We start from the raw sequence: 72,089 nt of genomic DNA on the forward strand, positions 1-72,089 counted from the left end.
TTGACTCAGATTGAGTCCCTTCGGAAGGAACAAAACAACTAGGTCTGCTTTCTCTAACAATCTCGACTTCAAATTAAGAATACTACATGATGTTTGACAGACACTCTGCACGCGTCGGTATGGAGTGGTTACTTACCGTCTTACCGTCTTACGATCTGCTTGAGAGTAGAGACGCCTTCAGTGTCTCTCCCAATTGAGAATCTTGCCAAAATTAATTGTAGTCATGTCGTTTTAGATTCTCGTAAAACCAGTTTAGATCTGCAATGTGAAGAGCGTAGAAGTGTAAATTTGTTGTTCGCTCGTCCCCGGTACATTGAATGCCTTAACCAAAGGCGCTGGGATGGGCAAACGTATCAAGCACCCTTATTGGTATACCCGTAAATGCTCGCTCCCATCATGTAACGTGCTGTGAGCTTGTTTTGGCGGTTTTTTGTTTTTGTTTTTTACACATCTTGTCGAGCATTGTTAATGTTACACAGAATAATACTCAAATCACTTCAGCGTTGAAATTTGTACACATTTCCACTCTCACAATTAACCACTTTGGGGGATTGTCGGGAAAACAAGACCACCTGAGTTTGTGGAGATTTTATTAGTTGATTGCTAGCAGTAAGGTAATTGAAATGATGCAGGATGTAAGAGGAAGTTATCTTCACCAAGCTTAGGCGTATTGTACCTCTATACAGCATACACTGGGTATTTTGGAAAATACAAAATATTCTCATAAATCAATGTCCACCAATACCGGGGGCCCGTCATTAAGTGAGCATCTGATGGGAAAACAACACTTAGTTCCTTTTTATCACTGAAAGATCCTAGACAGGTTTTGCCTTGTATATGACTACAGCCGTCTGAATGCAGCTCTGCAATCGGATAATCTCTCTGCTTGTCCCGTAACAAATCAGACTTCCGGCTTAATGGGTACCGAGGCTAAGAAAGTCCGTTTGGGGGGGGGGGGGGGGGCACTGTAGTGCCACGACAGACTCTTGTGTTTCAGATAAGCTGCCTAATGCATTGAGATAAGCTTAGATGCAACTGCCATTTTGTTTAGTCTCTCTACGGATTCTTTTGATAAATAGCAAATGTGTTTACTCATGTTGGGTTTTACATGACTTGGCTTATATACATGTCCCTTTTCCATTTTTAAACTCTCATCCCAACGGAGCCAGTACCAGTATGAGACTGTCAACATGGTTAAAAAGAGCATGGCATGTGTAATTATCATTGAGCTAAGGGAGAATAATGTACTTATGTTCTAAATCATCAACTCACTTGTCTTCGTTCATTGCTAGGCTGAGCTTTATCCTTGCTCTATGCTAAAACTCATGTTGGGTTTTACATGACTTGGCTTTATACATGTCCATTTTCAATTTTAAACTCTCATCCCAACGGAGCCAGTCCTAATATGAGACTGTCAACATGGTTTAAAGAGCATGGCATGTGTACATCATCATGGAGCTATGGGAGAATAATGCAATTTTGCTATAAACCATAACCCACTTGTCTTCATTCATTGCTAGGCTGTGTTATCAGTAACTAAAACTTTCCGTTGTTTAGGCTCGGGCAGTCTCAGTAGTTCTTCAAAATTCAAACACAAATGCTGATTGTTAATTATTGTTCTATTAAATGACATACAGATTTGAAACCAATGAATCAAAATGAACAAAAGATATTTTCAAAATGACAACCAGCTGAGCTATTTACACACACCCCCCAAAAGAAGAAGAAATGTTATTGTAAATTTATCAGTCCGAGACGTTCTACTAATCGATTCGAAATACTGTAGGGGTCGATTCCAAATGACATATTACTCGATTCTGGTCTTTCTCTAAAGTTCGTTTAAATAATTAAACATCCTCCTCTACAAGTCTTTAATGTCTTTTATCGACACTCTGCCATTTCCAGCCGATAATCCTCAAAGTTGATTTGACCCGCAACATTGCTGCATTGTCTGTGTTCCAAGATTAATAAAGGAATCATTGACCTGTTAAATTCACAGCAACCGAGAGGAACGCTGCCTCCGTTTTTTTGTCTTCCGATGGCACGTTCTAAGCCACGACTTCGGAGTTGGATTCGGCTTTAGGCTACGTCCTCTCGTCTGAAGCCCCGAGCTCTTACGCAAAACACGCGCAAAATGTTAACACAACCGCGGGACCAAGCTAGCCTGAGCCGAATCTGGGGCTGAAGCCGTGGATTCGAATAGGCCCAAGAGTTAGTTCAACTTTTTATCTAATAATGAATAAATTCTTATACAGCGCATTTCACAATAACCGTATCAATGCGCTTTACATTAGTGCCTTGGTCATAGGGCCAATAACATCCCTGTAATGTTTCTCAGCTCCCTAGGGAGTATACAGCCCTGAGCTGCCTTTAAGGCACTTGTAGCTTTTCATACACAATATCAACCTCTACCCTTGCAGGTACCCACTTACACCCCTGGGTGAAGAGAAGCAATTATAGTAAAGTATCTTGCTCAAGGACACAAGTGTCACGACCGGGATTCGAACCCACACTCCGGTGAATCAGCACCAGAACTTGAATTCGATGCTCTAAACCACCCGGCCATGACACTCTACTATCTGACTGGTTAAACTCACAGCTCACCGGGACTACTCAACTTCTTTGCTCGTTCCTATGTATGCGACTAATTAGAGATGGTCCAACTTTTTTCTGTTTAGATCCCACTAATGGTTTAAGACTGCTTGGGGTGCCATTAGAATCGGGTGTTAATGTTTAAGATTGTGGTCGCATCTTGAGATACAGATACGATCAGTGTCAACATCGACCTCTTTGTGAAATTTTTGAAATACATGCGGTTCTGCCCTGGGAGCATTCATGTATGTTATGGCACATGGTCCGTGTAGTTTTGATTGGTTGGTTTTGAGGTCTGTTTTGAGGTTTGGATGTCTATTAGGAGGTTTAATAACAATACTAATAATAAATAATAGCACAAGTTTTATATAGCGCCAAATCCATACACAAAATAATGCTCCATAGTGCGTCGAAAGTAGCATTAAAAAAATTCCTTTAAACACAAGATCATCATCATAATTGACAAGACTTGTATACAAAATCGGTTTAAAATCAGCAAGACAATATTGCAACCGAAAAATTACAAGCAGTAGAAAATATAATAATATGTCACAGTGCAAAGGTTTTGAGGGTTGGGGTTTGTTTAGGAGGTTTGGAAATTTGTTTTGTGGTTTGAAGGTTTGTTATAAACTACCTTCAACATCGCTAGACTGTATACTAAAACACATCGGTGCAGCCATAACCGCCACAGTTGCTTCGAACCGTGTCCCATTTCCTAGATGCACTTTGGAAATAAGAACACACTCAACCACCCACAAAGACACTAACACCGAAATGGTATACCGGCTCATGTTGCATTACAACTTCAAAGATGTACAAACTGCAACAACTTTCTCCTGAAAAAGAAAACTTCACAGAAGGCGGAAGAATCTTTAACGATCGGGACGTACCATTAGATTATACCATTACCCTCTCCCAAACCGAGTAGTTAAGTTATACTCCGCCCCAGTAAAAAACAAACATAGGCCTCCGGAGTTTTTAAGCACAAGAATTGTAACGAGTGCAGCATCGGCCCTTTAAATACAACCACTGAAAGAAATGTGTTTTCTTAAACTATAGTCGGAAATCGATCAGTTGCGCAAAAGGGCCAGCAAACTAAAAGAGAAAGAAATAATCAATAGAAATACATCAGCCCCGGAAGAATATACACTTAGACATTCGTAATGTGGGATCGCCGTTGTCTTCTGTGTTCTATTGAATGATATCGCAAATTGAAGAGGAGGTTTTTTCAATGTATTTTGGGGTTTATTGGGATGAAGATTCCAGGGCTGTGGTAAAGATTTTTCGGCGTCTGTTTTCTTATTTCCCCAGAAGGAACATTCGCTGATGTGTTTCTGTGAATATGTTGCCATTGGCCTCCTTTCCGAGTAAATGTAATTTTAGGGTTTTCTGTTATGATTTGGGGTTAAAGAACGCTTTACTCTACCAGCTATACATCCGTCTTCTTCCCCCAAAATATCAACTTCAACTTCATCCGGGAATTTTTTCAAATGTCAAAAGAAGAAACACCCTGAATGATTGTTCCTAAATTTGATTAGGTGTAGAGTATATAGAAGGAGTCTTGAAGTTTGCGATAAATGTTCCATGTAAGAGTGAAGGTTCTTAATGAGAGAGTTTTATACCATAAAACTATCGAACACCCTGTAAGTCTTCATGTCTTAATTTCACTGTAACGTGCGTTTGGATGATTTGAAGCAATCATTGAAAAACATTTTCTCCTTTGGTCGTGCTGTATGGTGTCAGAATCATGAGATTCACGCAGTGTTTTTCTTCAAATAGGCGATCTGTACAGTTTAAGTCTAACTGCTAAGGGTAATACCCGAAGGATTGGAATAGTGACGAGGGCTGCAGGTGATCAGACAATGTTGTAATATCTGAAAATCACTTTTGGCGTATCTAGAACTATACAAACAAACTCACAACCATTGGGACTGTTTGTCTTATAGTCTAATATTATACAATTTCATGTAAGTGTGTTCTCAATGGTAATCATTCTAATAGTTTGGGGGAAAACATCTTCGAGTATAAAATAATGTCTCATGAACAAATTTGGACAAATAAGTATGACCTTTATAGGCCACCGTACCTCACATTTTCAACCGTGTTGTCAGTTCTGTTCGTTAGTCCAGCCAACTTTTGGAGAGTGCTTTTGGCTTTCCTGAATGTTCGGATTTTCCTTAACTTTAAAAATCCAATGGCAAATAAGGTTGCTTCATTAAAGCACATGGCCAGCATACCTTGTGTTAAATTCAATAATGTATTGCGTCGCATGTTTTAGAAAGAAAATGGAGACAGACTTGTTCACCCGTAAGGTAAACAAGTATATCTTAAAATTGCATTGTCACGACCTCAATGTGTCTGATGATCAGGCTAAAACGGAGACTACAAATAAATAGAGTGTCTCTTTATTTTTTGAAAAGTGCCTGAGGACACAACCGTGCACATCTTCCGGGAAAGATGGTCATATTGTTTGGTTAAGCAAAGCAGCGTCTTTCTATGCAATTCAACGTGGGAAATAAGGAAGCTACGGGTTTATGTCAACAACTGGTCGATAAACAACACCCTGTGAAAATAGTGTTCCTATCCAGACGTCATACCAAGATACGACTACAGCAATCTCAAATCAGTACCATTCTAAAAGTCACTTCAAAATGAAACAACGGTACAAGACGGAACCGAAGCAAACACAGCCAGGGGGTGGGATGGGGACTGAATGCCCACTTACCCCCAGGGGGAAATCACAGTTCTACGGGGACGCTGATGTTACAGGTGACACTAAATTTTGTTCAAGGTTTGAAGTCATCCTCCAATTTTTTTTTGACGAGTATCTATTGTTCTGTTGGGGTGATTGTGGGAGTATTTGCGAGATTAAATGGGTATGAAATTTCACACTTATGGTAGAGTCACGTGACTGAGAGCTTTGGGTGCGACACGCGCATGCTTTCATTGGCTGGTGGTATGATCATATGACTGCTTCAATGGCTGTAGGATCCAATGTGATAGAGTTACCAAGTCATACCCCCAGGCATAAACATCATGCTACCATTTTGTTTGTTCTGTTATAAAAAGACACAATCTTCGAGATGAAGTAGTCTGACCCCCTTTTAGAGAAATATTGTTACGGATAAGGTATTATGGCTTCGCCCTTTGGAATACGGTTACTGCGATATGAAAATATGAACAGCCCGTAGTGCGCCATTTTGTTTTACTGGCAAAACAAAAAATCAAATATCACGTGGATGGTCGAATAACAATAACCTTGTCTGGTGTATGTCTGGTCACGTGATATTTGACTGACGTAAGCCCCCCGAGCAAGTTCGAGGGACCTGACAAAATAAACAGTTCGACTCTTTCGCTGTGACGAGAGAAGGTGAAGAATGCTTGCCGATGATAGAATAAAGCATTTCATGGACACATCTGAGATTTCATCGCTGGTTTACTTCACCTCCAGAGATAGATCTTCGCCCTCTGTCTCAAAAGGCACAAATCATGACAAGTTGTTTTTGTAATGGCGTGAACCAGTCTCTTTACCGGTGTGGCGGTGGCGGTAATAGTTGTTACTATTGTTTGTGGGGTAACTAACTTGCCCTTTTTTTTTCTTTTTTTTTATCAACCCAACTTCATAAAGCGCAGAAAATACTACCCGACAGATTTGTTGGCTGAGCGAGAACCGAGTGAGGCACCGGCCACACCAGTCCAAAACTTAATTAAGTTCAGGCTGGTCACCTGTTTCTGGTAGCAATACTATGCATGTGCTCAGCATTATTTTTGCCAGGCTTAATGAAATTGGGCCGTGATCAGTTATACTTACTATATTCAGATTAGGGTTATGGTTTGACAATCAGATGTGCACTGCAATGTGCACTTCCATAATACAAGAGTTATGCAATAGTTACCATTATGTCACACTGTAATTAGTTATTTATTGTTTCTGACAAATTGGCCATCCATAAATGGCCTTTATGATCGAGAGTTAAAAGGGACCCAGAGGATGGCTTCTCTCAACGAGTCTTGTCAAAACGTATCTGCGAATCAGGATATTATGGCCCTTTTCGAAACCATGGCTTTGGCTTCAGATTCGACTCAGGCTCTAACTTGGCGCCGGCGGTTGTTTTGACAATTTGCGCGCGCTTTGTGTACGTGCTCAGGGCTGCAGACGAGAGAACGGAGCCTGAAGCCGAATCCAAAGCCGAAGCCGTGGATTCGAAACGGGCCTATGATTGGTTAGGAAACTTCGTATTCAAAGACTATGTTCTTGCTAGTGTGTCCCGCCATATGCATGAAACCGTTGTTTTTGACATTTAGAATCAATTGGTCATCGAAGTTTTAAGAGAATAATGAAGGAAAGAAAAACCCTTGATGCAGCAACAAGTAAATAACTCTTTCTCAAAAACTAAGTTACTTCAGAGGAAGACGTTTCTCACAATGTTTGATACTATCAACAGCTCTCCATTAGTCATTACCAAGTAAGTTTTTCTGCTTACAATATTACAATTTTTGAGTAATTACCAATAGTGGCCAGTGCCTTTAAATGAAAAGGACATATGTATTGTGGGTGGAATGATAATGAACAAATTGGAAAGAAATTCCTTGGTTCGTTGAACTTTGCTTGTTAAATTTAGATAAAGAATGGTTTCTCTGTCTGATATAAATAACCGATGAAGAAAACACACGTTGATATCTCGAAGTTCTTTATTAATTGAGTAATATTACTTGGAAAACACATCTGAGACTTTACTTCAAATCGGTTTTGCTCTGGCTGTTGTTTAGTGATCTGTGGGTTTTGGTGAATTAGTGGGTGATTGAGTTGTGTAGGATGTTAAACTCTTTAAGTAACTTGATATGGAAATGATTGCAATTTAAGGGCTGTCAGTACAAATAACAATATGCTGTTGAGGCGAGTGTAGAGACGAAAACTGACTTCATGTAGTGTCACTTCAATGTGCTTTGGTTCGCCTTATACAAATAAACTGACTTCATGTAGTGTCACTTCAATGTGCTTTGGTTCGCCTTATACAAATAGCAGGAATCAAAAGGCATTTATCTGTACAGGGGTGTGTGTGTCTGTGCATGGATGCAAGATCATGATGCTTCGTGTGATACAGCAGTTTTATTTCATTTAGTTGCTCTGTCAGCGTGCATGCCTATTTAATTTTCAAGTACAATTTTGTTGATTTAGTTGGAGCTGTTTATAAACGTGTATGGGTTGAGTTATTTATATGGGGCCTTTTTCTGCATTATGTATATTATTTTGAACCAAAATCAAACCAGTCTGTAAATTGTTTCAGAACGATGTTGATCCCTCATCGTCGTCATGTTCCCCGTCCCCGTACTATGTAACATTCACATGTACATGAACACGACAAGCACCACCCTATGTTTGCCCTTCCGGCCTCGGTTTCATTACATTGAATCACACAGCAGGACAACTCAAGATAGCTTTAGAATATTGGGGGAGGGGGGGGGCTCTTCTGTTCTCATTCCTGTAAGATAATACGAAGGTCAGATTTGAAAAAGAAACTGCTATGATGAACAAATAATATACGGTTAGGCTATTAAGAGCTTTTTCTTATTGCAAAGGTTGCTTTATTCATTACCGGTAGATCATCAAGCATGCTGTAGTGTATACATTTGTTTAAACATGCAACAGATTTGCATAGGGATGTGCCAGATCCATGTGCAATTTGCAGTTTCAAAAGGAAAGACGAAATCCATTTTTGTTCATAATGACTATAATGTAAACCATCCATTTTGTAGAAACATTCAATTCCCACGTGTGCTGATTTTACGTGTGAATGAATAAACCATTCACTTTGACTGCGAACACGCACTACTAGAATTGCGCCATTTATTTCTCAGTATTCAAGCAGTAGTATAACACCCCACCGTGACACAAACGCGAGGATAACAGAATGATGCGCAACATATTCATGGCGGGAGGGGGTGGGGTGGAAAAGAAAACAGCTCCGGGGCGTCATCCGTCAACGTCCATCGCTGAGATTGGAATTGATACGAGGTGAAACTAAATCATAGATATTCCTAATATTGGGAAGCTTGGGCGGAAACTGAAGGATTTAGTCGCCCTTGATGACTGCGTAAACGTCGGCTTAAAGATACTGGACGCTGTCGGTAATATTGTCAAGGACCAGTCTTCTCACTTGGTGTATCTCAACATATGCATAAAATAACAAACCTGTGAAAATTTGAGCTCAATTTGTCGTCGAAGTTGCGAGATAATAATGAAAGAAAAAAAAAACACCCTTGTCACACGAAGTTGTGTGCTTTCATATGCTTGATTTCTAAACCTCGAAATTTAATTCTAAGGTCTCGAAATCATATTGAAGTATTGTAGTGGAACTACTTCCTCGAAAACTACGTAAACTTCAGAGGGAGCCGTTTCTCACAGTGTTTTATACTAGCAACAGCTCTCCATTGATTGCTACCAAGCAAGTTTTTATACTAACAATTGTTTTGAGCCATTATTACCAATAGTGTCAAGTGCCTTTCAACTCTCAAGACATGCACATCAGCCCACAACATCATCTCCACTAAAGATCTAGCTAGCTAGGAGCGTATAGTAACATCCAAATCAAGGACAGTGTGGTTTTAATAGATTAGGAACTTAGTTTGGGATAATCTCTTGGGGTTTGTGTGCAGGTCGACATGTTATGTGTGTTCATTGCAATGTCGTTACGTTAGCAACATCCTTCAAACCTGACCTAAAAAGTGTAGTCCCGTGTAAGAACATTAAACATTAAACCATTCAATTCAATTCAATTCAATTATGAGATTTATATGGAAGGAGTTTATGATGTGGCAAGAATTGCATATACATGTCAGTGGATTGTGTAAAGTGAGTGTTCACATTAACATCCGTAGCAGACCACTCCCATGATCCCCCCAGAAGAAATATTGAATTCAATTTGAAAGCTACTCATCTAGACAACAAACTGCTGAACATACAACGCTAATTAAAAAAAACACATTTAGTGACACACAGTAAATTATGAAGTTTACCTTGACCTAGTAATAAAAACAAAAGAAGTACAGCAAGTTCATTTTGTACTAGACAATGTACTTTGAAATAAAACAGTTTTATGGTTGAATATGTTACATTTTATGGTTACATTTTATGATTGTAAACTTGCGGGCATCCATGGTTGAAATAGTTTTGTTGAGATGTGATGGTTCTGAAACGAACCATTTATTATGAAACGACTGCAATGATTATAGTTACAGTATTAACTAGTGGCAAATATATAAAGTGCAATGGCTTCTATCTTGGAGATGGTTTTTGTGAAAATAATTCCTCAGTTTCTTGTATCCTGACGACCATTTAAAACCAACGTTATTGTAGGACTTTTTCAAAAACCTTACTAAGCTGTATCCAAAATGGCGGCTATACAGCTACGGATACGGCTAGATTTCCGCGTCATCGTGCGTTGAGGTTTAGGATGTCCTTAGCAACGCCCTTGGCAACAGTCGTAGCCGTAGCTCTAGCCGCCAATTAGGCTTCGCTTTCGCCTCTGGGCAGCTTTTTAAATTGGAAACAGCCTAAGCTGAGAAAACACTAAAATAACACTAAAACACTAAAATAATAGTTTCAATGATTTAGAAAATGTGTTTGCCAATTCGGAAACAAAAAGTGTTTGTACATAACTACATACGCAAACAATATCAGATTATCTTTTAAAACAATATAGTAATTGGAAAATATACACTGACAAAAAATTAAAAAGGGGTTCATGTAAAGGGAAATGAGAGCGGAAACTGTAGTTTTATTTTGCCAGCAGAGCTTGTCCAAGAAAAAAATTGTGGCCTATATAAAATCCGTGAATGAAAACCGAACTCTCGTTCCCTTAGCAAGACCTTCGCTCTGGAAAAAACTGACTATTACAAACAAATTAAGAGGACTTTTAATTGTTTCAGCAAGTTGCCAACTCGAGACGAATCTCTTCCCTGGTTATCACCGAGGAAACTCTGAGGACGCCAGCAGGCTGTAACTCGGACATGTTTAGGGGGCATTTTGAACAACGAGACGGAACGGGCGTGGATGGAGCTCTTTGTCTGACTTGACTTGCTTCGTTAAAGTGGTCCTTCACCAACGGTGGCCGTTGTGGACTTTTTTCCGTCATCCTTAAATAAATAGTTCATGCACTATCGTTCAGTCTGAAAACGGAACCATAGCTAAGTTTTAAAAAACATGACGGAATGGTAAGTCCTTCGTGAGCCAGAGGCTCTAAAACTAGTTAAAGATAGATAAAAAAGATGGATACTGGTATTGTGGTTGATGATAGACTGCATGTCCCCCATGTGTGGTTGCTCAATAGTTAAAAATTATAAATATGTTAGTTTGAAATAAATATTTGGCAAAAACAGAATATCCACCTGTGACACAATTCAGCAGTTCTGAGCGCTCAAGCCACTGTGTGTAGTGCACATGTAACAAGCAAAGCGTAGTCTGCTACACTAGACGTTATTCAAACCAACAAGACAGACAGCTGTCCCAGCGCGCTATAAAGGTACCGTTGAATAATTGCTATCCCCTGGGTACAGGTGTCTTGAAAGTTGGGGGCCAAAATCAGATTGCGTTAGAAATTGTTAGCCAATCAAAACACCCGTATTATTAAAGGCACTGAACACTACTCAAAATAATCGTTAGCATAAAAACTGACTTGGTCCCGAGTAATGGGGAGAGGTTGATAGTATAAAACATTGTGAGAAACGACTCCCTCTGAAGTAACGTAGTTTTTGAGAAAGAGGTTTTCTCACTCAAATAAAAAAACTTCACGCCTGAAGCAAATTTTAGGCATCTGAAAGCACACAAATCTGTGCAACAAGGGCTGGTTTTATTTCACTGTTCTCCAGTTTAAACTTTCATTGATATGTTTTCTATAAATATTATGTTGGGATACACCAAGTGAGAATAATGGTCAGTGCCATGTTGGCGCAATGGATGTTAGCATTCACTACGGTTTATGGAAATAGGGAACATGACCAAGATGGTGACAGCGTGATAAAGGTATATATGCTTACGTCGGCGTTGTCTTAGTTTGACAGGACACCATAGTCTACTTCAGTAGATGGATCGAGACACCCGAGGGGCCTGTTTCCATTATACATCCCCTTCCCTCTTGATTGATTGAGATTGGTGATTCTAATTCTAAATCAAGTCCGCATTTCCCTTTCCTCTCTTGTTGTCATGAAAGCTGCCCTGGAAATGTCGAGTTACCGTAAACTCAATAATTGATCCTGATTTAACCATAGAGAAAGGATGCTCTAACATACAGTCGGAAATAGAAGTCATTATATCTAAAGTTTCCCATGTGGATGTGTGTGCCTTGCTGCAAAGGTTCAAAGAGAAATGTGGCATAGACAACGCATACATTATTAACATAGTCTATCTAATCACCATGACATGTGTACAGTATAACACACACCCAACCGTGAATGCAGTTTTTTGTTATGCCATAGGTTGTCCGTCAAAATATATTTTGAATGATTGACCTTTACGTGTACTTTTTAATTTAGTGTAAGTCCTTGGTGTATAATATACAACAAAAGTTAAAGTAACTATGCAAATAATAACGATGTCACGGGCCCTGTCTCTCAATAGGCTAATTAGTTTATTTGTGCCGGTAGTTAATAATAGTCGAGCACTGGAATTACAAATTACTCGATTACGAAACTGTTGACTTCCGACATACGATTATTTGTATTGCTGCGATGCAACGTCAGTTTCGATGACCTTAAAGTATCGTCTTGCAAAGAGAAATAATGAATCAACGAGGACCCCCGCCACCCCACCCTACCTCAACCCATCCCAGCATTCAAACTGTTATACACAATTGCATGCATTTTGTAATAGCTCAGTTTGATAGTTGCACTCCAATTGTTGGTGCAGTGACGTCACCATACCGCCATCTTGTATGGAAAACGAACACAAAACCCTCGTTTAACATCCGTAGAGGGCGCTATAGTCCGATTATATCGAAATGAATCGTACTTTTAATTGATTTTTCTTTTATTTGTTTTTTCGATCAACAGGTGGAATATTTCATTCTCAGATGAGCAACGCCGAGAGGGCTTTCAGGTTCGCCATCGACAGGCTAAACTCACCGCCGTACTCCAACGGCAGTCGTCTCGTACCGGATACTCGATACGTGGCGCGAAACGACAGTTTCGAAGCTACAAAAACAGGTAAGTGACGTAGACCTTGACATCATCAAAGAAGCATAGAAGTGTCACAGCCACAACAATGTGTACACATTTGTTTGGACAATTGTATGAGCAACTTTCTGGAAACCACAGATTTAAGAAGCTATCTAAATGTTGCTATTATAATATCAATTAATAATCGCTTTGTCAAAGACAAATAAAAAGAGTTGCGCAATTATCCGCAAAGAGTTGCCCAATACTTATCTCTTGCTTGTTTGGTGTCTCTGTGACCAAAAGAGCATCCATGGTTGTGGCTGTGCACTTTAACATATTTAGGAATCAATCTGATGACATCAATAGTTTAAGACGCTACGAGGATTCAACTCTTAAATTGTAACGATCGTAAATCAAACTTACAACATTAATACACTCTGATTGACGCCAAATGGTTTAGTGAATGCAAAGTTGCTCAGTGACGTCACCTAAATGGCTGACGGGTTAGATAGCTTTAACAGCAGCGATTGTGATAAATAAGCGCAGAAAAACCAACGTGTAATATTCCCAAATACTGCATCAATGAAACTGACCAAGAATGCCGATCCGTGACGTCACGCACTGTGGGGCTAGTTTGGAATCATTGCTTAAACGTGTGTCGATTCAGACAGTTAGTCAAGCAGCTTAGTTCGGTCATTGGCCAGCACATCGTCCTCATGGCCTAAGTATTGCCAGGATGTTCTGACCTGATAAGTCCTGGCTATTCAGGCACATACCTATTTCCAATCTACTTTAACCAAGCCTGAGCAGAAAGTTTGAGTTATTTGCCAAACGTGAGTCCCTAGTTTGCATTTGTTTGCCACATCAGTTTTCGGCAATATCAATGCTAGCCAGCTTTATGGTGCTTTACAAGTGTCGTGTATAATATGCCCCTATGTTGCTAGTTTCTTATTGATGTCAGACACACGCGCCCATCTGTGATCAATGACATAGGACATCATAAGAATCAACCACTGCTTGCTACACCCTGGTTTTATTTATTAGACTATACAATTTACTAAATAACTAGTTCTATATAATCCATAGGGATTGACCTGCAATTGGAATCGGGTCATTTGCTACAAATCCGCAGGCTGGTTTCTGCATTAGTCTTGACTTTATAGACTCGAGGAATCTGTAACAAAAAGTCAGCCGTGCGTAGCCTGGTCATGGAGTGTTGGCTTTGCCGTCCCGGTTAAACATTTTGGGTGCGTTCGTTTAGCTTCCACGGGTCGACCCCGGTGTGTGGCGGGTTTTTTTCCAGGACGAACGTGTGCAGATAATATTACCCAAGTTCTTCCTGGGAAAAAAAACCCGCCACACACCGGGGTCGACCCAGGGAAGCTAAACGAACGCACCCTCTAGCGTCACAGTTTAAAGGCAGTGGACACTATTTGTAATTGTTCACAATAATTATTTAGCATAAAACCTTACTTGGTAACGAGTAATGGGCGCTGTTGATAGTATAAAACATTGTGAGAAACAGCTCCCTCTGGTGAAGTAACGTAGTTTTCGAAAAAGAAGTATTTTTCCACGACTTTGATTTCGATACCTCAAATTTAGAATTTGGAGGTCTCGAAATCAAGCATCTGAAGCACACAACTTCGTGTGACAAGGGTGTTCTAGTCTTTCATTACTATCTCGCAACTTCGATGACCGATTGAGCTCTTATTTCCACAGTTTGTTATTTCATTGTTGAGATGCACCAAGTGTCCAATTTCTTTGGGCTCAATTGCAAAACCCCTTGTTTACAGCAGTTTTGTGTTGGTGTGTCGGGGTGTTTGTTTCTGTTTTTGGTGTTGATTGAAGGTGCACTGTAATGTACTGCACAAATGCCAATTGCCATACTCTTGTGCTCTATATATATTTATTAGATGATTAACTGGGAACAAAATTGCAAACATTTAGTCAGTGTTTTAATGACTTTATCTGAACAGATATTGCCTGCTATCGATTATAAACTGTATCATTATTGAAACATGGTACACCATACAAAATAATAAGATTTGATTATGGAAACTAAATCAACCTTGCCTTGCATCAAACTTTGCGAACTAACACGGTCGGAGTAAAAAAAACGACTCCCATAAATGGCCTACCGTGTTGGTCGATGTAAAAGGAAAACCGTGCAATTTCGAGGCATGTTGTGTAGACCATTGCATTCTACTTTTACATCATCTTTCTATCCATATGCATTTCATAACAAACGGTTACAAACGCTTTTCAAAGACCAACTCGACCAATTCAAGGCAACGTGTTCCTTTAAAACTCTGATACAATTAAACTCCATCTTGAAAAAGCACATTTTTAATAAAAATTGATATATCACTTAAAAATATTGCAATGGATCCATGTATTTCGCAACACCCCCGATAGATTTAATCAAGATCTGTAGAGTTTTGATTGACGTGTTAACAACTCGGTGTTTTTTTGTGCCGCGTAGAGTGCCACTTGTGCTGAGTTGTTTCCGCGCTCAATTCCTCAAACACAGTAACGTGCCCCCAGTCCAAACGATCGCATTATACCCAACATGAAACTAAGTGTGTTTTCCTGCATGTGCATTTAGTCCAGATCTTTCTATTTAACTCATCGTTTGCTTATAGATAGCTAAATCGAATGTGAAAATGTAGGCACGAAGATGTGTATACTCGCTACTATGGTGCGACTGTTGGGATGGTGGAGGATTTCAGACAGTTCCAACGGTCGATATTGTAGCTGGACCTGTTCAGCCAGTCAGTTGGGCACTGGGTCACGTACACGTTTTGAAACGTGCTAATCCAGAGCACCACCCCTTCTGTTCAAGACTTAGACCACATCAAATGGACTTTAATTACATGAGTCGCACACAGACCGCCTTAATCATTATTTACAATTGTTACAAGTGGACTGATTTAAACGGCTTATTGATTTTGAGATAGGAAATCAATGGTGTTTTAGGGTAGAGGTGTGTGCCGACAAAAACAATGTTAGTGCTTTTATTGTTAGGCACGTCATGGCAGCAATTTTGTTTTGACAATATAAGCAATCAAGACGGAAGCGTCGTATATACCAAGTCACTAAAGCAAGCCATCCAAATAAGTTTTTTTTTTAAGTTAACCATGTACAATTTAAAGTAAACTGTAATAAGTTATACTGTTTAGCTCATCCCCTGCCCCACCCAGGCTACCCCATGTGCCCAAACCTTTGCCAAGACCAGCTCATATCCCTGTTGCCCATCCCCTGCCCCAGCCTGCCTTCATGCACCATATACCATATCCCCTAGCCAACCCTGCCTAAACTCTTTGCCCCATCCCTTGCTCCACCATGTGTGCTCTATCCTCTACCCTACCCCTGCTCCGTAGCCGTGGCCCATGACCTGCCCCAGCCTGCCTAAACCCTGTGCCCCATCCACTGCTCCACCATGTGTGCTCTATCCTCTACCCTACCCCTGCTCCGTACCCGTGGCCCATGACCTGCCCCACCCACCCTCCAGCTACGTCACTGCTGAACAGTCAAATAGGCAAAAACATTGAGAAACTTTACTCGACATATCATACTGCCGAGAGGAGAGTGTTTTGTACCCGTGGCCCCAGTTTGCCTCCCTTAATCATGCAGGTCAACCGTTCACAGGTCAAGTAAATTGGTTTCACGAGGCTGAAGTGGCAATAGCTCCGATAATCAAGACAAATGTCACATCTCCCATTAATCTGTCAACCTTTGATGATTTCTTGTACATACGACTTTAAAAACACGAGATCCTCATCACAGCCGATGCCAATCTCTGTCTAGTGTCATCTTTCTCGTCATTCAAGGCGAACTTTAATGGGTCATTTCTCTATGGTAAGAAGTACATTGAGAACGGTATCGTTTCCGGCAGTCAATCTTAAGATCTTAAAGATCATTCAGAATCACTGGTGATGGATTGGAAGTCTTTTTATCAAGGCACCAGTTTCATAATGTAACCAGCTACGAACCGAAATGTCCTGCTAAGCAGCATTCCATTGCCAGCCAAGTGTCGTTTTGCATACTTCTTCCCACTGGGTCCAATATAGCAACGTATTTTTTTTAGTAAACATTTTATGTTAATTAACAGATATGTAAAATTCGTCTCCCTTGAGCCCGGCACGTTCCCCTCCCAAAGTTGCTGTTTCTGTTTTGACTGTTCATTTATTTATTCGTACCTTGAACTTCCATTGGTAACTTTCATTTGAAATCAATGACACTCGGCAAAGGTTTCGTGTGTTTTGTGTATACCGGATTTATTCAATATAGGGTCTGGTGGTATTATGGTGTTTTTTTTATTTTTAATATAAGGAAATAATATTGTAGACATTTTCCCTTAAAACTGAGTTCAAATTGTTCAAAGTGCGGCTGTTCTTATTTCAATGTTGATACGTCATGGTACTTTACGCTATATCAATCTTAGAATGTGTGTAATTGCACTGTCGAAGCCTCTCGTCTAGTGATTGCAAAATCCCCCACTCAGGAAATATGATACAGGTACACAACACGGTTACACTTTAAACAAAAAATGTTCACCTCTCGTGGGGCATCGCTCTTGCCTTGCGCCTGACTGAGTGACCACTGGCCTTTTAAAACTGAAATCACAACTGATCACTCTACTGTCGTAATAAAGATTTAAGTTATTAGACAACATTTCGGACGTATCCGGAACTGCTGAGATTCATCAGAAAGCATGTATATGTTGGGAGCGTCGTCGTGTCCGGCGACAGCTGCGTGGGGGTGTCACCCCGAGTTAATCGCTGCATGTGCGGTGCGACTTCCTCATCAAGCGCCCGCCCCGACTTGTCAGCTTTGGAGTTGGGTTACATCGCGGACGCGTGCCAGATTTTGTTTGTCTTTGTTTAACTCTTTTTTTTTCTGTCTTTCAAAGAGGGATATGTTTCGTAATTCTGGAAGTTGGGGATATAATCGCTGTGATCTAGTGATCTAGATTCCTCGATTTTGTTTTATTAAGTTAGTTTTTTTAATGTATGTTTTTCCCCTTTTATTTCTGTGCAACGTCTTTTTTTATGGAAAACAAAACTATATGAAGAAATTCCAAATGCGATCAATGTGTCAATCAGAAAGTACTTTTTGGAAATTCAATAATAATAATAATAATAATAATAAAATATTTTATATAGCGCTTTTTACACCAGAGGGCGTCCCAAAGCGCTTCACGTTATTACCCCTGGTAACTGGGCCTTAAATCACTTCTTAAACAGCCAATAAAGAATGATCTCAAATATATAGATTTTACAGTTTTCTAACAGCTGCAGTCCATCCAGGAAACATAAAAAATATAACGAGCCTCTTACCTCACGTTAAAACATGGTAAAAAAGGGTTTTCTCCAGAACACTCCAAGCCAAATTTCTGAAAATCGTGGGGTCAAACAAACCCGCGCGACAAAGGAATCGTGACGTCAGTGGCGGCTATTTGGTGTGGAAATGCCAAAGCTGGAGAACTGTGTTCAAAACCAATAGGGGAAATTCGTCACTGGCGTCCAGAGTCATTATAATAGATAAGCCGTTTTTGACTCTCGGCTGAAAAAGCCGCGCGGCCGGGTGCATTTTTGACTCGAGATATTTATTACTAAATGCAAATTTTGAGAGTAAAATGGTTATTAACCGGTATCTGCGATGTCTATTTGGCCAAAAAAAGGTAATAGTTGACATACTGAGATGATCCTTTATTGGCTCTTTGAACCATCTCAGCTCCCTGGTATACAGCCTGTGCAACATTAATATGCGCTACTCGGCTAAATCAATCTCTGCCCTCACAGGTACCCATTTACCCTTGGGTGGAGAGAAGCAATTATAGTTAGCTCATGGGACACGACTGGGATTCGAACCCACACTCTGCTGCACAGAAGCATCAGAGCTTGAGTTCGGTGCTCTTATCCGCTCGGCCACGACACTCTAATTTATATCTTAGAAAAACCGCAAGAGCGAACACAGGGTGCCAGACTGGTCTGCCCATTGGGTTGACTGCAATTTGGACCAGATGGCGTCCAGCAACCACGTGTGACTTAAGAGTGATAGTCCCTCTATGTCACAACTCTCTCAAAGAAATCAGAACGAACAGAAAAAAATATTTCTGATGAAGTCTGTTTTCATCGATGTTTTGATTGCTACGCTAGATTCAACAAACACTCGACATTTTTAATGTCTCTATCAATGTATACAATACAAATACCATCTATGACGTCACATGACGTCATAGATCCTAAAGGTTAACGTTTTAAATGTCAAAATAAAATAACAAATTAATCATATCACCCCTAATCCAACTTTGTCCTGATGCCTTGCAAAACGAAAAACATCCACACACACAAAATCCATTACGATATGGCAAGTTGCCCATGAGATTAATTTCTATGGGCCATAAATTATTTTCATCTTCCACTTGATCCTTTCACTTTAAATCTTTATTAACGAATCTTCTTCAAGATAAATTGAAGGATAAGTCATTAAAAGCAAAAGGTTATTTGGCTTTAATCTGGCTCGCTGGTTTTAAAGTTCAAACCGGTACCCAATCCTCAAGAGGAATACACAGAATCACTTTCGGAACCTAAAATCCGGCCTTCTTAATTCCGATTGCTGCAACATTTTATGGCTTTTTAAATCTCCTTCATTCTTTTTGAACACCCATAATGCCACTTTCGCATTTGTTTGGACAATGTATTCGGTATTCAGTCAAGTATTTAAAACAATCCTTTTCCCTAATTGCTTTGTATTTTTTAAGTTTGTTGCTTTTGAAATTTTCGATCGACATTTTTAATTGAATTATTGTAATTTTAGACGCAACTCAATGTTCAATGTTCAATGTCGATACGAAACAAGCTCATAATCCAAGACAAAACATTATATAGTCAGTGGACACTACATTGGGCATTACTCATAATTGAATAATTATCAACATAAAACCTTAATGGGTAATGGGGAGCTGTCGATAGTATTAAACATTGTGAGAAACTGCTCCCTCTGAAGTAACGTATAGGTTTCGAGAAAAGTATTTTTCCACGAATTTGATTTCGAGACCTCATAGTTAGATTTTGAGCTTCGGCTGACAAGGGTGTTTTTTCTTTCACTATTATTTCGCAACTTTGACAACCAGTTGAGCTCAAATGTTCACAGGTTTGTTATTTTGTGCTTATGTTGAGACACACCAAGTGAGAAGACTGGTCTTTGACAATAACCAATAGTGTCCAGTGTCTTTAAAAGGTGCTTCGGTGCTTTCTCTGAAACGTGAGTACCTCATATTGATGAAATTTGGGCAAACAGCTTGGATGGCATAGCCTTTTTTAAACTAGTTAGTTCATCCTTAAAGGTGGGGTCATAAATTGGAAAACTCTCCATGCAAAAAAATAAAATGACTAGGCCTATAAAAGCACAAAGTAGAGAGGCACTGCGGCTGTTTAACCCCAAAATAGTAGTTCAATAATGAGAATTTTCCGGATTGGGGGTTGGTACCCGCTCCCACCTTGCTGAACGCGGATGGATTCAACGTATTCGTACTGAGACAATTTTTGCTGTTTTCTCAGCAAGTAGATGCGGCTGTAACTTTTACTTGTGACCTTTATCTTTCCTTATACATTTGCCTATAAATCAGGATAACGTGGAAATAAAAACTCTCTACCCTACCGTTTAAATGAAAATAAACATCCATAACCTGAAACGCCGTATGGCCTACGTCAGTGTAAGATATTTGTTTTTCATGCATATTTGTTCTTCATGCATAATTGAAAACCATTCTCGTATAATTAATAGCTTTCATTTTATTATGATGTTCGTTTCTATAAATGATGTTTCGATGTTTGTGCATTATCTAGACACCACTTTTGTTTTAATACCCGGAATTTAGCTTACTTCAAACAAACTTGTTTAATAAGCCAGTAGAGGTCGGCTCATGGGGTTCCAAGCATCACCTTAGCAACCAAGCTCCCTTTATTACAACAAACGAATGCCCCATTCCAACCATACAATTTCTGAGACAGAAATGGTCAGGCATTAATATTATATTGCTAAAACACTGCCTCATCTGTCACTGTTTCATCCACGTATAAACAGCTGTCATTTTATTTTATGAATTTGAAAAGATAATAACGGGAAATGTTGATTCCAAATGTCAGGAGGACGCACGTGGTCATCTGTGTAAAAACTGACGACTGTTTGATGAGTGATGAGTGATATGCGCTCTTTTGCATACTGTTTTTATGTTCCACTTTTGTTTTCCTTCACTCAAGCATAAACACGATCGGACCCAAAGAGATCAGTTTTCAATTTGATTTAACATCACCATTAGAGAACAAATTGAAATGTGTTTAGGTTCAATTGGTAATTAAGCAAAAAAAATTATGTTTGGAGAACTTGCCATTTTAGAAAAATTACTCGACGAATTATTGTGGAAAACTACAGTGGTGAAACACCTCGGCTGTCTGTAAGAATGTCATCTGAGAAAATGTCAACAATGTGCAAGTTGTTATTAGTCAGGTCTGCTGTTTATTTTCGTTCAAGGTAACTAATAGGAATCTATGGGACACACTTGGTCAGAAAACCGTTTTCCAATCAAACTTAATGTAAATACGGCGGCCATCTTGGATTGTTCAAAATGGCCGCCAACATTTTATATCTGTTTTTTTTTATTAATATATTGCTTGCAGGTGACTGAAAAATAATTATTTTAAAACGACTAAATCTACATTGTTATGGACAAGGAACATGTAGTAATGGTGTCACTTATTGTTGACTCATGTTACGTCTGCACAGTTGGCCGGAGGGGGAAAATTGCGTGTCGTGATTGATACAACAAAACATTTCACTATCATTGCGTGCAGTTACCACACGGTACAAAAGCTTGCAAACACTTTTATGAGATTGCACAATTTATGACTTTGCTTTTGTCACTGAACAAAACAAATTCATGTTTATTTTTGTGTTCGTCCCTTAGGCTATATGTTTTGCATGGTCGGATTGTGTGTTTACTTTGGTATTAAAGGGACACGTTGCCTTGGATCGGACGAGCTGGTCTATAAAAAGCATTTTGTAACCGTTTGTTATAAAATGCACATGGCTGTAAAGATGTTTTAAAAGTAGAACAAAGTGATCCAAACAAATATGCCTCGGTATTGCGTGGATTTATAAGCCTATTTATTAATATTTTGAACTGAAATTATAAAAATAGATAATTAAATAAAAACATGAGGCTCGGCGCAGACACCCGGTCCAGATTCATTCGGTTTCTATTTGGGGTAAATTATGGCCCTTTCAAACAAATGACGACTCATTAATTAAATATTAAAAAAGAAAAATGTATTATTTGCATGGAGTAAAATACTTTTTCCATTGTGGGTAAAACATTAAAGCCATTGGACACTTTCGGTAAACAGTATTGTCCAAAGGCCCACACTTCGTGTATCACAACTTATTTATAGAGGCTCAATCGGTTATCGGAGTTGGGAGAAAATAACGGGAAAACCCACCCTTGTTTTCGCACGTTTTGCCGTGTATTGAGACATACAATAAATCCGTAATTCCCGATATCGAGAATTGATAATTGTTCTATTGTTTTCTCAAAAAGTAAAGCATTTCATGCAACAATATTTCAAGAGAAGTCTTTCACCATTACCTTCTGTACACCCTGCAAGTTATTTGTCAATCTGTGAACTTTTTGTTTCTGTTCCGAAAGTGTATAATGGCTTTAAAGATTACATGACTAACAATCTTCGAAACAATGTGTTCAAAATTAAATCAAAATCAATCTTTTCAAACCATGACAGTTGGTCTGAACTGTCTAAAATTGTCTCTTTGTAGAAACAGTAGAGAAAAAAACAATTATTTCTTGCAATAGAATTATAAAGCAGCAATGACATTATGGGTAAGATACTGTTACTATTTCCCCCAAATAATTATTGTACAGTATCATTACACTTAGAACCAGATTTTTTTCTTAAAATATAATTTTTTAAAAATGTAGCGATGGTTTAACCGAGGTCCAATAAAAAACATAATTGTATGCAATATATCCCTAACAATAATAATAAATAATATAATTTATTCATTTATATTGCGCCCATTCCATAAAATGTAACAAAATAATTATAAAAAATAGAAAATTTTACAACAGGAAAATATACAGCAATCCAAACAAACTGAAAATAAAAGAACCTTACAGGACAATCCGAAGAGTTAAAATTGCCAAACATAAGACACCAAAACAAACTAGTGGGAATGGAAGTGTGTTATTTCTAACTGCATTAAATAAGACCTGGGCAATGCAAATACCACAATTAAACTGAAGTGTGACATCGTCACATACTTTTATGATAAATGTATTAGAATGCCATTTTATTAGGCCGCCACATCTGATTGAACTGATAGAATTTGTGTTATGAAAAGTCACGTGCAGTGTATGCACTCCATGTACAGAAATAAATGTATTTGACTATGGATGAATGTCCCGATTAAAGCCATTATACACTTTCGGTACAGACAAACAATTAAAAGTTCACAGATTTACAAATAATTGTAATGGTTTACAGAAGGTAATGGTAAAAAAGACTTATCTTGAAATATTATTCCATGAAATGCTTTACTTTTTGGGAAAACATTAAAACAATTATCAATTTTCGATATCGAAAATTACAGATTTATAGTAAACACATGTCATGACACGGCGAAAGGTGCGAAAACAGGGGTGGGTTTTCCCGTTATTTTCTCCCGACTCCGATGACCGATTGAGCCTAAATTTTTACAGGTTTGTTATTTTATATATAAGTTGTGATACACGAAGTGTGTGCCTTTGGACAATACTGTTTACCGATGTTGTGCGATTGCTTTAATTCATAAAAATGTATGTGGGAGAGGAGGTAGGTTGCAGAATTTGTTTTCTTAAATATGACTTCATTTCAGAGGAGATATGTAAGAAAAATGTATGAGCTTCACAATCAGCAAGCTTTCAGACTATAAAATCCTGTATACAACCTTTGAAGACGAATGCAAGACTTTATCGTGACAGCATTTCTATTTCCAACCGTCCCTCCTTTTACGTCTCTCGTTTCAAAACCAACACGCCAAGTTAAGAACATTCACGGGATGCTTTCCCACATCTTGTTATACTCCCGCATCAGTTCTTTATTTCCACCTCAAGACATCGCGGGCAAACTTACATGATACCACTTTAAGTGCTGACACTTAAGAGAGAATTGTGAAGGAATTTGAGAGAATTGTGGTATTCGGGTCAGAGTAAACAGATCTGCCATTGGGGGATTGTGTCTATGGGCGTTATAATAAAGTTGCAAGTCCAGATGAGGTCGTGGGGATAAAAATAAAATAGAGATTATAATGATGGTATATATATATCTTTCTCTATTTAAAGGATTTTGATACCTTTTGTAGATCACGTTTTGGGTCATGTCATGAATCCCTACTCACTGTGAATGACGAGTGGTAATAATTATATAACACAATGTAGAAGTTTCAGCTTCGGTAGTCGTCAAGTTTTTGAGGGAAACAGTGAAAATCCCAGAGCAATTGTTTAGGGAGAGTCGCGTTGAAATGTGCTTCGTGGATAAAGAACACTAATTTTGGTTTTACCCGAAGACATTGCTCTAGAATCGCAAAGGTCTTGGGTTCGAATCAAACCCGAGTAATATGCCTGTGATGGTTTCACATGAGCTCGGGAAAGTACTGAGTATAATACAGTGTTATTCACACATCGGTGAATATGGGTAACAAAGCAAAATGAAAATGCTGAAGTTTTTGAAGTTGTGTAAACTGTGTATGTTTAATGTAAATCTGTGGACATGGTATTTTGTGTGCTACAAAAGGTACACCAACACTTAAAGCTGTATCACTACCAACAGTCAGCTTTCTCCTGCAGACGACGAGAGTATTCTGTTCGAAACAATTACTTGATACAGATGTATCTGGTTGAGAGTGGACAAAATAGTATAACACGCAGTTACGATCACAGTTAATAATATAGTGGCCAACTTTACAAAATCGAAAGCGTAAAAGGATTTCATTCAAAATTTGTAACGAGGTTTTAAAAAGGTTTGCGTCGGCACGGGCCTAACATTACTACTTCCCATTTAGTTTATTATGTTCAGTAGTTGAGAGCTGATGGTAAGGACCCAGAAGTTCACCATGTTACAAATTGAGTGTGCAACCAACTGCATAGTGAAGAGTTACACATTGTGTTCTCAAAAAAATAAAAGGTCGTTCAAGCTTGGCACATTACTGAGTTAGTAATTACTGTTTGATCGGTTTTCAATTAAAAAGGATTAATTGGTAATTTTGGTAAATTCATTGTACAATCTTCTCCTTGGGGGGCTAAAAAGGGGGGGGGGCCAACGCTGAATAGGGAACTGGCCCGAAGCAGACCGTGTGACACTATGTGGTCGCAAAACGACGTGACTCTGCCGGTAAAAAAACTCTCTCGCACTAATGAACCTTTTTGTGTTTTTATGACTTGGGGTTTTCTTTCAAGGACAAAGTTCTTATATGATTATGATCAGGTTGTTTAAATTTTTATGAGTCTGCCCGAATATGTGCAGCCATGGCTACCAGTTGCAAACATTAGTTAGTTTGTGTGAATACACTGTCGACTTCATAAGAGATGTTATTTACGTTACCACGGCACACTGTACACTAGTATCCCCCCCCCCTCCGCCTGCAAAATGTCGAGGTATGATTGACTACTATCACTTGGTGTATCTCAACATATGCAGAAAATAACAAACCTGTGGAAGTTTGAGCTCAATCGGTCGTCTATTGCGAGATAATAATGAAAGGAAAAAAACATTGTCGCACCATGGTCACACGAAGTTGTATGTTTTCAGATGTTTGATTTCGTTACCTCAAATTCTAAATCTGAGGTTTCGACATCAAGTTCGTGGAAAATTATTTCTTTCTCGAAATCTACGTCACTTCAGAGGGAGCTGTTCCTCACAATGATTTATACCATCAATCTCTCCCCAATGCTCGTAATCAATGAAGGTTTTATGGTAGTAATTATTTTGAGTAATTACCAATAGTGTCCACTGCCTTTTAATCCTCTCAGCAGAAAGTGCCAATAAAGAGGGCCCGAGAGTACTACGATAAAAACCGTAGTTGAGGGGACGGTCCCATGGGGGGCTGAGCGGCCCTCTTAGACCCCCCCCCCCCGGTGTAATCGGGCGTGAGGGGGGGGGGGACAGTGCTTGGGGGTAAAGGGAGAGAATGGACACTGGCCGCACACCTTTCTAAATTATAAAGAAATACTGAAGGGGCTGATCGATCCGATATTCGCAACTGCCAATAACACCAATACTACTGTATCGATGCGAGCAAGATATCCCGTAGAGTATAGGAACCTGTCCACGTCACTTCGTATACGGTTGGTTGCTGGTGTCCCAAGCAATCCTGTCTGCTGTCGGATACGGAGCCCGAGAGGGGACAGTGGAAGAAAAAGATATGCAGGGGCTAATTCGTTCGAACGGATTACTAAACCGTGCAAACGGAATATTAATTCGTTCGAACGGATTACTAAACCGTGCGAACGAATTAGCCCCTGCATATTTTTTTTCTTACAACTGTCCCTTCCCGGGCTTAGTAGTCGGAGGAGATTCGGTCCCTTTTTTTTCATTTTCATTTCTATGGACTAGAGGAGGAAAGAGGGAGCTTTCAGAAGAATTGTGTACACAATTTGCCATAATCGAATCTCCTGCCGGACAAACCGGACTGAGCTAAACATACAGCACTAATTTGGCAGCAGATGTTGGGGCACTAATATATTGTTAAAGGCAGTGGACACTATTTGTAATTACTCAAAATAATTATTAGCATAAAACCTTACTTGGTGACGAGTAATGGGGAGAGGTTTATGATATGAAACATTGTGAGAAACGGCTCCCTCCGAAGTGCCATAGTTTTCAACGAATTTGATTTCGAGACCTCAGATTTAGAACTTGAGGTCTCGAAATCAACCATCTAAACGCACACACCTTCGTTTGACAAGGGTGTTTTTTTTCTTTCATAATTATCTCGCAAGTTCGATGACCGATTGAGCTCAAATTTCCCCAGGTTTGTTATCTTATGCATATGTTGAGGAGGTACACCAACTTTGAAGGCTAGTCGTTGACAATTACCAATAGTGTCCACTGCCTTTAATGAGCACAAATTTATCACATAACAACAAAACAAATTGTGTCTGATATACGCTGTATATACGAACATGGGCCCAGTTTCATAGATGTATGAACATATGCACAAAATAATAAACCTGTGAAAATTTGAGCTCAATCGGTCATCGAAGTTGCGAGTAGTAATGAGAGAAAAAACACCCATGTCACACGAGGTTGTGTGCTATCAGGTGCTTGATTTCGAGACCTCAAATTCTAAATCCGAAATCAAATTCGTGGAAAATTACTTCTTTCTCGAAAACGATCTTACATCAGAGGCCGCCGTTGATCACAATGTTTTTTTACTATCAACCTCTCCCCATTACTCGTTACCAAGTAAGGTTTTATGATAATAATTATGTTGAGTATTACCACTAGTGTCCGCTGCCTTTAGGCAGAAAATAATGCTTAAACATGTTAAGCAAAATAAGCAGAAAACCCGCACAAATTGCACATGGTAGTTCGCCGCCTGGTGACCTTATTTTAGTAGACTAGCTTTACAGGTCCCAGGGGCCTATAGTTAAAGGCTCAGGCTGTCATGGAAAGTTGATATAACATGAGACTTTAACTTTGATTCGTCGTCAGTTTGACGACATTTCTGTATAAAGAGAGATAGAAAGATTCAGGTTCGTGACCCAATGGTCATGCCCCAGTGGGACCCCGCACCCGGGTCAATTCTCCTTCGGAGTGTATGCCTTAACACTGCTCTGACCCAATAATGGTCATGCCCCAGTGGGACCCGTACCCGGGTCAATTCTTCTTCGGAGTGTATTATATGCCTGCACTGCTCTAACCCAATTAAATGCTTATGTCCCAGTGGGACCCGTACCCGTGTCAGGTCTGCTCGGAGTGTATGCCTACACTGCTCGAAACGTCGAGGTACCTGAAAACTGCTCTTTTCAGAGACAATACCATTCATTTTCAGATTGTCCTGAACCTGCCCAGTTGTTGTCACTGGATTATGAAATGACGTACATTTGGGTTCCGAATAGGGGCACCATCATTCACCTATCTGTTGGTTTATTCATTACTCATTGATCAATAGTCACGCCATAGCAAGCAACAAAGGGCCTTAAACCGACGGCTACTTTTAAAAATCCAAACAAAAAATCTAATAATCGATTTCAGAGTCCGTCAAGTGGTCTTGCCGTCCTTCCCCCCCCCCCCCAATCCCAAACACTTATTCTGGGATAGAGCGACTCGATCTAATAGCATTAAAGTTAAGCCAAAGAGGCGCTTAGAGTGGGATACCATTTGAAACCCTTTGTGGCGGTAATAAAGTATCGATGAAGCCAACGTTTTTAAACGAATCATAGGATTAGGGAATTGTTTATCCAGTGGAGAGGCTTGTTTTGGGACTTAAAGGACACGATGCTGAGAGGTCCCTTGGGGGCCTTTTGGAAAGTCATCAAGGTCTGTTTCGTATAACACATTGGTTGGGACCCCCCCCCCATTAGTTTCACAATTTTTCCCCTCCCATACTTTGGCGGCGTCGTCATAACAGCAAATTTACCTCCATGGATATACACACCATGGTCAGTGTTTCTACTGTATGCGAGCATTTTAATTACCCTTTTTTGGATCTAGTAGTTGAATCAAATTGAATTGTGGTACCACAAACTGGATTTACATTGATACCTCACCATGCAATGCTTTGAAAACAGAATTCTTATAATATTTACCTAGCAAATATTTGAGTTTATCAAACCATGATCAAACTGGACTTCCATATTTGTACAGAATGGTTCTGATCGGTTTTGTTTCAAATTGGTTACTTACGGGATCCTATCAGATTACCATTTATTTTGTCAGTGAATTGATACATTAATAAATATTATTTTCTTAATCTATCTAGTTTCTAATCATTCGTTTTTTTAGGTGCTGGCTAAAGGGTGTTTGTTTGTTTGTTTGTCGGTGTGTTTGTTTTGTTTGTTGTGGGTATTTTTATGATGTTTGTTTGTTAGAGAATTTGCATGGGTGTTTGTTGTGGTGATTGTTTGTCTGTTTGTTGTGGTGTTTGTTTGTTGGAGGCTGTTTGTTGGGGTGATTGTTTGTCTGTTTGTTGGGGTGTTTGTTTGCCGGAGGCTGGTTGTTGGGGTGTTTGTTTGTTTGTTTGTTGAGGTATTTGATAAGATGTATGATTGTTTGTTTTCACTTTTTATACTGAAACAGTCTAATCCCAGTCCAATCCCAATAGTTCACGACTCGAGGATGAGTCGTCCTCTAAAACAGAGCTAATGACGTCACAGAAGCGCCTCCTATCGACCTATTACGCTCATTGTGACGGTTATTTTTATGAAGTAATTGTGCCCGAGGCCGGCGCGTTTACGGCTTTAACAATCAATATCTATTAGTAATATTCGGTTGCAGATTAACTTAAACTGTTGCTATCGTCCAGCAGGGGTTTAATAACAGGTGTTCTTGTTGCGCAGCCGCAGTTGACTTGTTCATGAAGGATGGAGCATGGTATGACGTCATTGGACTGGTGGTCCTTGATCTTGACCTGTATATTGACATTTCCTCAAAAACGTGACCAACTCATCCGATGAGATTGCTATGAGTTTGTTTCGTGGTGTAAACAAAGGCCCAAACCTTCAACAAACCATATGTCTTTCATTACGAAAATTACTGTGGAAAGAAAATAGCGGTGGGTGGGGGGGGGGGGGGGGGGGGTGTCCATTACAAACAGAAGAAATATTACTACGTACTTAGACCTCTTCGCAACTATCTATTGTGCAAGCTCTAATTACGCCAAACGCGCGCTTACCGAATATTTGCGGTAAGGTCTCATGTCAAACACTCTTACAACTTCCGGGAAAAAAATTACCCAGTTCCGGGTACCTTGGGGCCTGACCTAATTTTGGGTCAGTGTGGCCCCGAATCTCTGTCAATATGACCCAGTAATTTGGGGGGTTAAAAATTAACTCTTTCTCCAAAACATATATGTCCTGGCTTCAAAGAGAGTAGTTTCTTACAATATTAATTTAACAATCAACGGCTCCTCGCAAAGTAAGTTTTATGGCCATTAAGTTGTCGAGTAACTACAAAAAGTATAGCCTGCCATTTGTATCATTAAAAGTACATGATTGGTCTTCTTCTTTTGCATTTGCTAATTGTGCAGTCACCAAATCCACCAAACTCCATACAGTAGAACCATTTTGGCTTCGGTGTATAGTAATTGACATTGACATTGTTATATTAACAACGGGCAATATAAAACTGGAAGAAAATACCTTCCGTTCCTAGCACAAGAGAAAACAGACAGCATAATTATCTTGAACACAAATAATCTGGGAAGGTTATATTCCACGGTTTGATAACTCCGTTTATTGTAACAGCTGCCTTCATCACGCCGTGTGTGTGTGCCCGGGCCACAGCGCGGCTGGCCCCGGTGTGTTCCTAAGCATCACCGGGGATGTTTGGTTTATTTACTTCTATGAATTGCTCAGCGATATGTAACGGAATTTCCTGTCCAATTATTATCCGTATCGCTTATTTTTTTTTTCTGGGGGTATGGCGAGGCTATAGTTTTAATGAAAACTGTTGTCCGTTAAATTAAAAGCATGGACGACCTTTACTGTAGGTTTTATGGTTTTGAGTTTGACCATCTTTGGTTTTTTTGCTGTGACAGTCGCTAATGCATCGCAATGTGTCTTCTTTTTCTTCTTCTAATTTGTTCCATCCCCCTTGACATTTTTCATTGACTGACCAAAAGGCCGGATGTTATTTTATTGCAACAAAAAATCCGGGGCAGTCGATTGGTGATAAATAATGAAAACTTTTAGCAAAATTGAAGAAGAAAAAAATTGAAGATGTTGCTATTGGAAACACTTTGAACTATTGTTAACTATATTTTTCTTGAATCTTTCAAAATCAACCGGACGATTTGATGATTTGGAGGATGTGAGCGTGTAGGCGTCATATATAAACCCGTATTGATTGAGTCAGTTTGGTATCCTACATGAACTCATAATGCTTGAGTGTGGAGGATGGAGGCAGAATGGATCCTTAAAGATATTTATTTTGCATTATTTGAGAAGGATGGAGGCTACCCCTTTAAGTATTTCAATAGGCGATAGAAACTAAGTACTCCTTTACATAATAAAGTGTTATCCTGTTGCGATGTGTTTAATTAAAGTAGATGGTTTGAGTGAGGCCACAGTGGTGTGTTTTATTTCCTAAGATGGTACATTAGCCTTGAGTGCAAACCCAGCTTATGCTATGGCGCCTATTTTTAAAGGGTTTATGTAAATTTTGTAGGACAAAAAAAAACATTGTCCACAGATTTACACGAAACTTACACAGTTTGAAGATAATGATAGTAGAAAGCTTCCCTGGAAATATTACGTGCTGAGGTGCTGTAGTTTTGGGGAAATGAGTAAAACAATGTCATGAAAATAATGTTCGTCTGTATGAGACGAAAATTATTTTAAGCATTTACAAACGTATTTTCATGACATTGTTTTACTCATTTCTCAAAAGCTACAGCACCTCAGTAAGTAATATTTGAAAGGAAGCTTTCCACGATCATTATCTTCAAACCCTGTAAGTTTAATGTAAATCTATGGTCATTTTGAAAAGGTACCCAAATCCTTAAAGCATACTCTACTTCGCAACCGACGGTCTGTTACAAGCCAGAATATCATTCCGCTGATACAATAATTTTAAAAACTAGAATAACTTTGTGTTTGTGTTGTTCGTCAGCTGTGAAGTGAACTAATTGCGGACTCGCTCAGATGTTTTCCCTATTAAAAAAAAAAAAACTATTTTTAATATTTTTTATACAAGTATACATTTTGTACACAACCAGGCATATCGTTCCCTGTATAGTGTACGAACACGTTGCTGCGTAATGCAGGCCTTAATAATGCACTTTCGGGTTGGTTTGTCGCTTAATATAACAAAGTTCTTGTTTAAAGACACCGGACACTATTGGTAATTGTTAAAGACCAGTCTTCTCACTTGGTGTATCTCAACATATGCACAAAATAACAAACCTGTGAAAATTTGATCTTGATTAGTCGTCGGAGTGGCGAGATAACTCAGAAAGAAAAAACAACCTTGTCACACGAAGTTGATGCTTGATTTCGAGACCTCAAATTCTAAATCTGAGGTCTCGAAATCACATTTATATAAATTTACTTCGTTCTCGAAAACTACTTCACTTCAGAGGCAGCCGTTTCTCACAAAATTTTATGATTTCAATTTCTCCCTATTACTTGTTACCAAGTGTTTTATGCTAATAATTCTTTTTGAGTAATTACCAATTGTGTCCACTGACTTTAAGAGTCAAGCATTTTACCACTCCGAGTTTGAGTTCGAGTCCTCAGTGAAAGCCTGTAAAGTCTTTTTTGGGTCGAGTTCGAGTTCTAGTCACGAGACATCCGGGTCGAGTCTGAGTCCAAAGCCATGGGTCATTAGGGTTAAGTCAGACTTGACTCAACTCCAAATCCCGTGAGAGTCCTGTTTAGTTTCAGTCCCATCGCCTTACATCATAAGACTCCCCAAACCTGTGCAGCATTAGCTACATTTTGACGGCGGATATAAAGGGAACCCTCGAACGCCGAACGGGACTTGAATCAAGTCTAGGGTTGAGTCTTGAGTCTTGAGTCCAAGTCAAAGTTAGAAGGGGCCAAGTTCGAGTACACTGAGGCACTCGAGACATTCGGGTCGAGTTTGATTCAAAGTCACGAGTCATTTGAGGTCGAGTCCGAGTTACTTTTTGGGTCGAGTTCGAGTGCAAGTCATGATACGGCCACACCTTAGTGACGTTGGGTCTCTCCCCCCCCCCCCCCCCCCCCACCCACCTTGCATACAGGTATATGTAATAAATGTTAATTCCATTCATACAAATACAACCAGAAGTAAACAAACGAAGACGAGACTCTTACAATAATAAACCCAACCTATGCTTTGAAATTTGACATATTATATACTTTAATACGGTATACAATTATGGAAGGTTGGGAGACGTTGAGGGCAAACCAACTCTTATTGTCCTATCTATGGTTAATCGTTTACCAAGACCCGACTTGCCTCTCCACGACCAAGATGAGAAAATGCACAAACAAGACGCTTGACGTCATTCGTTGGTCCTATTTGTGGACATTCGGAAAGAAAACGATTGGGGACTATGGAGTGCAAAGCAACCATGCACCCCCCCCCCTCTCCCTCTCTCCCTGTGTCTATTATTGTCAACGAGCAGTCCTGCCGGTGAGTAGGCTTAAATCACCAAGTGCTATATGACTTGGGTAATCCCGTAACGGATACCCACGTAATGATCCTGGGGCACGCCGTGGGTCAAGCTGGGGTGGGAGGAGGGGGGGGGGGGGGGTTAATGTGAGCACATATAGCCAACGGGGAAAAAAAGACTCTTGAAACTTGGACCATTATTTCTGTGTATAAAAAGGTCCGTTTCTAGAGCGGCAGCCATTTTGTGAGTGGGCAACAGAATTCACCGTACCCGACGTATACGCATTTATTCATGTCCATTTGGGAGAAAGTTAAAATAATGTAGGGCAAGTAGAAACTTTGGCCAGACATTCAGCTCATTATATAACCAGAACGAGGTTAAAAGGGAAGATATATTAGTCTGACCCAATTTCGGTACGTATGATTGCGGTTGCAGACATAGGGGACACGACCATTAGATTACCCCCTTAAATCCACCTGATATTATCTTCATGCCAGACGCCACATCCACATTGCATAACTCGCCTAATTCAACGCAATGGCAGGCATGTATTTGCAGAACATGTGTTTAAACAATGTCGGCCACACCTGGCTGGAACATGTTTGGATGTGACATTGATAAAGACGTGTTGAAATGTAACTACATTCAGAACCATTTGGTCATAATTATTCCACATTCATGTTCGTGCAACATTAAAGATGAATTTGGACCAACGGGCTTTGAAACTCTGTCATGTCAATCTATGGTTTGACCTACACAAAATTGCAACAGAAATGATTTTTTTTGCAAGTGTCTCCTGAAACCCTCTTAAACGACATATCCAAAAAGTAGAAAAAAGTAAGCTGTGGAAATATGCATAATTTGCAAACATTACCGTTTCCCCCTTAAATATGTATGCACACCCTATACAAAGTATAAATTTAATTTGTTCACACAAACTAGATTATTGCTCCATGATCTGATATACTTCTCGCTTCAAGAAATGGTGTTCATGTTTAGTTTTATGATGAGCGTGTCATGATTAGTAAGTCGCAAAAATAGTTTCCATAAACCATGCATGCAGCTTTACTTCCACGTACGAACAGACTGTGCCACAAATAAAAACAAGAGGGAGCAAAGGTGTTTTGCAACTTTTCATTATTGATCAGCTGTTTTCTTCAAAGTCCCTTGACTATTTTAAATGTTAATGCGCAATGTTTTCGTTACAAATCTGCAGTGAGTGCCGCTGTCAGCACAACGAAGCAGGTATAATCCATGCTGACGTTTTATTTGGTCCATTGTCTTAGCGATGTCAATCTAAAGTGGTCAGTGATTTCGTTAGGAGGGGCTCTAACAAAACTCCACCAGCATCCACTGCGTACACAATCGGTGTGACATTATTGACAGCAAACTTTTTAAACACGAACTATGGTAATGTGGTAATGTGCCGTTTCCGTTCATGATAATGATTTTTTTTTTCTTTTACTAATGAATAGTTTGTTTACCCTGCTGTATTAAAATTGTCTAAGCAGGCATCAGACATGATTTGGTAATTTAGATAGTTCCCATTGTACATGAATAATGTGCGCGTGTGCTTGAATCAAATATTGAATCAGCCGGTGTGAAAATTAGTAAATCTCACTGGAACAACTGACGCCCCCTGGCGTGAGGGTTGAATGGTTGAACCATGGAGGAAGAAAAATTAGCGCCTGGTGTTTTTACAACCACGGCAAAAGACATTGAACCTTTGAAGTGCATTTCGTCGTGACTCCTTCTATTTTCTTCCTCTGTGGTTGAACATACTGCTGATAGGCAGTTTCTGCACGGCATTACATGAGTGGGCTGTTAAGAGGTGGCTGGCAAAAAAAACGCCACACTCAATTGCTGGCCCACCTTATTAACTTATGTCAACACTGTCTGTGTTTATATTAGAAAGATGAAATGGTGGCAATTGTCATCCGTTAAGGTATGCAAACCCATCTTGCTTCTGTGACATTAAGACGACAGTGCAAGATCGATATTAAAACTAAAGGGGACTGTGTGTCTTATACAGTTATGTGGAGTTATTCTTCGGAGGTGAAGATGTGTTTGGTTAAGGGAAGTGAAACGATTAGCGATATCTGTGACGACATTTACCTTAAATAATGCATAACAGTTAGCATAGCAAAGGAGGTGGTGTGTGTTGAACCAACGAGGAAGAACAATCTCACCCCCACTGCCCCCCCCCCAAACAGTTCGGGAAATTTTAACACTTAAAGGAGAGACGAAACATTGACAGAGAAAACCAAACATGCTTTGTACCCGGTGTTAAAAATTGTTACTTTGGTATTTCTCATCGTGAAAACATGACGTTTTTAACCAAAATTGAAAGTGTAGCCCATATTAAACGAATAGTCTAATAGTTGTTAACTATGCAGTGTTGTTAATATCAGACTTATTAGAGAACACATACAGGTCGACTACAAATAGGTGTGCCCCCCCCCCCCCCCAACACTCCCTCGACTCTCAGCGCAAGAAAGACCCCGTTTTCTCACCCCAATTACTAACCAACCTCACGTAGGCCTACTCCTGTACTTCTACTAAATCATAGCTGACTATCATCCGTGTAAAAATTGCTGTTGCCTTGAGTGGCGATGTTCCTGTGGGAGTAGAGAGCCGTAAGCCCCCCTTAATCCACCCTAAACCGTCTTCTTGTTTTCGTTTCATAACCACGGTTTTGTCTTAATCTGAAGGGAACTTATTTAAAGAGGCAGTGTCCGTGAAATCCATAATTTCTTGCCACTGTCAGTTTATACTGAGTCAACAATGATCAATTTCCCGGGGTTATGAAAATGGAATTTACCTTCCACACTTTCCAGTGACCAAATATGCAGCAACGTCAAACGTGGTTTTGTCTGCCACGACCGCCACATTGAGAAACAAATATTGCACGTAACATAAATTACGTTAAGCGGGTAAAAGCCGCGTCGCCAAAAATGAACGGTAAAAGTAGAGAACGCAGAGGTAGAAAATTGGTTGGGACTATCCTTTTGATTTGTGTGTCGAGGGGAATTCCCGTTTACTTCACTGCCACGAATGAGCCATAAATTGGTCTAGTCATCTTCATGAAGATTGATATATATAATTTTTTATTTTTTTATTTACAGTTTGCCGACAGCTTTCGAAGGGCGTGGCTGCCGTCTTTGGCCCGAACTCCAGGGAGAGTTCAGAGACCATCGCGTCGGTGTGTAACTCCATGGACATGCCACTAGTGGAAACGAGGTGGGACTACCGGGAACGTGGAAGCATGGTGACCTCCATCAACCTCCACCCCAACAACAGGCAGATCAGCAGGGCTATACGGGATGTCGTTTACTACTATAGGTGGTCGGCAATAACTATTGTCTACCAGGACGATAGCGGTAAGCAGAATGAACAAAATATATGTATATATATATATATTTCCATAACTTGTTACCATTCATTTTCAAATTAACACCTTTAAAATAAAAAAAAACCGTAGTTTTCACCTCTTGAAAATTGGCTTGATCCCAAAGGACTGGCCCACAATGGCACATGTATAAATGTTTTAACAATAGTTGTTCAGCAGTTTGCCAATTACAGTAGAAATAATATGAGACTTTTGTTACGCTGGGTGGCAGCAGACTCACTGTGTGTAGTGCCATGATTGAACGAGTGAAATAAGTTTAAAAACTCAATTTCTGAAGTATCGAAATCCAATTCAAATATTTTAGTGAGAAATTACTTCTTTCTAAAAAATAAACAAGCAACTTCAGAGGGAGACGTTTCTCACAACGCTTTGCACTATCCACAGCTCTCCATTGCTCGTTACCAAGTCAGTTTTTATGCTAAATAATTGTTTTGAGTAATTGCCAATAGTGTCCAGTCCCTTTAAAGCCATTGGACACTTTCGGTAGACAGTACTGTCCAAAGGCCCACACTTCGTGTATTACAACTTATATATAAAATAACAAACCTGTGAAAATTTAGGCTCAATCGGTCATCGGAGTCGGGAGAAAATAACGGGAAAACACACCCTTGTTTCCGCACGTTTCGCCGTTTCATGACATGTGTTTAAAATAAATCCGTAATTCTCGATATCGAGAATTGATAAAAAAAAATTACGTTTTCTCAAAAAGAAAAAGCATTTAATGGAATAATATTGAAAGGGAAGTCTTTCACCATTACTTCCTGTAAACCCTGCAAGTTATTTGAAAATCTGTGAACTTTTATTTTTGTTTCTGTCCCGAAAGTGTATAATGGCTTTAAAATGGAATTTTCATTTTGTTTGCGCCTATCAGCTCTGACGCGTCTACAAGAGGTCCTGCGAGCCTCAGCACCACGCAAGATTAAGTTAACTATTTATAAGCTACCGACCAACCCAGATGTTCGGACTCTGCTGAAGGAGATAAAGACCTCCGGGGCACGGCACATCATTATTGACTGCCGGAGTGAGATGTTATATCCCCTTCTGGAACAGGTCAGTAGTGTGCTCTCTTGGCCACCGTGGTGTCAAAATAAGATTGTTCCGTCTTGGCTATTAATAGGAAGTATGTATTTTGTTTTGTTTTTTCGTTTTCTTTTGGCCCTAAAAGTTTAAAGAATAGTCACTTTAGATAGATAACAAATTAAAGTGATTTATGAACAGATGTCCTTTCTTGGCTACCGTATCATCCCATGGAGGAAGAAAATGGAGGAAAAAAACAAAGAATTGCTTTCGATGATGTCACATCGAAAACCTTTTCGTGCAGTCTTTAAGTTTATCGCGGACGAGTTGATTCTAAAAATTCAAATCGAAACTGGCACAATGAATTGGAAAGAAATGTGTGGTATTTTTGGCCTAATATACATTGTTTTTTAAGTCAAGCAAGTTAAGGTCAAAGGTTTTTATCAAGAAATTTGTCCAAAACATCCTTATCTGCCTGGCTATGCAAGAAGCTTGCTTTTCCACGTGTGTTCCTGATAGAATCTCTTGGTTGTGTCGGACCGCGTCGGCTAAACACACAAACCGATGCGCATACCCTTCAAGTGAGCCGCTAGAAACTAATCATCTCCGTTCGAGAACACCAACCATCTCCGTTCTAGAACACCAACCATTTCCGTTCTGGAACACCAACCATCTCCGTTCTAGAACAACCACCATCTCCGTTCTAGAACACCAACCATCTCCGTTCTAGAACACTAATCGGTTCCTGCGTCGGTTCTTTTCACGAGAAAACTAGACTTGTGGACAAGTCAGTATGTTAAATGTCTGTCGCTGTGATAGCGTTCCGACTGTCTCCGCGATTTCCGCGACATTTACGGTATTCTCGCGAGACTGCTGACCCCCGCGAGACTACTGCTATCGTGTATCGTGCTCTGCAGTCTACTTGGGGAGTAGTCGGCAGCCAGCAACCTCGCGCGCGAGCAGCTATCTCGCGAGAGTTAATTTGATCGAGGAGACCTGAATTATTACGCCACCACCACGACTCGACTATCTCACTGCGACAAACCATTAACAACTTGTACACACGTCTATATAAGGAAACCTAATCAAGCATTTTCCCTCCCTGCAAACTATACCGGCCATAATGCCCAAACCTTCTGCCATATTCCACCGTAGCAACAAGGAGATCTATTTTAAGTTTGATACTCAATTCAAACTTATAGTTGGTTTAGCCTGAATTATTCTCCCATTTCGGGAATCCGACAACCGGTGCGTCTTGCCAGCGGTCACCAGATTGTTTTGTGCAACAGTCGTTTATTATTGGACCGCAATAAATTACAATTTAATGGCAGCACTGCGAGGGATGCGATATTTAGCCTAATTTGATTTGTATTATTAATGTGGGATGCTGAACGATAGATGTATAGAGAGATAGAGAGAGAGAGATGTCATGTTGAAGTCAGTGCGATGCACTCCGAGTCTTGTCTAGTGACCTGCCCTAGTAATGTTCCCCGTCAGTCAGAATTTAAATTAATGTTCATGTGTTTTAAAAATGCATGTGGTGGTATAGGCCGATATGCACTATTAGCATTCATATAATTATTGCGCTGTATGAAGTAGTATTCTTCAGCCGGGTATTTGTGTCGATCCAACTAAGTTGTCTTAAGCCCCGTTCACATTAGAGCAATTAAACAAGGGTCCCCTGCTAAATTGCAGCATGACTGTACAATCTTTAAAAAATGTATAACCCCACTGTGAGAGAACGACATTTTTTGTCCAATGTCCATTGTAAAATCTTGTCAAATTGTGATACATTTTAAACCGTGCTAAAATTAAGCAAGGCACCCCTGTTGAATCGCTGTCATGTGAACTCGCGTTTCTTATTTGAATCAAAAATTAATTCACGCTATAAGTACACCACACCTGTCCACCAGGGCTCAATTTCATTATGTCTGTAAGCATAAAAATATGATAAGCACATAAACAATTGCTTAAGCAGAAACAGGTCACCAGCCCAATATTCCCTTAAGTTTACATTGGTGCCACACTCCCTTTTTTTTTATTCAGTAAAGATTGCTAAGCAGTATTTCCTTCTAAACAATATTTGTTGAAATTAGGCCCTGTCTTTCATAGCAAGCAATCCCTTTATACCGTAGTAGTAGGCGTTTATGACTGCCCATAGAGACAATCACTTCACATCGAGACATAAGCACAGAGATACGTATTTCTTAATACGTATGCATGAGGTACGTCAAAATGCTAATCCAAAACGAGGCGATGGGCGCAGCCACTGCAAGTGATGGGGGACGTGCGCCCACAGCCACATTTTGGGTAATAATTATGATGTCATGCATAAATATTAAGAGAGGCGTATTGAAAGCAATGGCATGAACGCAGAGCGACTGACTTCGTGGCACTTCCGGGGCCTTCAGACGGGCCCAAACAGGTCCTTTATCTATGACTGGGCCGTTAATGGAGACACTTTCCGTTCGCGTCCTCCGTCTACGTCGATCACAAGCGATTTCACACCTTGGTTAAAAGTCTTCTGGAATCAACTGCCCCTAAACGATATGTACCGAACCCATTTGCAATGTTGGTTACTACGATTCTCTTGAGCTGAACGAAGCAAACAAAAAAACATCGCCATGTTGATGAAAACGCTGCATTCATGTCACTTTAATGGTCATCAGCATCCGCTTGCCTCAATTAATTCCACCAGAACACTCTCTACTAATTACAATGTTTTAGCGATGTACGCAGCTTTATAATTATTCACATAATTCCCCGTTACGTACACTGGCTATTAATGAGCTTCTGAAGTTTTAATGAGGAAGCTAATAACAGGCAGTTGGGACACGATTGACGTTGGCTCTCTCTGCACCTCTTGTATTAAACACTGAGTACATGTATTAATCAAACGGCATTATGGTGGCTTGGACAGGGCCGGAAAACGATTAAGTTTAGCTCTAATTGACAATCACAGTGTCATCAGTGCGAAGGGTGAGAGTGATTACAGGCCAGTGGAATGTCATAAGGATTTGTGTTTCCTTGGGATGAATGATTAAAACAAACATTATTCCATATCGTTTTGTTTTAAGGGGATTTTTTGCTGCATTTTTAATGTGCGAGCCAGGTTTATTTTGCATGACCTTGTTTACCCCCGAGCCTATTTGATTTTGGCCACCAGGTGGCGCACTGTATTTCTTATATCTCACATCCGTACATTGTAGTAAAAGGCCGTATACGGCTACGACTGTTGTTAAGGGTGTTGCTAAGGACGTGTAATACATCAAAAGCATGATGACGCAGAAATCTAGCCGTAGCTGTAGCTGTAGCTGTATACCGCCAATTTGGAAACGGCCAGAGTTGTGACAACTTGCGAGTAGAAGCAATTTTCCGTCCACAAAACGCGTTGGCGTAAATAGGGTGCCAGACTAGAGTGCATTTGTATTGTGCTGCATTTGAACCAAAATGGCGTCCAGCAACCAAAGAAAACAGCCCCTCCTTGCCGAAACCTCTCGATACACATCTTTGTTACATCATCTTCCAGGATTGATCATTATCTTGAGCTGTTGCTTTGTCCATTGGCTAGAATGACAAGGTATAATTATGAAGAAGAAGAACAAAAAAAATAGCAATTGGTAATGCTTAGCCACTTTTAAATTTAAAAACTAAAATGTCACAATTGGGGTGTTAAAATTGACGCAATGGTGGTTGTCACACATAGATACCCAAGATAGATTCATAGGGTAGGGTGTTCAAACAACACAAATATAAAATGTAATATGTTTGCAGACATTAACACATTTGAACACCCCTTTTTTTAAGGTTTTTACTGGGAAACTACTCGAACTGAGAATATTAGAAATACGTCTAATTTGATGAAATTCTGACCAAACACGTAGTCCTTTATACTGGGCCTATTTGACAAATCGAGCAAACCATAGTGCACAAGTTCATGGAGCTGCTTTTGGGGTTTAAAAAAAAAGTTACTAAAGCACGAAAATATCTTGCTAATTTTACACGTGTTACTGACCAAAATGTGATGTCATATTGCTTTTGACTGGTATTTAGCTATTGTTTACTTAGCATAACAATTGAGTGAAGTCTTGGCCGGTATTCTGTTTTACTATAAGCAAGCAACATGTTGTGTTGTAACCAGCTACATGAAATTAGGCCAAGAGCTACACGATTACTTGATACAACCAGCCACACGTTTGTCAAATTAGCCAAATAATGCCGTCCATCTGATATGATACAACCGCAGACAGCACTATTCATAACAGTTCTAGAATGCACTCAAAAACGTCGATTTGCAATACATCGTATCGCATTGTTCCACTTACGATCTAAATGGATTGTGCCAGTCTACATACTCGAGTCTCACTTACCTTATTGGCTCAAACATTTGATACTAATTTCAAGGGGCAGACACTATAAGAGATAGGACTTAAGGATAAGCACAATCGCGTGCACCAGAATTAAAAAAAAGGAACATTTGTAAACTTCTTCCTTACGCAAAAGGCACAAGCACAAGTGATTGTCAATCAAGGGCAAAATGGTTTGGATTTCAGCAAGAAATACCGCCAGCATTTTCCTCTCTCCGTCAAAGCCAAGGAGCTGGGTTCTGGTTGGGAACGCCACGCACGCCATGGGGTTTGGAAAAACAAAAAGATTATCCAATTAAAAAGCAGTGAGAAGCCCCAGAATGACTTCAGTTAAACAATCTCCGGAATACTTAGCATTCTTATGTTATAAGAGAGAGACATTTCACAATGTTCGATAGTACGGAGTCACTTCAAAGCTAAGCCGGTGCCCCCGGAGATTCTGTGTCCCCCCCCCCCCCCCCATGGGGTGAACTGTGCGTCTTCTCTGACAGCGCCCTCTTTTGACTCGTCCTCCTTAAGGCCATGGTAATTTCCTTCTAGGGGACAGTAATTTTATTGACTTTTTTGTTTTCGACAGATAATGGAGGTTCAAATGCTGAGAAGTTACTATCACTTTTTGTTTACATCAATGGTGAGTTGGTCTTTTCAATATAATCCGCCACAACAAGATGGTCCGAAATAGCGGCCGATGGCTACGGGTGTTGCTAAGGGCGTTGCTATGGGCGGAGCTATTGACCTATTATGTTTGATAATGCATGATAAAATAACAATCCAGCCGCAGCCATAGCCGCCACCTGGAAAACAAAAAAATGCAACATTCCGTATTACCTTTCTTGACGTATACTATAAAAAGTAACGTAGTTTTTACGACAGATGTTATTATTTCTCACTTAAATATTTGAATCTATTGATAAAATACTTCAGGCCTGAAGCCTTCTTAAGGCGTTTAAAAGCACACAAAAAGGGTGTTTTCCTGTCATTAATTTCTTGCAACTTCGATGACCAATTGAGTCAAAATATTCACAGATTTGTTATTTGTTATGAATATGTTTGGTCTACCAAGCGAGGTGGAATACTGGTCTTTGACAATTACCAAAGGTGTCCATCGCTTTAAAGTGAATGAGCAGAAAGTCAATTTTAGAAATCAGACGATGAGCCTTTTGTTTTATGAGTAATTCTCTTCTCTGTGGCAGGATGTTACAATGCTGAACATGTCTAGATATTCCGGAGATGGAGTCAACTTGACAACCTTTCACCTCTACGATAGAGAGAGCGCGGTCTTCCACAGAATAGTGGCCGAGTGGAGAGCGAGATTCAAGCGGTCGGAAACCAACCCCATGGAGCGCGGACTAACGGTAAGAGGGGGGAAGGACCAAAGACAAAAATATATTTCATTTTTTCCACCAGAGTATTAACAATAAATTATGCCTGTGATTTTGTTACACAGAGCTCGCGAAAGTACTGAGTAAACAGTGCTATACACATCGGTGTATATGGGTAAAGCCAAATTGTTTATTATCCCTGATGCAAAATTCCATCTAATAAATCTTCTTGCTTGACAATTTAGATATTCTCAAACACAAAATCGAAGATAGAGGGGCTTTGGTTACATAAAGCTGGGCCGCTTTCATAAAGCTGTTTTAGCAGACGATTCTGCTTAGCAAATTCATTTACTTAACAATTTTACCAACTTAAACAATTTCCTTTTCATCACTGAATATTCTATGTGTTATTTCCCAACCAGTTGGAATCAGCCTTGATGTATGACGCAGTGCATGTTATGGCCAAGGGCCTGCTGGCGATGTCTGTCGGCCGGAACATGACCGTGCAGTCCATGGCATGCTTTCACGGTGATCAGAAGAAGTCTTGGGATGACGGTCGAAGCTTCTACAACTATCTCAAAAGCGTAAGTCTTAATTGTGGATATAACTCAAAGTATGGCTTCTCTTACAAAATTTCACTGAGCCTCAGCATATTGATCTCAGCACATTAAAGACACTGGCCACTATTGGTAATTGTCTTCTCACTTGGTGTGTCTCAACATATGCATAAAATAACAAACCTGTGAACATTTGAGCTCAATTGGTCATCGAAGTTGCGAGATAATACGAAAAGAAAAAAAACACCCATCATTCTGAGGCTTGATTTCGAGACCTCAAGTTCTAAATCTGAGGTCTCGAAATCAAAATCGTGGAAAATGACTCCTTTCTTGAAAACTACGTTACTTCAGAGGGAGCCGTTTCTCACAATGTTTTATACTATTAATCTCTCCCCATTACTCGTTACCAAGTAAGTTGTTACGCTAAAAATTTGTTTGAGTATTTACCAACACTGCCTTTAAGCAAGATTTGTTTGTGCTTATAGAAAGTTTATTAATAGCTTACAGACTTGAACCAAATAGCTTTGCTTTGTGTTTGTGTTTTATTCTGATGGTTTCACTTGATTGCAGGTGGAATTACGTGAGGGGCTGACTGGGCATGTGGCGTTCGATACCCATGGAGAAAGAGACAGACCCAAGCTATTTATATCAGAGCTGTCTGATGTCCACGGAATGGAACAGGTACAAACAACATTCATTTAAACTGTATTTATTACCCAACTGCGCCTAGTCACGACGCCATTCCAATATTGCGAGGCTTTCATTTCATTTTATTTCAGATACTTGTATTTCATGTCAACATCAATCAATACATTGTGATAACATTGTTCAGAAAACATTTAATAACTTGTACTAAGGAAAACTTTAGTTAAAGTCATTGGACACTTTCGATTAACAGTATTGTCCAAGGACCACACTCCGTGTATCACAACTTCTATATAAAATAACAAACCTGTGAAAATTTGGGCTCAATCGGTCATCGCAGTCGGGAGAAAATAACGGAAAAACCCACCATTGTTTCCGCACTTTTCGCCGTGTCATGACATGTGTTGAAAATAAATCCGTAATTCTCGATATTTAGAATTGATATTGATTAAGTGTTTTCTCAAAAAGTAAAGCATTTCATGGAATTATATTTCAAGAGAAGTCTTTCACCATTACCTTCTGTAAACCCTGTAAGTTATTTATAAATCTGTGAACTTTAGAAAAGAATTCTGTACCAAAAGTGTCCAATGGCTTTAATGAACAATAGATATAAAATAGTTTGACATTAACATGTATAAAAAAGAAGATGCACAAGCTTGTTCTCCCTCTTCCCTATTAAACAAGGACAATTTACACAAAAACGTACACAAACAAAAACCAGGGACATGGACATTATGCATGAGTGAGCCTGTGCAATGGATAAGCTGCTAGGTGGCAGCAGACTCCTATTACCTTACACATTGACGTCATTCTGCCCGTGTCCTTCTGCCGGAGATTCTGTCCTCCATATGGGAAATTAACATGAGCTGGAGGAGGAGGTTTCAAAAGAGTGCTTAGCGAATTTGTTCGTGCTTTACGGGCTTTATGAAGTTGAGCCCAGGTTATTATGGACAGATCATTTACTTTCACAGAAAGATAATATTTGTATGATGATTGTTTTTTTTCCATAGAGAGGATACTGGAATTATGATGATGGTGTTTATCTCAGGCCTAAAGACAAAGAACTGATTGTCAACAATGCATCCGTAATCAACAGGACACTGATTGTCACAACTATTATTGTAAGTATTAATGGGGTATTAGGAAGGCCACTGGCATGGCCCGGTGCTGAATATCAATTGGTCTTGTTTTAGTGAATTCATGAAGCGAGTGCCTGGCTATAGGGTGCTTTTCCATGTTGACACCTTTTGTAGATCAAGTTTTTGGCCATGAAACTAAGGCCACATTAGTTTTGTTGACATGCCAAATATGAAATCAGGAATGAAGAAATCATCACAATCCCTATAAAACAGAGGGTTTGTTTGTTTTTGATGTTTTCAATAGTTTTGTCAAACAAATTTAACTCCTAGAAGACATTTTCTGTAAACTTTTTAAAACAACTAAGCACAGTGTAGCCCAAGTAAATATTTGAAGAATCGTTGTTGCTTTGCCAACATGAATAAAAACCTTCTTTAAACCTGTACATTTTGAAAAAAAAATATCAGCTAAAAAATCTGGGCAGTAAAAGTATAAAGAGATATTCAGACATTGGAAGAAAAACAAAAACAAAAAATGGGTCGGGGGGTTTTGAACGGTCGGGCGGGGACGATCAACCCTTTTTATTTTTATTTTATGTGGCCTAATCTCTAAACACTTATATAATTTACCTATAATTTACCTTACACGGAAAGTTTTTGAGGAAAATAAAGTGAAATTACAGAACAATGGTTCCAGGAGAGTCGCTCTAATACGTTGGCTGTATATGCTAAAATATAAATGTACGTCTCCTGAGACGAAAATTATTTTCGTGACATTGTTTTACTCGTTTCTCAAAAACTACAGCACCTCAGCAAGTAATATTTTAAGGGAAGCCTTCTATATGTACCACCCTTACTTCAAACCGTATAAGTGTGAATCTGTGGACATGGTGTTATGTGTCGCACATACCCAAACCTTCTAATTGCCTGTGTCTTTTTTTTTTTTTACACTTGCAGGAGCTACCCTACGTCATGAAGAAAGACCGAGACGCAGATGGAGAGCTCCTTGTGGGTAACGCGCGTTACTATGGTTACTGCATTGACATGTTGGAATCTATTTCCAAACATGTAGGCTTCCAGTACGAGATCGTTGAGGTTGATGACAATAACTATGGCTCACCAATGGAAGACGGTTCATGGAACGGCATGGTCGGCAAACTCATGACAAGGGTAAGGGTTTTTAAAATCATCATTAAAGATGCTATGTCAGATTTTTGGCCGATTTGACTCAACAATTTTGATTTAAAGTTCATTAGGTATTTTATGGGGGTCGAGAAAGTTACAAGCTTTCATTTGAGCCATTGCTCGAAAAAGTCCGTCAATTATTAGTAGCAGTGAAATAAAGTGCTCAAAATTAGTTTTTGTCGGGATCCCGACAATATATCACATGCCCAATTCTTGTGTGTTTTATAAGAAACGTTTTAAATTTTTTCCATGGTTCCTGACCATTAAAAGTAAAAGTTAAAGAAGAAATTGTTAGAGCGGGTGATACTCTTTGAAATACCATTCACTCCAAATATCAATTTGTTAATGTTTTTGCCAAAAATCTGACATAGCATCTTTAACAGTTTAGAGCAAAGAAAGAAAAAGCATATTGTTAAAGAGTTTTGATAGCTTTTGTATATCAATTTTGGGGCCATGACATGAATCCCTACTCACTGTGAATGAAGATGTACAAGTTTCAACCTCACAAGTTTTTGTGAGAAAAAGAGGTAAACTCACAGAACAATGTTTTCGGGAGAGTCGCGTAAATCCATTGTAAATGCTAAAATAATTTTCGTGAAATGTTTTTCTCAATATTTTCTCACAAACTTATTTTAAGGGAAATTTCTACCATCATTATCTTTAAAACGGGTGAATTTATGGGAAAATCTTTGGACTTTTGTATGTTGTGTTGTACAAAAAGTACTCCTCTATAAAAAGGAATATTGTAGTAAATTGTTGTGGAAACATTGTCCATCATAACAAGATTCTGGGTAAAAAAAAAAATATATATATTATTGGTAACTGTTATTCTTACGGTATTTTTAAACAGAAAGCAGACCTTGCTGTGGCTCCTTTAACCATAACATACAGTCGAGAACAAGTGGTAGATTTCTCCAAGCCGTACATGCATCTCGGCATCACCATCCTGTACCGGGCGCCCGAGCCTCAGAACCCGGGTGTCTTCTCCTTTCTCAACCCGCTCTCCTTCGACGTCTGGCTCTACGTTGTCATCGCCTTCTTCCTGGTCAGCATCACGCTGTTCCTCCTGGCTCGCTTCAGCCCCTACGAGTGGTACAACTCGCACCCTTGCAACCCTGCCTTCGACGAGGTGGCCAACCAGTTCAATCTCACCAACTGTCTCTGGTTTGCGTTTGGAGGGCTCATGCAGCAGGGGTCGGAGGTCAACCCGAGAGCTTTCTCCACGAGGGTTCTGAGCGGCTTCTGGTGGTTCTTCTCCTTGATCTTGGTCTCGTCGTACACCGCGAACCTGGCTGCTTTCTTGACCGTCGAGAGGATGGTATCGCCGATAAGCAGCGCCGATGATCTCGCTAAACAGACCGAGATTGAATACGGCACAAGAAGCGGGGGATCAACGGAAACATTTTTCCGCGTAAGTAGACAATTATCTTTTCACCATTAACTTCTTTTACTTGTCCGTTTTTTGTAAGATCTGCCTTTAAGCCTACGTCCATAATTATCTTTGACCTCCCATGTTGTGTACATGACCTTCATGGTCCTTGATATTCACAGTTAAATTCGACGTACATGTATACGTGTATACATAATAAAGCCAATACCATGTTGACTTTCCCATAGTATAGGGGACAGAACTTCAGGCTGATTTTATTTCCCTTGCACATCGGAACTAAAGATTTTCTTATCGCCCTTTACTGACTAGTTTCATTTCTCGTTTTTGATTCCTACCACAGCGCTCCAATATACCAACGTACCAAACAATGTATGAATTTATGAGTGCCAGGCCTCATGTATTTTCAAAAACCTACGACGAGGGTATCGAGCGAGTTTTAAACAGCAAGAACTACGCCTTCCTGCTGGAGTCCACTACGGCTGAGTATAGGATCTCACAGCACTGCAGTAATTTGACGCTGATCGGTGGACTGCTCAATTCCAGGGGCTATGGGATCGGTACACCATTACGTAAGTTTTACCGAAGAACTGGGGTGCGTTTTGGCGGCTGTAACCAATAAGTGTTGCTGACGTCATAACCAACACGGTAACCGAGCTCACAACTCGGTTATCGTTCAGTCTGAACAGCAGAACCAACGACCAACAACCGAAACAGTTTTTGGTTGGGGTCGCCAAAACGCACTCCTGGGGTTTAAGTCACTGATGTACAACCTCGTAACCACGGTTTGGGATTAGGATTAGGCTGTGTCAGTTGGTGCTTTTCTTGAAGGCCACTGGACACTATCGGGCCCATGTCATAAAAACCTAAGACTGACCATTTTGTTCATTTTGTTTCTTCATTTAGAATCTGGCATACGAGATGAAATTACCAAAGCCATCCTCATACTACAAGAGGATGACACTCTACTCAAACTCAAGGATAAATGGTGGAAGACGAGTAACTGTCAGTCAACTATCAATCAGAAGGAGGATGCCAGCGAGCTGGGCGTCAAGAACATCGGGGGTATATTCCTGGTTCTCATCTCGGGTCTCGTAGCGGGCGTCATGGCAGCCGTGGCGGAGTTCGTCTGGAAGTCAAGGCAAAACGCTAATCTAGACAGAGTAAGTCGAACAGAAAGTCACTGAAACTCTAATCTAGACAGAGTAAGTCGAACAGAAAGTCACTGAAACTCTAATCTAGACAGAGTAAGTCGAACAGAAAGTCACTGAAACTCTAATCTAGACAGAGTAAGTCGAACAGAAAGTCACTGAAACGCTAATCTAGACAGAGTAAGTCGAACAGAAAGTCACTGAAACTCTAATCTAGACAGAGTAAGTCGAACAGAAAGTCACTGAAACTCTAATCTAGACAGAGTAAGTCGAACAGAAAGTCACTGAAACTCTAATCTAGACAGAGTAAGTCGAACAGAAAGTCACTGAAACTCTAATCTAGACAGAGTAAGTCGAACAGAAAGTCACTGAAACTCTAATCTAGACAGAGTAAGTCGAACAGAAAGTCACTGAAACTCTAATCTAGACAGAGTAAGTCGAACAGAAAGTCACTGAAACTCTAATCTAGACAGAGTAAGTCGAACAGAAAGTCACTGAAACTCTAATCTAGACAGAGTAAGTCGAACAGAAAGTCACTGAAACTCTAATCTAGACAGAGTAAGTCGAACAGAAAGTCACTGAAACTCTAATCTAGACAGAGTAAGTCGAACAGAAAGTCACTGAAACTCTAATCTAGACAGAGTAAGTCGAACAGAAAGTCACTGAAACGCTAATCTAGACAGAGTAAGTCGAACAGAAAGTCACTGAAACTCTAATCTAGACAGAGTAAGTCGAACAGAAAGTCACTGAAACTCTAATCTAGACAGAGTAAGTCGAACAGAAAGTCACTGAAACTCTAATCTAGACAGAGTAAGTCGAACAGAAAGTCACTGAAACTCTAATCTAGACAGAGTAAGTCGAACAGAAAGTCACTGAAACGCTAATCTAGACAGAGTAAGTCGAACAGAAAGTCACTGAAACTCTAATCTAGACAGAGTAAGTCGAACAGAAAGTCACTGAAACTCTAATCTAGACAGAGTAAGTCGAACAGAAAGTCACTGAAACTCTAATCTAGACAGAGTAAGTCGAACAGAAAGTCACTGAAACTCTAATCTAGACAGAGTAAGTCGAACAGAAAGTCACTGAAACTCTAATCTAGACAGAGTAAGTCGAACAGAAAGTCACTGAAACTCTAATCTAGACAGAGTAAGTCGAACAGAAAGTCACTGAAACTCTAATCTAGACAGAGTAAGTCGAACAGAAAGTCACTGAAACTCTAATCTAGACAGAGTAAGTCGAACAGAAAGTCACTGAAACTCTAATCTAGACAGAGTAAGTCGAACAGAAAGTCACTGAAACTCTAATCTAGACAGAGTAAGTCGAACAGAAAGTCACTGAAACTCTAATCTAGACAGAGTAAGTCGAACAGAAAGTCACTGAAACTCTAATCTAGACAGAGTAAGTCGAACAGAAAGTCACTGAAACTCTAATCTAGACAGAGTAAGTCGAACAGAAAGTCACTGAAACTCTAATCTAGACAGAGTAAGTCGAACAGAAAGTCACTGAAACTCTAATCTAGACAGAGTAAGTCGAACAGAAAGTCACTGAAACGCTAATCTAGACAGAGTAAGTCGAACAGAAAGTCACTGAAACTCTAATCTAGACAGAGTAAGTCGAACAGAAAGTCACTGAAACGCTAATCTAGACAGAGTAAGTCGAACAGAAAGTCACTGAAACGCTAATCTAGACAGAGTAAGTCGAACAGAAAGTCACTGAAACTCTAATCTAGACAGAGTAAGTCGAACAGAAAGTCACTGAAACTCTAATCTAGACAGAGTAAGTCGAACAGAAAGTCACTGAAACTCTAATCTAGACAGAGTAAGTCGAACAGAAAGTCACTGAAACTCTAATCTAGACAGAGTAAGTCGAACAGAAAGTCACTGAAACGCTAATCTAGACAGAGTAAGTCGAACAGAAAGTCACTGAAACGCTAATCTAGACAGAGTAAGTCGAACAGAAAGTCACTGAAACTCTAATCTAGACAGAGTAAGTCGAACAGAAAGTCACTGAAACTCTAATCTAGACAGAGTAAGTCGAACAGAAAGTCACTGAAACTCTAATCTAGACAGAGTAAGTCGAACAGAAAGTCACTGAAACTCTAATCTAGACAGAGTAAGTCGAACAGAAAGTCACTGAAACTCTAATCTAGACAGAGTAAGTCGAACAGAAAGTCACTGAAACTCTAATCTAGACAGAGTAAGTCGAACAGAAAGTCACTGAAACTCTAATCTAGACAGAGTAAGTCGAACAGAAAGTCACTGAAACTCTAATCTAGACAGAGTAAGTCGAACAGAAAGTCACTGAAACTCTAATCTAGACAGAGTAAGTCGAACAGAAAGTCACTGAAACTCTAATCTAGACAGAGTAAGTCGAACAGAAAGTCACTGAAACTCTAATCTAGACAGAGTAAGTCGAACAGAAAGTCACTGAAACTCTAATCTAGACAGAGTAAGTCGAACAGAAAGTCACTGAAACTCTAATCTAGACAGAGTAAGTCGAACAGAAAGTCACTGAAACTCTAATCTAGACAGAGTAAGTCGAACAGAAAGTCACTGAAACGCTAATCTAGACAGAGTAAGTCGAACAGAAAGTCACTGAAACGCTAATCTAGACAGAGTAAGTCGAACAGAAAGTCACTGAAACTCTAATCTAGACAGAGTAAGTCGAACAGAAAGTCACTGAAACGCTAATCTAGACAGAGTAAGTCGAACAGAAAGTCACTGAAACTCTAATCTAGACAGAGTAAGTCGAACAGAAAGTCACTGAAACTCTAATCTAGACAGAGTAAGTCGAACAGAAAGTCACTGAAACTCTAATCTAGACAGAGTAAGTCGAACAGAAAGTCACTGAAACTCTAATCTAGACAGAGTAAGTCGAACAGAAAGTCACTGAAACTCTAATCTAGACAGAGTAAGTCGAACAGAAAGTCACTGAAACTCTAATCTAGACAGAGTAAGTCGAACAGAAAGTCACTGAAACTCTAATCTAGAGATGGGAACTTAACCAAAGTGACATAAACTATTGAATTGAGTAAGCAAAAGTTTATACCACTGGGATATTTTTGTTTTCATTAAACGTGGGTTTTGTTAGAGAGCAAATCACTCGACGCCCCACCCCCCCCCCCCCGGAGATTCTGTCCCCCATGTGACGAACTGTGTACGAGTTTCTTTTGATAGGCCCACCATCCTCTTTCAGCAAATGTTAATTTCATGTGAATAGGGATAGAACCTCAGGGGGACAGAATTCCATGGGACACCGGCAACCAAATGATAAGTAAGTAGGCACAAAATTTGCTTCGCGCAGAAAACTCTTTCTAAGCCAAAACAGGGTAGGCTTAACAACGCCGACAAGTATCATTGGTTGCATACGGCCACAGGGTGGCGCTATACTTTAATTAAGATGTCTCTTGCTTGTCTTCGCCATTTTAATCATTATGTTTATTTTCTTTCTTTTGTAGAAATCCCTATGTGGTGAGATGATGGCTGAATTGAGGTTTGCGTGTCGCTGTAACAAACGACGAAACAGCCAACCTGTGATTGAGCACAAGTACATACCAGCTACAGCGTTTCCAACAGCGAGTATCAATGGTCAGGCCATTCAAATGACAGAGACGGTAGCTTGATGGTAATCAAAGTCAGCTGAGTTGTTCCTCAGTTAGCAAGAAACTCTGATGGCTGATGTAATGTACAGTTTGTTTTCATAGAAGCTAAGCACCGTGTATACGTTGCTTTATTTTTGGTGCTTTACTTGGGGAAACCAGCCATCGCCATGATGCAAGTACGACTTGAGTTTTAATTTATTATCCAGCTAGGCTGGTTGGTGCCGAATGCAGACTTCCAAACGAGATTGGATGGAATGCAGCCATCTTTCAACCTGTGATGAGGGTTGGAACAAAGTAAACGCTACCGTTTCAGGGTTGACTGTGCCCTGGTAATACGTCAGTGCTACTGCAACAGAGGAATCCAACCTGGGATTGTGATTGACCGCAAGCCTACCATTATTTGTGGCCGAAATAGGACCTGCACCGACAGGAGCGCTAATTGAAAGAGTAACTTCGCCGCTTTCGATGCTTATGGTGTTCTCAATTGTAGAATGTTACCAGCTATATAACGAGTGAGTGGCTTGTCACCTGCAGAGACAGGAGTCCTTCACGTTGAATGCGGGATGTGAACCCCAGACCTACACGACCGATGCACTCACCTATAGACCACTAGCTGCTTCCGACTTGATGCTACGATGTTTGGAGCAGTTACTTTCAAAGTTGGTCAAAAGTGTGTTTATTTTGTTACACAGTTCATGATTAAAAGGGGGTCGTTTGAGTGGAAAAAAACCAGCTCCGACAGAAAGCTTTCAATCTAATCATGTGAGTTTTAATCAATGGGACCATCATGAAAAATTGGCCTGCATTTGTGTTCTAGCCAAGAATTTGAGGAATTTGCAACACCCGATAAGTTTACAACAGTGTTTTAAATTCAGAAGTTTTATTTTAAAGAAAAGTCTTCCATTATATACCACTACCGTTCTGCGGACACAATGTGTTTCTATTTTGGTTCCAACCTGTTTCGGTGTTCGAACCAAAGCAGATGAGAGTTGATGAAACAAAAGCACCACATATTTCGGCGCGTGGCGTCGCTGTAGATTTGTTCAGTTGCTGAAAACAAACTTCTATTTTGCCACCGCATTTTTTGTCCTTCAGATTGCTCTACTCTCAAATCGGAAAATAAATACACAGTTAATATTAATTAGTGTTACTGTGTACTAATCCGTTACAAAGTTAATGCTTATAAAAAAAAACCGCATTGTATTCACAGTACACTGTATTTTATTATAAAAACTGCCCTCTATTGACTGGAATTGTTGGTACCAATTAAACCCGTTGTTATGCCAACTTGATTTATCAAGTGGTGCGTTTAGACTAGAGGGGTTGTATAATATGAAGGTGAATTATGAACAAAATGTCTATCAAAGGATATACCTTGTCCTTGCAGTACTTCATTACAAATGATGCTAGCATTATCAATTTGTATGATTAATGTTACATGCATGTAACGTCATTGGACCATTGATAACGAGTGGGGGTAGCATTCATTGTTCCGGACGCCATCTTGAAATCCCTCAGTACACGTCATCATGACGTCAGTGAGTGATGGTGTCGTGTTCGGCGCAGTGGATTGGGCAGTGGCTCTGGCCAGACAGGGTTTTCCATGCAGTCAATAGTCAAAGCCGTAGCCGAAGCCTAGGCCGCTTGGTTGCCTCCGGTCACGTAATTGGGTAGCATTTAGTCAAGGCGCACGCGGTCTTTTTTTCCGATGCATAACTTTGATCACTTACTTTTGAATACATTTTCGCTTTAAAACCATTGGACACTTTCGGTAAACAGTATTGTCCAAGGCCCACACTTCGTGTATCACAACTTCTATTAAAATAACGAACCTGTGAAAATTTAGGCTCAATTTTTTTTCTGTACCGAAAGTGTCCAAAGGCTTTAAGTGTAATCTTCATAAAACTAAAGCCAACCGGTAAATTCGTCAGAACAAGTGAATTTTATTGGGGTTTCGAGCAAGTCTGTACCAAAAAGAAACTGCAGGCAAGCGGACAGAATTTGCAGAGTTTATTTTGTACATAACAATGCATAACACTTTGAAATGTATTTCAGCAATAGGCCTATCGGCCGATTGGGTCCAACGGCCAACATTGTATAAAAACTATACAAACAAAAAATGTAAAGTATAAAATAATACACTTTTATATAAAAACCACTAATTTTGTACACAAATAACTATAAAGATACTTGCTATTTATCTTCTATAATTATGATTGATATGAGAGTAAATTCAGAGTTGTGTAATAGGTTTTTAATTGTTAAGTCGCAAACAGAGATATGTAATTACAATGTAGTTGGTAAAGGTTGTGTGACCATCTTACAAATTCAGAGGTGGGTTGGTGCGTCTTATGTAAAATACTTGATCAATTTAACGATATAACGAGACAGCACCGGCGTTTGATCCCTGGCACTGACGTCACAATCGCTAATTGCATATTTTGCAGATGGAATGCTTTTTGGGTGTGTCCATTGCATAGTTTCTAACAGGGTATTTATTGACAAGTGCTGACGGTGACCGTCACTCACATGAACATGCTTTTCATTATTCTCCCTCTCTTGGTGATTGACAGAAAGTCTAAAGTTTCCCATTTTTGATAAACAAACCACGAAGGTTCATGGGCGGCCTAGTGATAGTAAAACATTAATTCGGGACGTGTTAACTTGTTCTAACCAAATTCACCATTAGCAATTTTAAATAAATTTTAAATAATCTCCCGTGGTTGTTTCCCCCAAACAAATTCAGCACTATTTCGACTAGTTTGAGAGTGTTACACACTGTGGCTATTTGTTTTGTTTTGTATTGATGGCTTTTCATTATTTGCTTACCCCGGTTGCCAAAAACTCGGGCTGTGACTTTGCGATAGAGAGGTGTATGATGATATGGCGTCTATAACTGCACGTGTGTCAGCTCATAAAATTATGCACTGCGCAAGAAACAAAACGGAAAGCCGACTTCCAAAATGGCCGAACCAAATTTCTTTTTTATGGATGGTGATGACGTCACGTGAATATGAAATAAATAGACAAGAGGGTGGGGTGGCATTTAGGGCTATCCATTGGTGATTGTGACGTCATTCTACAGCTGGGTCCCATTTCATGGCTCTGCTTACCGCCGAATTCTGCTTACGATCACGATTCCCCGCTTACGTGCAAGCGCCGAATTTCTGCGCTAGCCTTGTAAGCGTAGAATGCCTAGTAACGCGGAGTACGCACGCGCAGAAGCCAAAATTCGCCGCTATCCTGTGAAATATGCTTGCTGTAAGCACAAAATTCCCAGCTTCCGTAAGCACCGATTCTGTGCTTACGGTAAGCAGAGCCATGAAATTGGGCCCAGGTCACGCCCCTTATCATCAGTTGTGAAAAAGATCATTGTATTGAATACATTGAACTCGTTGTATTCTTCTTACGCAAGTTACTATTACGTTCTTGAAGCATGTTATTGTGTCAAAAAGGAGGACAATTTGGTTTCAAATTAAGGTAAATTTCGTAGGTTTATAAAACAATATTTTATGCGCCATTTTTCTTCCCTTTTAGCAGAGTTCTAATTATAAATTGTCAAAGATAATTTATTTTACGACATTTATGCCGTTTGTGAAACGGCGAAAAGGCTTTTGTATATTAATATTTCAAAGTATACAGCTTTTATCACTGGAGTGTACATTTAGTCTTTCTGTTTAATTGTTTTGATTTGATTTTGTAAACTATGATAATATAATATACAAAATGTGAGTTTTCAGAGTTTATTTAAATTTTAAAAATAAATTAAACACACAGGGTAAATACGTGATTATGTTGACTTTGTTTTCCAAAAGGTAGTGAATATTAATAAGATATCTGATGCTTACAAAATGTATTGGTTGCAAAACAACTGGGAGTGAGTTGTTTTTATTGTTGTATTTTAGCGAATTCAGGATGTCAATTGCTTGAATATCATCGAGCAAAATTATTTCAAATTGTGTTAATACTCACTCAAAAGACGTCCAGATCAGAGTTGTCCTATATTCAAGTTCCAATGGACCATGATTGGGTTGAATTTTACAAAAAAGGTCTTATCTTGAGTAAGGACGAGCTATCTTATCCAAACTTAGGACTAGCCTTAGACCCCGTAAGTGTTTAACAACTCCTAAAGAGTCCTAGGACAAGTCCTAAGTAAGGATTATATTTGTGAAATTGACCCCTAACCCATTCCTGGGTCAGGCTAACCCGGAGAATGTTTCTTAGAAAACAATGCGGACTTCAACTTAGATTCTGTGTCAGTTTGACTTATTTCTGTGTCATGTTGTAAACAGGGCCCAAGTTCATAGCACTGCTTAACGGTAAGCAAATTTGTGAGCTTAATGTAGCAGAAAAAAATGCTTAAGCCTTAGCGTGTTTCACAGGTTAACAGAAAAATTGGGCGGCCATATTGTCATTTTTTTTCGTGCGGTAAGCACCGGAAGGTTAGCTTGCCTTTTCGTGTACTTACGGTTAGCAGCGCTATGAAATAGAAATTGCACGGTAAGCACAAAGTCTGCTGCTAAGCAATGCTATGAAACTGGGCCCTGATCCCAAGGGTCAATTGCATAGAGCTGCAAAGCATAAAGTCAAGAACGACAAACTTGTGCTTACCAACTGAACAGGGTAACCAACTAAATTTTCATTTCACAACTGTGACTGGTATCATGGTCTTGTTGCTTTGCAGATATGTGTTAAGCAATACTTTCTGCTTCAGTAGATCTATGAATTTGGTTTCAGGACATTTACTGACCCATAATTTGATCAGGTACCAAGTGACCAGGATCTAATTCTGACTCAAGGTTTTAGAATGCATGTTTTGTTGGATGACATTGATGGGAGTATGATGTTATATGATTTGTCTTTTTTGATCTGACTCGAATCTCGTTCGCCAAAAGAAACTTTATTGGATTGTGCATTCTCTAAATTATGATCCAGATTTTGTTGTGTAAAGCTATAAAATAGTTCTATGCCCAGTTTATTAGAGCTCATTTAAGCATTAAAACTAGCTAAGCACAACAAACACAGTATGCAAGCACCAGCTAAAACACATGGTAGTATATGTGACAGGTATCGTACTTAATGGTGCTAAGCAGAATTTTGTTTATGCAATATTTATTGCTTAAAACAGCTCTCAGAAATTGGGCCCTGATAACATGAAGTATAGTAGGCCTACCGTATTACACATAACCAACTTGAACTTATAGAAATAAACAATGCTCAACGCTCAAAACAAACAAAAACAAACATCAATGTGTAATTTTAACAACAGCAAACAAGAATATATGATTGTTTTTCAAAGTATTAAAAACTTTTATGATTATGATTAGTATTGTTACTTAAGTGTGCAAACATAATAGGTAGGTCTTTAACATCAGGATGTAAAAGACACAATCACACATTGTAAAATGTTTACGTTTCTGGTTGCTATAAAAGCATGCCTGGTGCAGCGCTCATTGTACACCATTTTGAAATCGAATAAAACTTATATTAATATAATGAGGTTTTGAAATCAACTTTGTGTCTGGCTGTATTTGTGTGTTTTAAAGGCAGTGGACACTATTGGTAATTACTCAAAATAATTGTTAGCATAAAACCTTACTTGGTAACTTGGAGAGCTTTAATTTTCCACGAAATTTATTCAGACCCAGAAGTTAGATTTTGAGGTCTCGAAATCAAGCATCTGAAAGCACACAGCTTCGTGTAACAAGGTGCTTTTTCTTTGAATTAACTATTATCTCGCAACTTCGACGACCAGTTGAGCTCAATTGTCACAGGTTTGTTATTTTATGCATATGTTGAGATACACCAAGTGAGAAGACTGGTCTTTGACAATTATCAATAGTTTCCAGTGTCTTTAAGAATGTGTACCTTTTTTGATGGGTTTCTCTGATTCAGCAAGGGGTAGCCTCTCTCAAGAAGAATGGGGCATTTGTGGCTTGATGTAAGGCATGCTGGTGCTCCCACCCTTAAGATGGATTGCACTAAACGTCATCGTCCGCCATATTTGATGAATAGTGTGCACGCGTGCAAGTCTATCATTGGCTAAAAGCGGTGCCCTTTTGCTGTGGTTATCATCAAATATGGCGGTTGACGCTCAGTGCAATCTATCCATACGCCCCTCTTTATAGAACTTCACAATTATAAACCAAATCGAGGTCATAGGCGCAGCCACTGCAAGTGGTGGCTAAGGTGTGCCTATAGCCTCATTTTGGGTAAGAATTATGACGTCATGCATGAATATTAAGAAAGGCGTATTGCACCTTCCTTCTTAGGATTTATTAAGAGGAGTTTTGGGGTAAATCTGTACACAAGAAAAACAGTGACTGTGCTTAAGTATGGGGACAAAAGTGGGAGGGTACCTCTGCCCCTTTTTAGGAATGGTATACTAATTGAGCATATTACTGAAGTTTATGTTCCTTGGGTTTTCCAGTTATATTGGACGCCAATGTTGACTGCAAAAGCTTTGGATCTGCTAAGCTATAATTATGGTCGTTGCCATCTTTTTTCCACTTACTTTGTTGTCTGGTTAAGGTACTTCGTTTTCTTCAAGCGTGTAAATTAGTTGGAGGTATTTCAAGAGGCAATCTTGGGGCCTGGCGGAGCTCCGTTCCCCACCAACTGGCCGGGCTGGGTTCACTTTGCGGTAGGTATATATATATATATAATGAATAGGGTAGATGGCCTTAGCTTTCGATCCAATCTGGACCTTCTTCAGAGGCATAGAACAAGTACAAACAAATACATTTCCATTTATAGAAAAAGAGAGGGGAAAGGGATTAAGGAAAGGATCCAGAAAGAAGCGGGAAAATAACAGCCAATCAAAGTTTCTATTTCAGAAACAATATATATATATATATATATATTTTTTTTTCTTCTGTTTCCGGGACGGTTAGTGATAAAAGTAAGAAAGTAGAATTGAAAACCAGACAGAACAAAGGATTAAGTTCAAAATTTGAATATTGCCGTGGATTGTTGCTTTTGATTGGGTTTGAGCTCAAATGTGGATCGCCGGTCTAGGCGTTAAAAAAAATGGTATTTATCTTTAACAGTTGGATAATTTGAATAAAGGCATAAAGCGATCATTTCCATATTATTCGTATAATCATGATTAGCTGAAAAGGTTCAGAACCTCTACTACGGTTACTGTATGTGCATTTTTCACAGGGGAGGTTGGGGGGGTCTTAATCATTCTCCTGTCAAATTTTCTAAAGGGGGAAAGTCCACATCAATCAATGATAAATAAAAGATTCCCGATTTTTAAAATTCTATGCCAGATTTTTTATTGTTATGGAGGGGGTTATATGGCCAACGTCATGCCCCTTTTCAATAATTTATTAGAGTGTCATTTATAAAATAAAAAAACTCAAAGTGGGATGATAGAGCACCAGACAAAAATCACATCAATTGAGAATAACCCACCTTTAAAATTTGGTGTCAGATTTGTGATTTTTATGGAGGGTGTAACATGCCAAAGAGAGCCCCTCCTTTCAGATATGAGCGTCAATTACATTAACTAGGAAGGATAACAAATTGTGGAAGGATTACAAATAATACCACATTTTTGAGAAATTATACATCCCCCACTTTTAAAATGGCGTCATCTTTGCGTTTTTTATGGAGGGGGTTATTATATGAACAAAGACGGCCTCCTCTTGAACAGATCATTTGAACGTCCATTACTTTCATTAAATTGAATTTATGGTAGAGCATTATAAATTTCACATCATGGAGAAATTAAGATCCCTACTTTTAAAATGGCATCAAGCTTGTGTTTTTTTTATGGAGGGGGTTACTGAGCAAAAGCAGGCATAATTTTCAAAAGATTATGTAAACGTCAATAGCATAAATTAACTCAAATTAGTGATGGATCTTAAATTATTATTTTCTCATCAATCAATTGAGAAATTAAAGTGAACTTCAAGTTTTACTTTTGTTTTGTTTTTATTATGGGGGGGGGGGGTATACAAATTAACTGGGAAATATTGGCCTCAAAAAAGAGGGCGCTTTACTTGGGCTTAGTTTCGTGTGGATCCTGTAGTCATGCTGGAAAATATACATAGGAAAGATACCAGCGTCCCTAAAAAATGGTTTTAAGAAACCAGTCTACGTCAAAAATGGAGTTTGGCTTTTAATTTTGCCCCAGCAGTTACTCTGAATTGTCTTTTTTTCTCAGTTTTCTGATGACGTTTGAAGTATAAGACCAATGCAATGCATAGAGAATCAGGTGAGGTCGCGTTGGGGAATTTAAATTCAGTTCTGGTCATTTTGGAGGTAAAGTTGGGCCTTTTGAAGATCAACCTTCTACGTATTGCCATACACGTAAAATGCCGTTCCATAGGGTTGTACAGTCACACTGCAGGAAACCGATACCATCAACTATGTACTTGTTGCGGTGGGCGGGGACGTGGCGTGAGGGGGGGGGGGGGGGTGAGAGTAGGGGCACCAAGGGGAAGTGTCATTAAAGACAGAACGCAAATATTGGTTTCAGATACTTTGATTTATTCTCAATCTTACAGTATGATAATTACAATAACATTACACTTTTTTGACTGGAAATAAAAAGTAAAAATATAAAAAAGCAACTTAACCTTAAATTTTTTGTAAAAAAAGTTTACTCGTTTAGATTCTAACTTATTTCATAATGTCGAATGAAAAAGTGGTGACAGGATGCTAACATTTTCCTTAATTTTAATATCATTACCAATTCTACAAATAAATATCACAGTAGCAATACAACAAATGGATAACTTTTTGTATGGCGCCACCCATTTTTCACTCAAAAAGGGATATATCATTGTGGTATATTAAACACTACATTATTTCATATTATATGAAAAAGCGGTGGCACCAACATTTTCCAACAAATAAACAGTCAAAGTCAAGAAAAGCCGTAGTGGCTACGGCTATGACTCTTGCCTAAAGTCTGTCGATGTCTGTAATTTTTTAATAACCGATATCCAATATCTGATACAATAAGCCCCATATATCAAGTATTTCTCATCTGAAAGATTAAGCCTAAAAACAGTTCTAAACAAATAATAATATAAATCTAAGTCTTACATAAAGTGCCTTTGGCCAGTAAATTTAGTGTTAGGCCAGTAAACTCTGAACAAGTCAAGCAAGCTGCCTGAGGCCAGTAAATTTATTACTAGGCCAGTAAACTCTGTACAAATCAAGCAAGTTGCCTGAGGCCAGTAAATTTAGTACAAGGCCAGTAAACTCTACACAAGTCAAGCAAGTTGCCTGAGGCCAGTAAATTTAGTACTAGGCCAGTAAACTCTACACAAGTCAAGCAAGTTGCTTGTGGCCAGTAAATTTAGTGTTAGACCAGTAAACTCTATACAAGTCAAGCAAGTTGCCTGTGGCCAGTAAATTTAGTATTAGGCCAGTAAACTCTTCACAAGTCAAGCAAGTTGCATGTGGCCAGTAAATTTAGTATTAGGCCAGTAAACTCTACACACGTCAAGCAAGCTGCCTGTGACCAGTAAATTTATTACTATGCCAGTAAACTATGTACAGGTCAAGCAAGTTGCCTGATGCCAGTTAATTTAGTGTTAGGCCAGTAAACTCTATACATGTCAAGCAAGCTGCCCAAGGCCAGTAAATTTATTATTAGGCCAGTAAACTCTGTACAAGTCAAACAAGTTGCCTGAGGCCAGTAAATTTAGTATTGGGCCTGTAAACTCTATACAAGTCAAGCAAGCTGCCTTGGGCCAGTAAATTGAGTGTTAGGCCAGTAAACTCTGAACAAGTCAAGCAAGTTGCCTGAGGCCAGTCAATTTATTACTAGGCCAGTAAACTATGTACAAGTCAAGCAAGTTGCCCGAGGCCAGTTAGTTTAATGTTAGGCAAGTAAACTCTAAACAAGTCAAGCAAGTTGCCTGTGGCCAGTAAATTTAGTAATAGGCCAGTTAACTCTGTACAAGTCAAGCAGGTTGCCTGAGGCCAGTAAATTAAGTGTTAGGCCAGTAAACTCTGTACAAGTCAAGCAAGCTGCCTAAGGCCAGTAAATTAAGTGTTAGGCCAGTAAACTCTGTACAAGTCAAGCAAGTTGCCTGAGGCCAGTAAATTTAGTATCAAGCCAGTAAACTCTATACAAGTCAAGCAAGCTACACGAGGCCAGTAAATTTATTACTAGGCCAATAACTTCTGTACAAGTTAAGCAAGTTGCCTGAGGCCAGTAAATTAAGTATTAGGCCAGTAAACTCTATACAATCAAGCAAGCTACACGAGGCCAGTAAATTAATTACGAGGCCAGTAAACTCTACACAAGTCAAGCAAGTTGCTTGTGGCCAGTAAATTTAGTGTTAGACCAGTAAACTCTATACAAGTCAAGCAAGTTGCCTGTGGCCAGTAAATTTAGTGTTAGACCAGTAAACTCTATACAAGTCTAGCAAGCTGCATGAGGCCAGTAAATTTAGTATTAGGCCAGTAAACTCTACACAAGTCAAGCAAGCTGCCTGTGACCAGTAAATTTATTACTATGCCAGTAAACTATGTACAAGTCAAGCAAGTTGCCCGAGGCCAGTTAGTTTAATGTTCGGCAAGTAAACTCTAAACAAGTCAAGCAAGTTGCCTGTGGCCAGTAAATTTAGTATCAGGCCAGTAAACTCTATACAGGTCAAGCAAGCTGCATGAGGCCAGTAAATTTAGTATTAGGCCAGTAAACTCTACACAAGTCAAGCAAGTTGCCTGTGGCCAGTAAATTTAGTGTTAGACCAGTAAACTCTATACAAGTCAAGCAAGTTGCCTGTGGCCAGTAAATTTAGTATTAGGCCAGTTAACTCTGTACAAGTCAAGCAAGTTGCCTGAGGCCAGTAAATTTAGTATCAGGCCAGTAAACTCTATACAAGTCAAGCAAGCTGCATGAGGCCAGTAAATTATTAGGCCAGTGAACTCTATACAAGTCAAGCAAGCTACACGAGGCCAGTAAATTTATTACTAGGCCAGTAAATTCTGTACAAGTCTAGCAAGTTGCCTGAGGCCAGTAAATTTAATGTTAGATCTGTAAACTCTGTACAAGTCAAGCAAGCTGCCAGAGGCCAGAAAATTAAGTGTTATGCCAGTCAACTGTATACATGTCAAGCAAGTTACCTGAGGCCAGTAAATTTAGTATTAGGCCAGTAAACTCTATACAAGACAAGCAAGCTGCCCGAGGCCAGTAAATTTATTACTAGGCCAGTAAACTCTGTACAAATCAAGCAAGTTGCCTGAGGCCAGAAAATTGAGTGTTAGGCCAGTAAACTCTGTACAAGTCAAGCAAGTTGCCTGAGGCCAGTTAATTTAGTATTGGGCCTGTAAACTCTATACAAGTCAAGCAAGCTGCCTGGGGCCAGTAAATTTATTTCTAGGCCCTTAATTCTGTACAAGTCATGCAAGTTGCTTGAGGCCAGAAACTTGAGTGTTAGGCCAGTAAACTCTGTACAAGTCAAGCAAGTTGCCTGAGGCCAGTAAATTTAATGTTAGGTCTGTAAACTCTGTACAAGTCAAGCAAGCTGCCAGAGGCCAGTAAATCTATTCCTAGGCCAGTAAACTCTGTTCAGTCATGCAAGTTGCCTGTGGTCAGAAAATTAAGTGTTATGCCAGTCAACTGTATACATGTCAAGCAAGTTGCCTGGTGCCAGTAAATTTAGTATTAGGCCAGTAAACTCTATACAAGTCAAGCAAGCTGCCTGGGGCCAGTAAATTCTCTGTACAAATCAAGCAAGTTGCATGAGGCCAGAAAATTGAGTGTTAGGCCAGTAAACTCTGTACAAGTCAAGCAAGTTGCCTGAGGCCAGTTAATTTAGTATTGGGCCTGTAAACTCTATACAAGTCAAGCAAGCAAGCTGCCTGGGGCCAGTAAATTTATTACTAGGCCAGTAAACTCTGTACAAATCAAGCAAGTTGCCTGAGGCCAGAAAATTGAGTGTTAGGCCAGTAAACTCTGTACAAGTCAAGCAAGTTGCCTGAGGCCAGTTAATTTAGTATTGGGCCTGTAAACTCTATACAAGTCAAGCAAGCTGCCTGGGGCCAGTAAATTCTCTGTACAAATCAAGCAAGTTGCATGAGGCCAGAAAATTGAGTGTTAGGCCAGTAAACTCTGTACAAGTCAAGCAAGTTGCCTGAGGCCAGTTAATTTAGTATTGGGCCTGTAAACTCTATACAAGTCAAGCAAGCAAGCTGCCTGGGGCCAGTAAATTTATTACTAGGCCAGTAAACTCTGTACAAATCAAGCAAGTTGCCTGAGGCCAGAAAATTGAGTGTTAGGCCAGTAAACTCTGTACAAGTCAAGCAAGTTGCCTGAGGCCAGTTAATTTAGTATTGGGCCTGTAAACTCTATACAAGTCAAGCAAGCAAGCTGCCCGAGGCCAGTAAATTTATTACTAGGCCAGTAAACTCTGTACAAATCAAGCAAGTTGCCTGAGGCCAGAAAATTGAGTGTTAGGCCAGTAAACTCTGTACAAGTCAAGCAAGTTGCCTGAGGCCAGTTAATTTAGTATTGGGCCTGTAAACTCTATACAAGTCAAGCAAGCTGCCTGGGGCCAGTAAATTCTCTGTACAAATCAAGCAAGTTGCATGAGGCCAGAAAATTGAGTGTTAGGCCAGTAAACTCTGTACAAGTCAAGCAAGTTGCCTGAGGCCAGTTAATTTAGTATTGGGCCTGTAAACTCTATACAAGTCAAGCAAGCAAGCTGCCTGGGGCCAGTAAATTTATTTCTAGGCCCCTTAATTCTGTACAAGTCATGCAAGTTGCTTGAGGCCAGAAAATTGAGTGTTAGGCAGTAAACTCTGTACAAGTCGAGAGGCCAGTAAATCTATTCCTAGGCCAGTAAACTCTGTTCAAGTCAAGCAAGTTGCCTGAGGCCAGAAAATTAAGTGTTATGCCAGTCAACTGTATACATGTCAAGCAAGTTGCCTGAGGCCAGTTAATTTAGTATTGGGCCTGTAAACTCTATACAAGTCAAGCAAGCTGCCTGGGGCCAGTAAGTTATATCAAGGGCCCTTAATTCTGTACAAGTCATGCAAGTTGCTTGAGGCCAGAAAATTGAGTGTTAGGCAGTAAACTCTGTACAAGTCAAGCAAGTTGCCTGAGGCCAGACAATTTAGCGTTAGGCCAGTAAACTCTGTACAAGTCAAGCAAGTTGCCTGTGGCCAGTAAATTTAGTATTAGCCCAGTTAACTCTGTACAAGTCAAGCAGGTTGCCTGAGGCCAGTAAATTAAGTGTTAGGCCAGTAAACTCTGTACAAGTCAAGTAAGTTGCCTGAGGCCAGTAAATTTAGTATCAGGCCAGTAAACTCTATTCAAGTTAGCAAGTTGCCTGAGGCCAGTAAATCTATTTCTAGGCCACTTAACTCTGTTCAAGTCAAGCAAGTTGCCTGAGGCCAGAAAATTAAGTGTTATGCCAGTCAACTGTATACATGTCAAGCAAGTTGCATGAGGCCAGTAAATTTAGTATAAGCCATTAAACTCTATACAAGTCAAGCAAGCTGCCCGAGGCCAGTAAATTTATTACTAGGCCAGTAAACTCTGTACAAGTCAAGCAAGTTGCTGGAGGCCAGAAAATTGAGTGTTAGGCCAGTAAACTCTGTACAAGTCAAGCAAGTTGCCTGAGGCCAGTAAATTTAGTGTTAGGCCAGTAAACTCTGTACAAGTCAAGCAAGTTGCCTGAGGCCAGTAAATTTAGTATTAGGCCAGTAAACTCTGTAAAAGTCTAGCAAGCTGCCTGAGGCCAGTAAATTTATTACTAGGCCAGTAATCTATGTAAAGGTCAAGCAAGTTGCCTGAGGCCAGTAAATTTAGTTTTACGCCAGTAAACTCTGTACAAATCAAGCAAGTTGCCTATGGCCAGTAAATTTGGTATTAGGCCAGTAAACTCTGTACAAGTCAAGGAAGCTGCCTGTGACCAGTAAATTTAGTATTATACCAGTAAACTCTTAGTAAGTCAAGCAAGTTGCCCGAGTCCAGTTAATTTAATGTTAGGCAAGTAAACTCTATACAAGTCAAGCAAGTTGCCTGTGGCCAGTAAATTTAGTAATAGGCCAGTTAACTCTGTACAAGTCAAGCAGGTTGCCTGAGGCCAGTAAATTAAGTGTTAGGCCAGTAAACTCTGTACAAGTCAAGCAAGTTGCCTGACGCCAGTAAATTTAGTATCAGGCCAGTAAACTCTATACAAGTCAAGCAAGCTACACGAGGCCAGTAAATTTATTACTAGGCCAATAAATTCTGTACAAGTTAAGCAAGTTGCCTGAGGCCAGTAAATTAAGTGTTAGGCCAGTAAACTCTGTACAAGTCAAGCAAGTTGCCTGAGGCCAGTAAATTTAGTTTTAGGCCAGTAAACTCTGTACAAGTCAAGCAAGCTGCATGAGGCCAGTAAATTTATTACTAGGCCCGTAAACTCTGTACAAGTTAAGCAAGTTGCCTGAGGCCAGTAAATTTAGTTTTAGGCCAGTAAACTCTGTACAAGTCAAGCAAGCTGCATGAGGCCAGTAAATTTATTACTAGGCCAGTAAACTCTGTACAAGTCAAGCAAGCAAGCTGCCCGAGGCCAGTAAATTTATTACTAGGCCAGTAAACTCTGTACAAGTCAAACAAGTTGCCTGAGGCCAGTAAATTTAGTATCAGGCCAGTAAACTCTGTACAAGTCAAGCAAGTTGCTTGTGGCCAGTAAATTTAGTATCAGGCCAGTAAACTCTGTACAAGTCAAGCAAGTTGCTTGTGGCCAGTAAATTTAGTATCAGGCCAGTAAACTCTATACAAGTCAATCAAGCTGCCTGATTTAGTACTGTGTTTTGTTTTCATCTACACTGAATTGCATATTTTTTATGCAAGAGTTACATTACATTCAATACTGGACATATCAAAGTCTCACAACAAATAATAATCTTAATACTATTCTGGTAACCTGCTTATGGTATCAAGCTTTGAAATGTCAGCAGACTTTGGTAGCACCAGTTCTGGAAACTCTGTGAAATACCACCAAACTTGTATCGGTGAAGCTGGTCTTGAAATGATGCACCTTCTCTGTAAGCAAAATTAACAATAATTGTAAAAAATATTGGGCTGGTTGTTAAGTTACAAAAAATAATATAGTCCCCTCTCTTTGGGTTTGTTGTTACTCGAGTAACGTTTTTTTGTTCAATATCAATTCCTTTTTTTTACATCAGGATCCACAAACATTCCTATGCTCTGGGCATAATTCCATAGAGCTGCTTATAAGCCAAGAAATTGCTAAGCACAACAAAGTTTTGCTTGCTGAAAAAAAGGTTACCATTGTAAGTTGTTATGCTTACCAGCAAAAGGTTACCATATTGCATGAACTTATATGCTTATTTTTTGGTTCACAATTAACAAGAATATTATAGACTCATTTGCAGGGCTCAAATGGGTGATACAATTCTTTAGCTCAAATTGTTCACAGGCCCAGAAGCTAATAATCTAAATGAGCTTCACAGTTTAATATGAAACCATTTTTGTGAACAAGCACTATTAATGGAAGATTAGTCTCATTTGTTGTAATTTTCAAAAAAAATTAAAATATTAATCATCAGACTCAAAGTTAAATTTGCATCGGGGATAAAGAAAATTAATTTTGGTTTATACCCATACACTGATATGTGCTAGCACCGTATACTCAGTACTTTCCAGGGTTATGGGTTCGAATCCCACCCGAGTAACATGTCTGTGATATTTTTTCACAGGACTCAGGAAAGTACTGAGTATACAGTGCTAACACACATCGGTGTATGGGTAAAAACCAAAATTATCAGACTCAAAAGTTTGAAATAAAGTTTTTGATATTCAATTGAAAAAGTTTTTTTCATAATGGACTGTTTCTGACAATGCTTTATAATATCAATGGCTCTCCAGTGCTTTGCACCAAGTAAATTTTTGTTTTTAAATATTTTTTAGTAATTACTACAGAAAAGTAAACAATATAAACTGTTTGAATAATATCATTCAAAACATGATGACTGACTGCTTTACAGAATAATCTGATGTTTATTGATGGATGGCTGGAATAGGCTGTAGGTTGCAAAGTCGATTGTAACAAGGATAAAATTGCTTTCGTTGTTCACACAGTACAATTCAAACAATATTTTTTACAATGCAGCTTTGAAGAAAACTTCTCTTTTCCAAAAAGTGTGTGTAAATTATTAAAAGTTAATTTTTTTTTTTTTTGCAGTGCTTTTGAGGAACCTCGTATCATATAGTCATAATAGTCATACAAAAATGATATGCAACATTAACAAAAAACAACATTATTTTTATTTAAATATTATGATATTTTGACCAAGGCCCGGCAAGGGTCTATATGCATTTATATTTTGTTAAATATAACATAATGTAATCTACTAGAAAATACTTGTCAAATTCTGCTAAAAATTTATATAGCGAAGTTATAGCACAGCTAGGTTAATTGAGCCCCATTCTACCCCCAAAACAAAACAAAAACTTCAATAAAAACAACTTCTATATAAATCATTCGATGTTAAAATCAGAATGTTAACAATCAAGAAACCTACAAACTCATTCTTCATCTCAGTTTTAAATCACTAACCTTAAAATAAAGCATATAATTACCCTGAAAATGTTTGGTTATTGACAAACTGTGACCTGTCATTCACAGTCATAACACCAACCATGTGCTCCTGTCCATGTGTTTCATTGTTCACAGAGTAAACACTAAAAGGTAACCAGTAGGTGCAATCTACAAGACCCATGCAATGACTCTATACTGATGAGGTCAAACAAGGTCACACCTACCAGTTACCATTTAGTGTCTACTGGATAAGTAGTGACACCAAGACTCACATAGTTTACAAAGCCTTACTGCACAAGAATGATACCAGTCTAGATATTACTAATAATCATAAATAAATAGAAACCAATTAGATCCCTTCATTTAAAAATACAGTTGCACAATGAACTAAAATAATTCCGAAACTTAATAATGTTTTTTTTTAAAGACTTCCTGATGTTTTTGGGGTAAATTATAGTGCCACCATTTGTTCATGTATATCTTCCATTTTAAAATGGCCATGATGCTGCTTGTGGTTAGTTAATGTGAAGGTACAATTTGTGAAATCTTTCTTAAAGTCCAATTTACTAAACATTTTAAAGCTGATGTATAATTTTGTTCAACTTCTCAACCCATGTGATAATGAGTGATTTTGGAGAGACCATTTGCAGGTAAAATTAGGCACAGGTTGGTCATCAAATTGTAGAAATTGTCAATGTGTGGAGTTTTTGAGAATAATAATTATATCAGCAGGGCTCAATTGCACAAAGCTGTTAAGCAGAAACTACTGTTTACGTTATTTATTTGCTAAGTAGAAAAAGGAAAGTTATGAAATATGTTGTCTGTTTTTTTATGTGCTTAGCAGGCTTTATGAAATTGGGCTGAGGTCATTTCAAAGAAGAAACCCCAAACAAAAGTTATTGAAAAAGTAGGGAAACTGCCAACATAGGGCTGGATTTAGCTCAGTTGGTAGAGCACCAGAAAGTTAAAACATCTCACTCATGGTGGAAATCCTTTGCTCAAACCCAAATTAAAGGGACAAGTATATTGCCTTGGATCGGTCGAGTTGGTCTTTGAAAAGCGTTTGTAACCGTTTGTTATAAAATGCATGTGGGTAGAAAGATGTTGTTAAAGTAGAATACAATGATTCAAACAAACATGCCTCGAAATTGCAGGGTTTTCCTTTTACCTCGTCGACTAACACGGTCGGCCATTTATGGCAGTCAAATGGCCATAAAAGGAAAACCACGCAATTTCGAGCAGATTTGTGAGGATCATTGTGTTCAATTTTTAATACACCTTTCCAATTATATGTATTTTATAACAAATGGTTACAAACGCTTTTTATAGACCAACTTGTCCGATTCAAGGCAACGTGTTCCTTTTTAATAAAAGTAAAATTTGCACGAATAAAAACATATAATATTGGAAGTTCTGTATAAAGGTCAAAGCCAGCTGCATTTTGGTAGATGTTTCTTTTAAATAGTAGTTGGTCTCTGCAACCACACTCTTTACCAAAGTTATGATGCTATTAACTGTAGGTCTACAGTACCTGTTATAGAAACAAAGTTATTTTGTGATGTAGATTTTCATTAGTTTACAAGACAAGTGTTAAAGACACCTGGGTCCAATTTCACAAAGCTGGTAAGCACAAAAACTTGCTAATCACAGAAAACTCTTGCTTAGTAAAAAGAAAAAAAAGAAAAAAAAAACCACGATACCGTACATTTACCATTACTGTGACTGGTATCCTACTCACTTTTAGCCTTGCAAAGATATTTGCAAAGGTAGAATTTTCTGCTAAACAGCCTAATGAAATTGGGCCCAGTTATATCTTCATTTTGTGCACTTCAGAATCTGAAACTGTTTTTTTTTTGAGATTATGGGGCCTACATGTACGCTATTGACTTAATTTGTATTAATCATCACATTGACTTAATTTTGTATTAGTCATCACAATTCTTTGTTAGAAAAAATAATATCAAAATCATGGGCAAATTTGTTTTTAAAATAGAAGTACAAGTTATTTTATTGTTTGCTTTGCTTAATCATCTACCATTTTGGTTTTGTGTTCTGCTTGTTTTTGTTTTTGCAGAAATATCAATACTAATTATTTATATATTTTCTGTCATTTTTCCTTTCTTGCAGATTTGTCAACATTCCTCATGACACATTGGACAACTATAAGATGGACACAAGCTACGCACAACATAATGACAGTAAATTGAATATGCGAGGCAATATGAGGTTGGACAACATGAGGCGGACACAAGTAAAGAGGCAACACAGAAAGACAATCTTCTCCCTGGCACTATTGGACCAAAACATAATTCCTAACAAAATAGGCCTACTGCTATTTGAACTAATCAAACCCTATGCTGCAACAAGAGAGTTCGACACACTGCCCTGTATTACAAGACACCCAAATGAGCTTTACAATTGTGACACTCCACTTTAAAACCACAGTGATGGTAGAAGATATGAGTTGTGTTCCACTACTATAGGCTAGAAATCCCCTGCACAAATTCCTAAATGATGTTCAGCAGGAGACTTATTAGCACTTTAACTCAAATGTTGTTTGTCAACCTTGAGTCACAAGACAATGATGCAACAAAAAAGCCTGTTGACAATCTGGCTCTAAACTAAACTCACCTACATGAACCAAGAGCCTGTCGCGAAACATGCTGTACCTACATTTCCCATGAACTGAAAGTGCTTTCTTAAGAGACAAATATACGCTTACATAGTAG

The 72,089-nt window shown here is 39.2% G+C and overlaps 1 protein-coding gene across 1 annotated transcript; it reads left to right on the top strand.

The window, feature by feature from the left end:
* Positions 1–12,644: 12,644 nt before the first annotated feature.
* LOC117296923 (glutamate receptor ionotropic, kainate 2-like) lies at positions 12,645–53,090 on the top strand. The gene is made up of 13 exons (XM_033780031.1): positions 12,645–12,792; positions 36,246–36,500; positions 37,401–37,579; positions 42,491–42,544; positions 43,107–43,268; positions 43,658–43,819; positions 44,363–44,473; positions 45,448–45,558; positions 46,471–46,683; positions 47,549–48,109; positions 48,429–48,657; positions 48,992–49,248; positions 52,694–53,090. The coding sequence occupies exons 1-13, from the start codon at positions 12,660–12,662 to the stop codon at positions 52,856–52,858; spliced, it is 2,592 nt and encodes an 863-aa protein (XP_033635922.1). The 5' UTR covers positions 12,645–12,659; the 3' UTR covers positions 52,859–53,090.
* The last annotated feature ends 18,999 nt before the right edge of the window (positions 53,091–72,089 follow it).

Source organism: Asterias rubens, chromosome 11 (assembly GCF_902459465.1).
Source record: "Asterias rubens chromosome 11, eAstRub1.3, whole genome shotgun sequence".
NCBI lineage: Eukaryota > Metazoa > Echinodermata > Asteroidea > Forcipulatida > Asteriidae > Asterias > Asterias rubens.

Bases quoted from the DNA above. Each gene is read 5' to 3' on its own strand.
- LOC117296923 (XM_033780031.1), top strand. From the start codon at position 12,660: ATGAGCAACGCCGAGAGGGCTTTCAGGTTCGCCATCGACAGGCTAAAC. The intron at 43,269-43,657 runs GTAAGAGGGGGG...TTTCCCAACCAG, and splicing joins CCATGGAGCGCGGACTAACG to TTGGAATCAGCCTTGATGTA. The intron at 46,684-47,548 runs GTAAGGGTTTTT...ATTTTTAAACAG, and splicing joins TCGGCAAACTCATGACAAGG to AAAGCAGACCTTGCTGTGGC.